Below are 62,006 nucleotides of genomic sequence, written 5' to 3'. Positions count from 1 at the left end.
AAATACATATAAAATATGTATTTTTGGATTTTCTCGAAATCCGTGCGTCAAACTCAAAATCCGTCAGCGCCATTAGTTCCAGAACAGCTGACAAACGAGCTATTGGACTGCTATAAACAGAGTCCGGTACGAGCCAGAAGCCAACTTCTCACCGTGGCTTCTCCGGAAAATCAAGTTACTATTCACTTTAAGTGAAACTTGGAAATCGCGTAGAATTTCCGTTTTAACTCGTTTTCGCCCGAAACTTGACGAGTGCTTTTGTAATTAAATTACACACAAAAACATCGTCAACTGAGAGTTTAGCTACACTGCAAAAATCTCAGTCCTTACAAACGACCACATTACTTGTCGTCGTTATTTAGTTATTGTTGGCATTCGGTTAAACTGAACCAGGTGCGCTTATGATCGGGCTCGATTTGATGGTTATTATATTGTCTAATTGGACTAGAATTAATTTCGCTTTAAAATTGAAAAGCTAATTAGAGATATATCTTAGCCATATTAGGATAACAATCATAAACTGATTCGGCCTAATCTCTTAATTATCTATTAGGATACGTTTGGTTCGAGTCATGTAATATTACCGAGTATTTCGATATATCCAAGTATCTTGGAATTCTAAATGAGATTATTACTGATGCTATATTAGCGTGATTGTTTTAATACAGTAATGTAATGCTGGATTGCAATGTTTATTGCATTGCTATGTTTGGTATTGTCTATAAAATTCAGTAATCTAGACAATAAAATTTATAGTCTATTCCAAAATTGGGTTGTTCCTAGGAATAAAGTAAATAGTGTTTGGATGGTTAGATTGGAACAAGAGGAATAAAAGTTATAATTTGAAATTAAAATTATATTATATAATTAATTAACATCAAAATATTACTTAAAAATAAATAATAAATTAATCATTAATAATTAATTATAAATAATAAATTAATAATACCGATTATCTAATTAATAATAATAATAATATCGATTATCTAATTAATAATAATAATAATTATTAATATTTTTTAATAAATAATAATTATTATTAATAATTAATTATTAGTAATAAATTAATAATAATAATTATTATCTAATTATTAATAATTAATTATAAATAAAAAAGTAATAATAATATCGATTATCTAATTATTAGGGATAATAATTATTAATAAATATTAATAAGTAATAAGTAATTATTTTTAATTATTAATAATATTATTAGTAGATAAATTAAAATTATTATATCTAACTTATTGAATAATGATTTATAAGATAATAAACTTTAATAGTAATAGCGATGTCTAATTAATAATTATTAATAATTAATTATAAATAATAAATTAATAATAATATCGATTATCTAACTATTAAGGATAATAATTATTAATAAATATTAATAAATAATAATAATTATTATTAATTATTAATAATTAATTATAAAGAATAAATTATTTAATTATTTAATTATTAAAGCAATAAATAATTATTTAAATATATTAATTAGATTAATTAATAATTTACTGCTATTAAAATTAAATTTAGATTTTAATTAACCTTGTTCTCATCAAAGAACAAGCTTGTTCCAGGAAAATGGTGGAACAGCAGTTTCAGCCTTAGACTAGCTTGTTCCAGAATTCCGAGAACTACTGTTCTCGGGTACCAAACATCACGTTTGGAAAGAAAGGGGGGGAACAAGGGCTTATTCCCCCCGTTGTTCCCGAACCAAATGCTACCTAAGGCCCCGTTTGGATCGTGGGATAAGCGGGGATAATGAAAGTTATCCCCGCTATTCCGCCAAACGGGATGAAATTTGGCTGGGATATTTTATCCCGGTCAAACCTTGCTATTCCCGGTTATCCCGGAATAGCAAGGGATTTGCTATTCTACCATTTTGGTGGAACAGTGCTATTCCAATGCTTAATTTCAAACTCAATTAAACTTATAAATTAAATTAAACTAAATTATATAAATATAATATGTTATATATTATAATACATTATTTTTATTATAAAATTATTAATTGTACTATATTAATACATATTATTTATATTTAAATATTATAATAAAATTTATAATAAATTATATTTAAATATTATAAAAAATTCTTTTTATTAAATTTAAATTTAAGTAGAATTTTAAAAAAATTTATAAATTTATTATAATAAATTATTTTTATTAATGGTTCCCACCACTATTCTTATTTTAAAATTTTAAAAATTAAAAATTTAAATTTTTAAAATTTATAATTTATAATCTCAAAATTAAAGTTTAAAATTTAAATTATAAATTTTAAATTTTAAATTTAAATTTTGATATTTTAAATTTTTGAAATTTAAAATTTGATATTTTATATTTTTTTAAATTTAAATATGATCTTAAATTTAAAGTTTGAAATTTAAAATTTAAAATTTTGAATTTAAAATTTGAGATTTTAAATTTCAAAGTTAAAATTTTAAATTTAGAAATATAAATTTAAAAATTTAAAAATTCAAATTCAAATATAATAAGTGGATAATATCATTATTTTTTATTTACAAAACCCATTATCTTTCTTATTCCATCTTACCTAACCAAACGCTATTTTTTTTATTCCAGGAATAATCCAATTTTCATCCAAACGCAAAATTGATCTAATCCTCGCTTATACCTCAATTTATACATATCCCTGGAATAGCCACTTTTTTCTTATCCTCGAACCAAACGATACCTAAGAGTACAACTTCGTTTGGTTTGGGGTTAAGTAAGAACTAGTTATTCCAGGGATAGATATAAGTTTAGGTGTTAGTCTGGAATAGACTAATTTTGCGTTTGGATGAAAATTGAGTTATTCCCAGTGTAGTGTCCCTAGGGTTTAGTTGACGGAATGAGTACAGTATCAGCGACTAGTCGACACATCTGGAGAGTATCGGACTGAGTCGGAGTCGTTTTTACAGGAAATGGATGCAGAAATGGACTTGACGCACTCAAATAAGCAAAACTGAAGTTTTGCAAGTTTAGGGCGCCCAGAAATGGGTTTAGGGCCCCCAGATCTTGAGTGCTGTTTTGTATTAGATGTTGCAACTATTTTGGACCCTGTTTAGGGCGCCTGAAAATTGGATATGAAAATTCACATCGTGAATATCGATTATGTTGACACGTGGGTGTGGTAGGTGAGATCCGCCGAAACCGGATAGTGGTGTAGCTTACCGTCGGACGGAGGAACCGAGGTACTGTTTGTGTAGGCTGGAAGTTCTGGGCGCCCAGAACTGAGTTTAGGGCTCCCAGATCTTGATTTTTCTGCAGCAGTGCAGGTAAGTAAAGGTTATCCTTGAGGCTCAATGCACCTAACCCCTACCTCTATAAAAAGCTGTGGACGACCTCAGTGAACCCTTTTCACCTCTTCTTCACAGGAAGCCTGCAATTTTGCATTCTAGCCCCTCAATTACTCTAAATTTCACAATTCCACCTTGAAGATTGCTGATTTAGCATAATTCCAGCAACGACCCCCGGCGTTTTGGCTCATGTGCGACGTACGAAGCTCCGTTTGCCACGAAACTTGGTTTGGTGGATTCTGGACTTCAAGAGGAATTCGTGGAGCCCATTTTGACAGAATTTGATTGAAGTTAGTTTGGTCAATTCTACATTTTTCTCTACTGCTGGTAGTTTTAAGCTGAATTTGGGAGTTTTGGATTTTCTTAATGCTATCTTTGGAGAAAGCTGGATCTTGGACCTGAGGGTGATTATCCATCATTGTACACTGGTTTTGGGACCTTCCTCACCTGATTTGAAGATTGTTAGGTGAGTTTTGATATTGGAATTGGAGGAATGAGCTTAAGTGCTGAAATTTGAGGGTAATAATGCAAGTTTTGGTGTTTCTTGTGTTTTGCTCCTTGAAGAAGTTTGGTTGGTGGTTCTAAGTGATTTCGGATAGTTTCAGTAGTGGTTCCAGCAACTTTGCGACCCCGTGCTGCCGTGGATTAACGCTAGAGGTGGATTAATCATCGGATTCTCCTCCTAAGTGCATGCATAGTCAACATGTATATTTTCAGCCTTTGTATATCTTATTTTTAGCTCGAATTCATCGATTAGTATGTTAAACGAAATCTGAATTTAGAGCATACTGTAGTGAGTTAGATAAATTATACATGTTGGACTTGAAATTAATTTAGGAGAAAACTAGCGATTCTACACTGTCATATGTTAAACTACCAGATTTAGCTCTAAGAGCCGTAGTTTGTTTGTATCATCACAGTTTTTGGGCGATGGATACTCATATTAGTGTAGAATGCATTTACGCTCGTACTGGGATGCCGAGCTTAAGTAATATTTAACTGTAGATTCTACACTGTCATTTCTAAAAACTATCAGATAGTTCCTTAAGCTGTTGTGCTTCGTATCCACGCTGTTAGTGCGCATTTGATACTCAGATAGTTTCTGAAGCTGTTGCGTTTCGTATCCACGCTGTTAGTGCGCATTTGATACTCAGATAGCTTCTGAAGCTGTTGCGTTTCGTATTCACGCTGTTAGTGCGCATTTGATACTCAGATAGCTTCTGAAGCTGTTGCGGTTCGTATCCACGTTGTTAGTGCGCATTTGATATGCGGATAGCTTAGGAGCTGTAGTTTTTTGTATCGCCGCAATTTGTTAGCGGTGGATACCCAGGATAGTGTAGAATGCATTTACGCTCGTGTTAGGATACCGAACTTATTTTTACAGCAGTGTTTACGCTGTTTCGAACTGTCGGGTACCGTTCAGGTTGACGGTGGACCCAGTTTGCTGTTTTTGCATCAGATTGTGTCGAGGGCACGTGAGTTTGGTTGTTAGACCAGTTAGACCCTATTTACTTGACTATAGCCTGTGAGAGCCTGATTGAGCTCAGCAGAGATACGCTTGCATACTCGGTTGGGTAGCGTCCACGAGTGCCACTCCGAAGTCGGGCTTTGTGCGTTTGCGTTGGTATCGTTGTATCCTGGTTGGACTTGCTCTCCATGGACGGCTTAGCATGGGGGTAGCAGTATAGCTTCGACAGGCGGGACGGGTATATTCATAGTCCCTGGGGTGGGTGTATTCATAGTCCCTAGTGCGATTCGGTCAGAGATTACATTATTCTACGGATAGTTAGTGTTGGATCATGATAGTACAGCTATCGCTTTGTATACAGAAAAATTTTTTATATATACGACGGGTTTGTTGGCATATCCCGGGAAACGAGTAATCCGGGGCGTGACACCCAGGAATAAGAAAAATAGCGTTTGAATAGATAAGATGGAATAAAAAGAATAGTGGGTAGTTATAAATAGAAAATAATGATATTGCCCCTTATATTTAAATTTAATTTTTTAAATATTTATATTTAAAATTTTAAATTTAAATATATAACTTTAAAAATAAAAAAATTAAAATAAATTTTAAATTTTTAAATCTCAAATTCAAAATTTAAAGTTCTAAATTTTAAACTCAAGATTAAATTTAAATTTAAAAATATCAAATATTAAATTTTAAATTTAAAAAATTAAAAATAATAATTTATAATTCATAATTTATAATTATAAATATTAATTAAGATTGCAAATTCTTAAATTTAAAAAATTTAAAATATAAATTTAAAAATTAAATTGGGGTGGGATTAGTTAATCTTACCCTACTTCTGGGCCCACCCCTTGAAAAAGGGTGTTTGGGGATTAAGAGGGCGTTTGGATTGACGAATCTGTAGATCCAACGTAAGTCAAGTACAATGGTGTTTGAGTTTCCGTGAAGTGTGATTATTTTTTTATTATTTGTTTTGACGTAACTCGTACAATCTGAAAGTTAAATTCAATTACTTCTGCTGTTTGTTTTGATGTAACTTTGCCACACCCCGGATTTCTCGTTTCCTCGGACACGCTGACAAATCCGCCGTATACAAAGAAATTTTTTCTGTATACGAAGCGATAGTTGTACCTGTACCTATAATCATACAAAACTACAACCAGTAGTATAGAGCTGCTAACAGAACTGTAAACATATATAAATAAATATCAGGTTCACTATACATACATAGTCTCCAGAATACAGACATCACTCGCTCCAGCGAGGATCTAACATCAGTATGTACAAGAACCAAAAATAAACCAAAACTACTTGAAGAGAGGTACTCCTCTAGAACTGCAACTCGGGAAGGGATCTAGCTCACAACCCCCTTTCCACGATCAGGCTCGTCGCGAGCAGTAGCCGGAAAAGAAAGCTCTGCAAAAAGGAGTCAAAAACTGAGTGTGAGAACTACTGCAAAAAAGAAGTAGTCCTCAGTGGGTACCGCTACTGACCTCAATGGCTCACCCACTAAGTCTACAAAAAGTATGCTCAATGATAGTAAAGGAAGTTGGAAAAACTCTAAAGCTACATGCCTCTATACTATCGCTAGCCACTACTCTGTAGACATGAAGATGCACTGCCTGACCCAATCTCACTAGGGACTGTGAACGCACTCGTCCCGCCATCGAAGCTACACTAACAACCACTACGTTGGGTCGTCAGTGGAGAGCGAGTCTAATCAGGACACAACGACAACAACGCAAACGTACAAAACCCCACTCCGGAGTGGCACTCGTGGGCGCTACCTAACCGAGTATGCAAGCGTGTCTCTGCCGAGCTCAATCAAGCTCTCACAGGCTATAGTCAAAACATATGGGTCTAATTGGTCTAACAACCCAAAACTCACGTGCCCTCGACACAATCTAATGCAAAAATAGGAATTTGGGTCTACCGTCCACCGCGACGGCACCCGACAATCCGGACAGTCTATACAACATTGTAAAAAATAAACTCGGCATTCCAGCACGAGTGTAAACTCATCCTACACTAATCTGCATATCCACCGCATATAAACTGCGGCGATAACAACCAAACTACAGCTGCTAAAGCTAAATCTGGTAGTTTTCAGAAAACGACAGTGTAGAAGTTATAGTTTTCTCCTAAGTCAATTCCAAGTCCAACATGTATAATTTATTTAAACCACTAACTATGCTCCAAATTCAGATTTCAAAGAACACGCAAATCTACGAGTTCGAACTATTAAATACGATATACAAATCCCAAAAATACATGCTGTCAACTGAAGCTTAGGAGGAAATCCAAAAATTCCGATAACTTTAACCCATCTCGCAATGCTAATCCAACTACGGCGCAAAATCGAAAGAAGGCAACCCACGCGCTCGCCCGGTCTCCCCTAACGGCACAACCGCGACGTCCACACGTTAAAAATACACACGGGCGCACTCGACTCGCTCGCCTCGCTCACTCGCCCGTAAGAACGAAACCAAGTGTTCTTCCCTGTTAATTAATTTGTACTCAAAACTTAGCAACAAAAAAACAACAAAACGAAAAGGATAAGGATGGGGGAATAGCACGTGGACTCCACTGCTTAAATAAAGCAGAATTGCCGACAAGCCCCTCTATAACTAAGTATTCAACTTTAGTCCTCTACAATTTGAGTTTCAAAGTCTGTTTTTACGTCTATTTTGAGCAAAACATCTCCAATTCAAACAAGCATAAGCTTATACTATAAGCTTGCCAATTTACTAAGGTTCAGTATATCACAAACTAGGTGTTGGTAAAATTAGTTTTTTGAGTTCTGTTGTTTGTTTTGATGTAAGTAAGTGGATCCCGTTATCTCCTAAATATAATGGTAAATTTACCGTTTTAAAATTTAACCTATTATATAATTAAATTTTTTATTATTACTTAAAGGTAATCCTAATTTATTATAAATAAGGTAATTCTAACCCATTATAAAGGAAGTAGACTTTAGGTTTTACTGTTTAATAAATTTTTTAAAGGAGGTTGAGTGTTGTGGAAGTCGAGTTTGACACTTTAGAAGAGGAAGTCGAGAATAGATGAAGTGGAGGTCTAATATAACTTGAGTTACATTATATTTTTGACTTACACCAAAACAAATAACGGAAGTGATGGAATTTGAGTTCCATCACTCCACGTACATCAAAACAAACGGGCCCTAAAGGGGGGATAACCCCTTATCCCCCATCATAACCCCCAACCAAACACATTTCTGGCATATAGTAATTATCAATTATGAAGGAAATTGATTCAATAAGACATACTTATAGAAATCTTTTTAAAGAAATTTGCTCCTCCATTCCCATGAATTAATCATGAGAGGCCCATCAGAATTTAGTAAATGTATCAAATACTTTTCATTAAGTACTTATCTAAACCATGAGAGGCCCAATCATCTTTTAGAAAATGTCCTCCAGTAGTGGATTCCCTGCAAATGATTTTTGCAGTTTGGATTTTATATATATTTCAGTATTTCTTTCCTCTATTTTGTTCTCCAATTTTTTGTCTTTTTTAACAGTGGTTGGCAGTAAAAATTAAGGTGAAAATTTGTTTTGGAGTTTAGAGCAAATATGGCTTTGGGACTATCCGATCAGAAACAAATAGTGATGGAAGGGGGAAAACAATAATGATTGACTTAAATTAGACAAAGTGAAATAGAGAGAATATTATCGGTAACAAACAGGTTTCATTGCCACCCATTTATTTTTGATGATGAAGCCTCCAAATCGACGATCGACACTGTTGAATATGATTTATACCACTTAAAATATCTAGAAACTAAATTTTAAATTTTTTCGACATCATTAACCTAATGATCAATGGGTTTCAAAATTTGTAATTTTAATGGTCGATGTGAGCCGTTTTTCCGTTTTATGGTGTATAGATATCCAAATCAATTGAATTTTGGTTAGAAAATTCTTTAGACTATGTAGAATAAGATCTATACTCTCGATTTTAAAGATTTCTATCATGACTTTTTTAAGAATGTTTATTTTCAACCGTTCATTTTATGTCCACTTGATGAACAAAACAACAATATCGAAAAAAATATGAAATTTGGTTTCTACATGCATTAAGTAGTATAGATCATGGTCAACGGTGCCGATCGTTGATTTGAAAGTTCTATCATAAAAAACAAATATGTGGCAACGGAGTCCGTTTGCTACCGACAACATTCCAACTCAACTCTCTCTCTCTCTATATATATAATATTTTAATGGGAAAACTTCAATAACCCCCCGTGGTTTCAAACTTTTTCATTTTAGTACCCTATGGTTTAAAGTGTATCAAGTTAGTACTATGTGGTTTCGCGCTTTCTCACTTTAGTATCCTGTGGTTTAAAGTGTATCAAGTTAGTACTCTGTGATTTTATTTTTGTATCAAGTTAGTGTCCTATAGTTTTATTTTTGTATAAAGTTAGGACCCTGTGGTTTTATTTTTCTCTTAATAAAATATTAAACCACAGGGTACTAACTTGATACATTTTAAACCACAGGGTACTAAAGTGAGAAAGTGCGAAACCACAGGGTACTAACTTGTTACACTTTAAACTACATGGTACTAAAATGAGAAAGAATGAAATCACAAGGGGGGTATTTGAAGTTTTTCCTATTTTAATTACACATAATAATATTTATTGTGTATTTTAATTATATTTATAAAGAGTTTTGGTTTTTGGGCATATTTGCTGGCCCATAAAATCAAACCAATAAAATCTTACTCTAATTATATACTCTTTCTCTCGCATTGTTACTTTTTCTAAACTATTTTTCTTAATATTGTAATATCATATTCATGCATATATTTTATATGTTAAACCTATTAGATATGTTTTTGTATTAAATTTAGATAATGTTCTCTAAAAAATAAACTATAGATTGAGCGGTGTTAAAAATTTCAAGTGGCTCGTTCAGGACTCGTGACCGCTCGACTCGAAATTAGGCTTGCGGAAGCTCAGTTCGAATTGATTTTAAAAAGTGCTTGATCCTAAATTTAGGCTTGGACTTAATTTCACAAGTTAAGCCTTTTGGAATCGGAATTAATTTCAAGTCAGGTATCAAGCTAGGGTTGTTTCCACTCCTTTAACCTGCGCCCACGCGTTCGCCACCGTGCGGAAAACCCTAGCTCCCCCTTCCTCCTCCCACTCTCTCTGCAGATCCCGTAGCCATGGCCGACGCCTACTGGAGGTACGGCGACGCCCGGTACCAGGCGGCGGCGATGGCCCCCGCCGCCACCGCCCCCACCGCCGCCGCCGCCGCCACCGCCACAGCCGCCGCCGCCGGGACGCTTAAACGGCCCCGCCCAGATTACCCTGGTTCTCTTCTCCCTCTCTCCTTCTTTGGACTTGTGTGAGCATCCCGTTTGAGACTTGTTTGTTTCCTTGTTCGTCGTTCTTTGTGCTTGAAATTTGTTATGGTCTCGTTTTTGTTCTTGTGGAAGTAGATCTAGGTTCACATTTTGCGCTTGATCTAATAAAAGATGTGGATTTTGGGAGAATTTGTGGTGAGATGTAAATTCGTTGTGATGTCACGATCTTTTCGGTATTGAGCTTGATCTGGATAGAGTTGAGATTTTTCTAGGTATATTAGCTCATGAAATTTGATTTTTTTTTGCTGCTGCAGTGGTGAAATTTTTTATTTTAGTCTAAAATTGGATAGTTTGCTGTGCTGATTTGAAAGCTTTGCTTCTCTTGGCTATTGTGCTCACTGCTTTTTCGCATACGAAGTGGTTTTAAGAAATATTTTGGGATGCTAAGCATCTTTTATCAAGAACCTCGCAAATGGTTTAATTCATGTGAACGATTTTTTCATGTAATTCCTTTTTTTTTTGTTTAAAGTAAATATTTCGTTTGATACTATACTTTATCCTTATTGACATTTTTTTCTACCTTTTTCTATCAGCTATGCAGGAATTTATATATTGCGCGTAAAACCTGATATAAGATCGGCTTAGTTTATGGAAATTGTGCAATTTGTTATTATTTTTGTGCTATCATGTCTTTCATATGAGATCAAGCTACCAATCATGTCTACCTGGAGGAAAAAAATATTTTTACGTGCACATATCTATGATCAAATTATTCACGTAATTCATGCATGTGTTGTAGGGTTGAAAAATTAGCCTTGACCAATATGATGTGGCATCGTCCTGTTGTTTTAAGCTGATATGATTTGATACATTGGAATTAGTTAGTTAATTGCAAAAGCAACTTCGACCCAGCTTTTTTGATGATCTAAAACAATGAATGCTAAATACTATGGAAACATTAAAGACAGTTAGTCAAACAAAGTAAGAGCAGATCTACTCGAAGCTTATTAGAAGGTTTGCATTGAGAAGTTTGAAGTATAGAGAACTACTACTTGATTTTTAAATTTGAGAGTATGGGTTGGGAGAAGAGGTGGGAGAAAGGAGTTGCTTGAGAGATTGGAAGATTGTGGAAGAATGAGATTGCAATAAAGGCTACTAATGATATGCAATCCTCACTTAGGCATAGAGGAACAGTAGCCCTCAATATAGGGCAGCGCTGTGTGGCTTCCTCAGATACCTTTGACACTTTAATTTTGATGCTATATGCTACTATCGCTACTGTAGTGTTCTGTTACAATAGATCCTCTTAAGTCTTTATATCCTGAAGACTCTCCTGATCCAATGAATATCTACCTCTTTTGGAGCTGCATGCTCAATCTCCAATAACTTTGTCCTTATATCACTGTTATTTGGAGAATCGTGAACATCAGCAAGAATTTGTTACCGTTACAAGAAGACTTGATAAAGTAGCTTAGGGATCTTGCTTTAGCAATTTATTACATATTTTCTTTTTTGGCATGCATTTAATTGAAATTAATTTAATCATATCTGTTTGAATATTTGTTGCCAACTTTTGATCCCGGACAACTAAATGTGTAACCCTGCTGAACTATGACGTATGACCTATGGGCTAACTGGCTTGTTGAACTAGAGTTGTGTATACTTGTGCTTTATCTGTCAAGTGACCTAAAAAGCTGTTTTTTCTCTTTCGAGAAATGTTCTGATTGGTGTGTGGACATCCACTCTGTTGAGATTGTATTATATCACTAACACATTTAAGTTATGCAAATAAACATCCTTACCAACTGAAACCTTTTGATTTTTGAAGATATGCCTAGTGGTTCGGAGGTGCCTGGTTATTATCCTCGTGAGGAAGAAAGGGCAGGTTATCGTGTAGTCAGAGACACCGATACCTTAGGAGCTTCTTATGATCGTTACTTACGAAATGGGGTACTGATTGTGACTCTTTTTTTTTTTTTTTCCTTCAATAACACGTGGCTTCAACATGGAAATTATTTTGTAGATGTCTTCCTTTGGTCCCACTGAAGCTGTTAGACCTGTGCTCGGAGCAATGCCTGGTTACCCAGCTGATGATCGGCGTATTGCAGTTGCTGGAGGTGTGGATAGCAGGACCCTTGGATATGCTGGTGTTAGGCCAGAGCCTCCTCTTCCTCCTGATGCCTCAAATACTCTGTTTGTTGAAGGTCTCCCTGCGAATGTTACTCGCAGGGAAGTTTCACGTATCCTGATGTCTCCACTTCATGTTTCTGTTCAAATCCTAAGTGCAGAAGCTTGAGCAGTAATTTCATCATTCATATATATATATAATACTATATATATATAATATATATATATATATAGAGAACTAGGCTATATGCTGTTTAATAGCACCAAGTCACTGGTGTACCAATGTTTTTGGCATTGGATTAGAGATGTGCGGTTTAGGATGATGTGGGCCCCCTAGGGTTGAGTGGGTGGTTGGTTGAATAGTATGATCTAACGGCTGTTAAATTGATACAAGGTAGATCTAACGGCGGGAAAATTATGGTGCACCAAGTTGCTTTGTGCTATTATAGCCATAGTACCAGACTCTATATATATAATATATATATTATTATATTATATATGTATACTATATGTATATATATATAGATGTATTTCCTTCACTTTTCTCCTGCAGATATCTTCCGTCCTTTTGTAGGTTTTCGTGAGGTGAGACTTGTCAATAAGGAATCCAGACACGTAAGTCAATGATTATAAGTTGTTTGTGGATATTTTGCTTTGTACTTTCTTTCTTTTTCTGTTTGTTAGCTTCATCATTTAGCTTCATGCTTACTTTCTCAACAGCCTGGAGGGGACCCGCTTATCCTGTGCTTTGTTGATTTTGCCACCCCTGCACAAGCTGCTGTTGCTTTGGATGCTTTGCAAGGTGAAAACTATATGTCCAACAATTTTCGTAACTTACTCTGAATATGTTAAATTGCATTTTAATTTCTTTCCAATTCTTTTAGCCATTCACTGTTTTGGCAAGTGCATGGCAATAATGGTAGTAGTTGGATCTGCACTTTATGGTTCTTATACGTATCTGATTTGTCTCTTTATTTGGAAATTGTCAATATTTTATCTCCTAATATTTTATCTCTAACTGTATTGAATTTCTTCACTTCTTTTCCTGTTATTTTAACATGAAGAAGTTTCAGAATCTGCCATTGACTGTTCTCCTCTGGAAAATGGATACTAGATGACTTATGAAGCTTGTATTTTCATTTATTAGTTGCTTTTGTAGTTTATCCTAAAATGTAAATCATAGGTGCACAAGTAGCTTCTATAAGCTGTTAGAAAATGACTGCTGACTAGCTGCAGGGGTGGAGAAGTGGCATTGTTTTTTCCTTTGCGAACTTTAATGGTTGGTATCTATGTCACTATTGCCGGGATCGTAGACAATCCTGCAGAACTGTGATGTACATTACACGTTCTGATTCATGGCGGGTTTCCAGTCTTGCTCATAAAAAGTCTAAAATTGAAAATAGTATAAAAGGACTTAGATTTTCTACACCTAATTTGTTAGGTTACCTAAAAGAACTATGATGAAAGAGAGGCTGTTTTGTTTTGTTTTGTTTTTTTCTTTTGAATGGTGTTTAGGAGACTATAAAACCATATCTTAACAACAGAAAAATATTTGTATAGTAAGAAAAGGTAAGCCATTGATTTTTCATGTATATCAAGCCATATTTGCCGTTCCGAATCAAACCACGTTTTGGATTAACCATCCAACTAAACCTGCTCCGTCTTTCTGCTTTACTGAGAAACCAGCGTACCATGACTCCATGACTGTATTGCATATCGCATCGTATCCCATTCCAGTTGACATTGGTTTGCATTGACTCAGTTGTAGGACTAGGATATATGACTTGTGCCTTTATTTGGTTTTTGTAGTAATATTTATTTCAGTCATAAGCATCCACTCTATCTGTCCCTCTTAGCTAACGTGCAAGTAATGCTATTCAATGTTCTAATGAATGTCATAATGTCGTGATGTAGGACAAATTAGGACAACTCTAATCTATCTTGCAAGTGATGAGCCCAAAATAAATTTAAAACCAAATTTAGAATTTTCTAGAAATTTTAGATTATTTTACATATTTTTCTAATTTATAAAAGAATTAATGAATTTTTAAATTAATTTTCGTAATTAAAAAAAATCCAAAAGTAGTACGCTCTAAAAAGAAGGTTCCGATAATTTTTTTATTTTGTATTTTTTAAAAAAAATTAAGAGAAAATTGAAGAAAATAGCCGATAATAGAGAAAGCAAATTTAAAAGAATAATAAGAGAGAAGTAGAGGAAAGGAGAAAAGAAGAAGAAGAGAAAGAGAAGATAGAACCTCTTAGAAAGAAGAATCTTACCGGCACACAGGACAGAGAAGGGGAAGGGAAGAAAATATCATGACCGCAGTTGAAATATGTCACGCCCCCGCCCCGAGTCCGCTACCGATTTGGTCCGGTTCGGGCGCGGTGAATGGACCGCCGAACGGACAGCAACTCCCCTGTCCGCCCAAGGCCTCAACGACGAGATCATGTACACAAGTTCCCAGGAAATGCACTTGTTTACATACATGATCATACAGCAATGACAAAGCACAAACAATGCATATCAACCAAGAGCAAGCAACACATGTTAGGTATACAAGTGCTAAAAGAGAGATACTTAACCATTAAACTCATTTAACTTTATACAATTAATTCATCTCATACAATCTTCCAAAACATAAGCACAATCACTCTCAAACCTCACCCTATACATCATCTGCTCTCAATACATAAGTACAGGGTAGGGCTAATGCAAAAGGTAGTAAGGCTAGCTATGTACATATACCGCTAGGGCGCTATGCCCTTGCCACAATCCTCGCGCTCACCGGGGACGCTCGAACTCGGACCTGCAACAAAGTGGGATGAGAACTACGAATAGTTTCCAGTGGGTTCGGCCGCCGACTCCGCCGATCTTCCTACTAGGTCTAAGCAGGCACAGATAGACATGCAAATAGATAGATATTTTGCTGAATTGAAATCATCTATAATAACAGGCGAGTATATAAAATGAACATCTAACTATGCCTCAATCTGAAATGATGCATGCATGTGTCATAGGGTAAAGCTAAGTACCAACTACTATGCCCAACAGCAATGTGACACATCAGGTTACCCAATCTCTTAGCGAACTCGAGAGTCGCTCGAAATCTCACATAAGTAAGTTCCATAGAGGAGGAGCTCAAGCTCAACTACCCCTGAAACCGCTTGCGGACAGATACGTTAGTCCAAGGGTAGATACGTTAACCCTCCTCGGGTGACAACTTTGGAGTGCACTACCTGTGTGGAGCTACCACACCAGACGCAGACAGGCAATGTGAGCTCGTTCCAATCTCACGAACTGTAAACATCCTACCAACTGGGATGATCTCATATCTCATCATAGAACCCAAGTGTCCTGGTACTCAATCTCATAGTGTTCCCTACACTAAGGTTTTCATATCAACTAGATGCCACTCGTTCTGTGTTCATTGTTAACTAGATGCCACTCGTTCTCAATACACTAGTTTGCAATATACTAGGTTCATATTCACATAGCACATTCATCACATACAGGGTTAACTATCTCATATTCAGCTCATGCATACTAGGTTCTCATTCACTATATCCGCGAAACCAAACTAGCCCTAGCATGCCACAATATGTAACAACTGCATATAACACCCTATAATGCTATATTACAATATGTAATTGATCAACGATAGAACTCAGACATAGAAAGCAGTTCGACTGCTTCGGGATGGCACTCCCCCACCTTTTGGTAGTGCCGCGTAGTTAGCAAACTCGACGTCACGGTCCTTTTGCGTCGCTTCAACTTCTCGGGGCAAAGCGAACCCTCAAGTATCAGTTTCGGCGATATCTTCGCGCTCGCTCGTCGGATCGACGAACCGTCTTCGCCTATGCGTTTAGAGACCTAGCAATTAGGTTTGCGACCCATTAAACGAGATCAAAACCCTAACTTTTCAAAAATCCCAAATCCGTGCCCTAGATTAGCAACGGTGAGGAAATCCGTGGCGCGAGCTTCCATTTCGAGCTCGAGCCATCTCCTTAACCTCAATAGGTTCCACTCGAACCATTTCTAAGCAACAAAACCCTAACCCAAGAAATCCACCATGGTAGGGTTGAGGGCTTACCTCAAAACCAAGCTCCAAGCTTGAGGGAGGGAGAGAAGAAGATGACCTCCTCCTTCTAATTAGTCTTCTCTTTCCTCTTTCTCTTCTTTTCCTTCCTCTCCTTCTTCTTCTCCTTCTTTTCTTTCTAGAGAGAGAGAGAGAGGGAAAGAGTGAGAGTGTGGGAGAGGGAAATGAGAGAGTGAGGGAGAGGAGTGGTCCCCCAAGCCCTTATATAGGCTATTTTGTAAATAAGCCCCTCAACTTTCCACCTATTAAATAGCCTTCACTGGCTTATTTCGTAGTGAGGGACCTATCCCAGGTCGGGGAGACCGGTCCCCGAGAGCTGCACATTCGGGCAGAGGGGATTTCGCGTTCGGGAACCTGTTCTTGCTTGAGAGACCAGTCCCCGGGAGACCGGTCCTTGTTCGAGAGACCGGTTCCCGAGAGTTGGATTTCCGAGACTTAGCCAAATTTTGGCTTCTCTCGCTGGGTTAACGTTCGGGGACCGGTCCTTACCTGCCAGAGACTGGTTGCCTCATGGGTCCCCGCCAGCCCAGCCTGATGGGACCGGTCCCTCCCTGCCAGGGACCGGTCCCCGAGAGCAAATTCTGCTCCAGTGCAGATTTTGCACTGTTGCTCTCGCGGACTCTTCCTTAATGCCCTTAATGCATTCTAATTATCTTCGGGTTTTTCGAAGCTTATACTCTCGACAATTAGTCGTTTCTAGACGAAATCTAATCCTCGAATTTCGAGAATTCACTTCCTTAGAAAACAAAAACCCAAATTTATTCCATGATGACTCATCTCCTAAATTACAATGCATAGGCTATATTTATAACCTTCAAAGCATAATCCTAATCTAATTCAAATTCTATTATTTTAGGGATCTTTCCTAATTCAAATATATCTATAAAAAAACCTAAACTATATCCCGAATTTTAATTTTTAGAGATTTATTCTGTATGATAAATCCTAAAAAATCTTTAAAACCGACTAAAACAAATTAACAACCAAAATAATTCTGAAAATTAGAAAAAATAATTAAAACCTAAACGACTCAATTAACCCTAATACAAAATTGACTCAAATAAATAAAAGATGACTCAGACCGAATCCTCTTTGAATCTGGTTCCGCATCATGTCGGGTTCAACGTGTCATTTTTGGGTTCTAACATCTTTAGAGCCAATGGGAACCTTCTTTTGAAATGTTTTCACACAATTGAGGTCAAGAAATATGTACTTTTACTAAGCAAATAGATTTTCTTATATAAACCATAGTTCTTTCTATTTCCTTTTAGCATTTCTTTTAATAAGACTATCCATGTTTCCTGTATGTTCTACCTCTGATCCATGGATATGGATGCGGGTACGGACATGATGTGATACAAATATGGTGCGTGAACATATATGCGTGTAATCTGGAAATCTACTTGTATGTGTTATTTCTGTCGGTCAAGAAATTACTTTTGCAACTTATGATACCTTTCAATCTTCAATTTTTCTCTAAGAAAATCAGTAGACATTTATTACAAAATTCAGATTATTTTCACAAACTTTCATCATTGGTGAATGTTTTAAATTGTGGGGCACGAGCTTTTGTGGAATATCGTAAAAGTATTCTAGGCATATGAACATTAATAAATCACATTTGTAAGTTATATATTAAATAATAATCTGACAACTATCTTATACTATCTGATGACGTTATCTGCTACAAGACACGGTAAGTGCATGGAAAAATCATCATGTTTTCTCAATTACTTTCAGGTGCTAGTAGATTATTTTTTTCTTGTACGCGTAGCTATTGTCTATACGTTATCTTGGTGTTTCTTGGCAGACCTTTTTGACCAGTTATATCACTATTATAAGAGTCCCTGAACATTAGTTATGGGGTTTCCCTGAAGATCTGCCAGAGCAAGAAGATTGACCAATTAATACATGTTAGGTTCTAACTTACAAAGAGCTACTGTTTATATGAGAATTGGGCCTGTATAACGCCTTCCTGTCTTACCTCTTCTGCCTTGTTTGGCATCCTGATGTAAGCCGATTACTTAATATGCGTAACGTTGTAAGTAACTGTGTCATCCTTGAAGGTACGCTGCTCCTCGCACGAAGCAGTCTCATTCGACGCGTAAATAGTCACGGTTCATTTTGCAGGTTATAAGTTTGACGAGCATGATCGTGAATCAGCCAATCTGAGGCTGCAGTTTGCTCGCCATCCTGGACCGAGGTCATCTGGTGGGCCCCGTGGTAGGCGTTAAATGGTCCGATTCCATTTACAGGTGATTTGCGAAGTCTGTGCGTTTTACATGTCTGTCAAATCTACTTGAGGATAGAGGCATCATGTTGTAGTTGTAAAGTGCACTAAATCATCATTGACGAACGCTTTCTTGTAGGCTCGGTCGTTTCATGTGGCCAAAAGTTTGCGGGGATGTAGCCGATTATCCGACTGGGAATTCGATCCGCTAGATTACTATCATCGTAGGCATAATCATATATTTGGACTCTATAGTTAGTCCAGAATGCTGTATCCGCTATTTCTTGACATAATTTCGTACTGTATTAACTAATTAACAGTGAGTGTTGGATGATGTAGACATCGTGGCTTTCAGTTGATCGCGTTTTAAGTGTGCGAAAAATGTATGTGTGACATTAGCTTTCTAGGTGGCGATTTAATACCAAATGTGATACCTAAATTTAAGGTGCTCTTTCTTGCGATCTATGTTTGTGCAGCTGGTTGGATTTCTGGTCTTCAAGTAGCCAGATGCACCAGTTAATTTTGTGATTGTAGCTAGTTGTTAACTCCCGGTAATTTAATCTATAATAGAGGATATCCTTAAGTTTTCAACCTCTTTTTTTTAAGAGTAGAACTTGTAACCATAATTATAAGGGCAATTATTGCAGCCTTTTTGAATAACTACGTACTTAAACTGCCTTTCTTTGTGGTAGTCTTTGAGAAATATCTTATCCAGCTTTAATCTATAGAAAAGTAGATGGTCATCTGTTGTATACTTGTATAGAGCTTACAAGGCATGTAAGGTTACACTAATAAGGCAAGTTGTAAAGGTCATTTAAATGGGTACAGCACTCAATAGTTTTATATGCAATTTACTTTGGCTTTTACTCAATCCTATCATTTTTTGGGTTGATTGCAAATCTAATCCTTTGGAGACCCTGATCCGAGTTTCATCCGTTGGCTTTCAAATATACAGTTTTAACTTATACAGTCTTGACCATGGTTTTTAAATTTTAGAGTTCAAATTCTAGCCATTTTAAATTGGCCACGACTTTTAATTTTGCTATCAGACTTTTGATTTGCACAAAGCATATTCTAGCAACAGTACTGATGTGGTGTCTTTTGGGACTGCAGACTGGCGACAGAAGTTATCGCAAGTAGCACTGTGTTAACGTCAGAAATTAAATTGCTGAAACTGTAAGTAGGAGAACGGAATTGAATTATCGTCAAATTTCCGGCAGTAAAAATATAATTAATTCCTTTACCTAAAGCAACCAAACTCTCATTTATTAGTCAACAATGATGGACTTTCATTTAGAAGGCTTGTTGAAGTTGTTATGAAAACACTTGAGCAATCTGCTTTTCTATTGGCTTCAGTCAATGCTGTAGACCATATTTGTACAATTCCATTTAGATTTGTCCGTCAGTGCTGAGAGGTCTTACTCAGGTAGGTTAAATCATATTCGAATCAAATCATTTCAGGTTCGGGGCAGGTTTGAATTATTTCGAGTTTGGAGCACTCGTTTATGTTTTGTCTAGTTTTGATCTGTTTGGACTTGGGTTACATTGACATGAACACAGGACATGGACACTGCAAGGCTTGGCCACCCCTAAAAACTAGGACATGAACATGGGAAGGACCGAAGGACACCACTAATCAAATATAGTAATTTATATTCATGATGTATAAAACATCAAATTCGCCAAAATATGGCTAGAGTTTTTTTTTTTTTTTTTTTTTTTTTTTTTTTTTTTTTGGGGGGAGGGGACGAATGGAGGTCTACCTTAAGGACACGAGTAGCAGCAGATAAAGGAGGAAGACAGTTTTTTTTTCTTTTTTCTTTTTTTTCTGAGTTTAGGTGCTATTGATTGTCCTAGGTTGCTTTGGGGTTTGAATTATCTGGTTCAGGTCATTTCACGTTCCGGCCTCCTTCCTTTTAGGCTGTATCAGGTTTCACGTTGTTTCGGTTTCACGTTTTAATATCAATTAGGTCCTTCGGGGTTCTCTCACTGAAGGTTGCTTTAGGTCCAGATCATTGTCTTTTCGTGTCAATCTGGCTTGGGTTGAGTAAGGTTTTATGCTTGTTGGGTTAGGTATTTTGTTTCTGGTTAACATATGCTGCTTCTAGTGGTGTGGATGGTAGCAGTTTTGGAAGATAAACTTAAGGAATTAATTGGTTCAACACAAGTATGAACCAAAAACTAAATTGTTTAGGGCAGAAAGGCTGACCAGAAATTGCATAATTCTGTCCATCTGGGTTCAGTCTGTGGGTGCGCCATGTCCACCCAATTAAGATATAACCGTGTATCTCTTCTTTTTTTTTTAAAAAAAAATGAAAACGTATATTCTATGTATTATTAATATAAGAACTCAAATGCTTAACAGTAATTGATTGGTTAGCTTCAATTGAAGATTTGTTTTTGTACATAGTACTGAGACCAAATCATATTAATTTTGTGTATCAAATCTGAAACTAAACTATTCTTGGAAAACCTGCCGGTTTAGTTTACTTATTGTAGGTAGGCAGTTTCCTTGCATACCGCTCTGGTATCATCTAACAGCAACAACTACTAAGCCTTTAATTCAACGAGTTGTAACAGGTTATATGGATTTTTTTCTTTCCATTGTTTCTACTTTTTTGAAGGTTATTTGTTATGTATTTGAAGGTTATTTGTTACGTATGTATTACTTTTCTCAGCATCCATTTTGATAGTTTTCTTTCGAAAAGTTCTATGCCGACTGCCTAGCTATCTGTTTCATCCTTGCTTCTTTATTCAGGCTTTTAGACGATGGACATAGTTACATCCTTGTAATGTATGGAAATGTTTTTCTTTACACACAAAAAGGTAACTGCCCCTGCAGCTATTTGGTAAACAATTGAATGTTTTCAAATAGTAGTTGCATAAACATATATTTATTGGTCGAAAAGAATTGAAATTTAATTCATGGCCATCTTATGATCGTAGATGAATAAACAAATTGAATATACACAATGATACTGTGATATCCTTCTTTTCTATTTTGTATAAACCAAATTCTGCTCGTGCTAACTCTTAATATAAAAATGTGCTAAACATTCTGCATGTATGGATGCTTGAAAGAAGCATTGAAATAGATATCTAGTTGATTAGTAATCTGATCTGAACATGAGTAGTCTATTGATGTTATTTTTATGGCCGATGGATTACTACATGGTTAATCATTGATCTCATATTTCAAATCATATCTTTTCTTGTTGACAGTAAGATTTCTCAGAGTAATGAAGAGCTCTAATCTCTTGGTTTCTATGGCTAGTCATTCTTCACTGTTTACTCTATGTAAATTCATGTAAGGTGAAGATGAGATATGATTGTTTTACTATGCTTTTGAAATGGTGTTCAGCACTTGCTGGTTTAATTTGATTCTGAGGTTCCTAGGATAAACTGTTTTGTAGTTTTAGTTTCTCACCTCTAGGTATTAATCTAACCTATTTGGTGATATTGGCCTCTTTGGTTTTGTTGGATTGTTTTTCAAGCCTGAGAAATATCTTGTGATTTGTGTAAAGTCCATGTTACTTCTCTTATTGTAAAGCAAATGGTTCTACATATGTGGCTTTTTTTGTTAAATTTTATAGCACTGTATGCTTGTTTAGTCATACAAATTATGGATTCGAGAGGATATAAAAGTATTCTATTTGTATAACTGTGGCCAAGTGCAGATCCAGTTCCTTATTATTATTATTATTATTATTATTATTATTATTATAAATTTAATTTGCTTCACAATAACCTAATCCCCCCTACATTCAGATTGTTTCTTGGCATTCAATTACTTGTTTAGTCTGCTGTAGTATTTTTGGATTTCTCGTGTTGTGGTCTTTAGCTCCATTAACTTTTGAATGAGCAGATCTAACTACATCATTTATAGTTTGAGCTGCTGGGTTCACTCATCCTTGGCATTTTTATGTGATGATTTAGGCTAGTGTCAGCTGGTAATTTGATTCGGTATTGTCATTGTTGATTTTGAAAACCAAAATTAATCCTCCATTGACATGACCTGTTTCCATTTGTTCTCCCTGCTTGTCATACCCTGCATCAACAGCAGACTCGTAGAACTGACGCGTATCGCTTGTCAGGCCCGTCGAGAGCTTCCAAAAAAAAAAAAAAAAAAAAACAGCTGTTTGAAGCTCAACTTGCTTGTCACTAAAATCTCTCCAATAGCTTACCACTGTCGATCATTTTATTCCCTCTTTTGGCGATCATGGGCCTCAGAATTTTTTGAGTGATTTGTTTTGGAGTTGCAGTTTCTCTGTCCTCGGTGATTCCCTGCGCAGCCGTGTTGTTACTAGGGGTGGCAATCCAGCTCGCTGTTTGCGAGCCAGCTCGTGTTCGGCTCGTTTACACCCCTAGTTGTTACTGCCACTGTGCTTGCAATTGGTGGTTGCTTCATTGTTTTCAGATACGGATTGCTAATTTCTGCTTATCTGTTTAGCTGTTTACTTCGACCCATTAATTGGTACTTAATCTTTCAGTAGTATTTGGTCCCAGCATATAGGTGTGCAAATTTGCAGGCAATATGTTTCAGATCTAGCTGTTCTATATATTTTTACTTTGGGGGCACATTTAGCTATTGCCATAAAGGAGTTGGAGTGAAAGTATATAGAAATATGCTTCTTCATTTGGTAGTATTGTGAAAAATATATCATAAATAATTTATTGCGAAATTCATCAGGCCATTTTATAGATGGAGGAAGAGAGGGTATTCTCTCCTCATATTATCTTACTGCATATTAATACATTCGAATGTCATATACTCAATAAATTAAATCCTAATTTTTGAATTGTTTATAATTAATTTTTAAGGAGTATCACGTATAATATTTGTAAATTGCATTCAATGCACTATGACTGGGCAATAAAAATATTGGGTGCATCCGGTGCAGTGTAGATCATGAACCTATTCTATTTTGATTTGATCTATCCAGGAAGTATTCTCTCAATGTGACATGTTTTTTCCTTATATTTTTTTTTTCTCTCACGGTGTATGTGCTCTCTTACTTTAATTTTTATTTAATTTAATATTTATATATTTTCTCTCTCCTCTCCCTCTCTTACGGACTCTCTCCCTCTCTCTCTCTTTCACAGTTTAATTTTTAATTTAATACTCTTATTTCTGTCTTTCTCAAAGGAAAAGACACGTCTTATTTTTTAAAAAAATTAAATTTGAATTTAATAATTATATAATTTTTAAAATGCTTACTTTTTACTTTTTTATATTATGAGTAAATATATTATATTTAAAGTTTGATGTGCTCACTCTTCTGCCTTTAATTTTTATTTAATATTCTCTTTTCTTCTCTTTCCAAATAAGATATATATATAATATATATTACTATATATATATATACTATATATATATACTATAACTATATATTATATATATATTAGTACTTATATTTGATTTTATTAAGTGATTTTACATAACCTATAATATAATAATTATAAATTTAAAATTTACACCCGCTACATATCTACCTACCATTCCAAATGAACGCTTAGTCTTGTTTCGCGTGCAATCTACCTACAATGCGTGCTATCACCAACAACATTTCAAGCAATTCTTAATGGCTAATAGTGCAATTTACCGAAGCATAAATCATAAACAAAGCATAAATCATAAATTATTTTGGTCAATTCTTGGAAACAATACCTGTCACGCCCCGAACTACCGCTACCCATTTGGGTCCGGTTTGGGCACGTCGGACAGACGCCGGATGGACAGCACCTTTCCTGTCTGCCCCAGGCTAAAGCGACGAGATCATATACAACAAATCTTCAGAAAATCATCTTGAATACATACACGATCATACAACAATAGCAAGAGCACAACCAGTACTGAACATTACAAGAGCAAGTGTCACGAGTAATAAACATACAAGTGAAACAAAAGAGAGAGAAAGATACTAAGCTATTACATCCATTCAACGTAGAACATTTGATTAACTTTACATCCATCCAAAACATAAACTTTGAGTTTACAATCTTCCAAAATACCTCACAACCTATACATCATCTACTCTCAAAGCATAAAAGGTGACTCTAATGCAGAAATAGGAAAGTAGACTAATGCAACTAGGGCGCTAAGCCCTTACCGCGATCATCTGCTGGTCCGCTCTCGTGTGTACCTGTACCCCAAAATTACACGGGGTGAGAACTATATAAATATAGTTTCCAGTGGGTTCGGCCGCCGACTCCGCCGATCTTCCCACTAGGTCTAAGCTGGCACAGATAGATAGATAAAAAGGTAGATAGAAATAAACTGCTACTATATCTACTATGCCATCAAATTCAAAGAATGCATGGAACATCATCTAGCAATAACCAATTATCATGCTAGTATGCTTCAACAGTGTAATGAATACAACTACAACATAGTTATGCAGTCTACTATGTCTAATCATGGTATGAATGTAATCCACTTATGCTATTCATGTTACTACCCAATCGACTAGGCCAACTTGCCTAAGATCTCAAATCCAGTAGGTGAAGAGCTACCCCGCTCTTTTCTCGCCTAACTCATATCTCAAAGGTCCTAGGCAAAGAGCTACCCCGCTCCTGGCCCGACTCACATCTCGAAGGTCCGACTCAATCTCGAAGGTCCTAGGCAAAGAGCTACCCCGCTCCTCGCCCGACTCAATCTCGCTCTACTAGGTGCAAGGCTGTCCCGCTCAAATCTCATAGGTAAAGGAATAGTATGTTCACTCACGGTATGAAGGCAAATCCACCAGGCTAACTACCAAGCGACTATACACAATAACAATGTAACTCATCAGATTACCCAATCTCTCGGCGAACTCGAGGCTCTCTCACAATCTCACGCGTGTAAGTCTCATAGAGGAGGAGTCCTACTGCTCAACTACCCCCGAGACCGCATACGGACAGATACTTTAGTCCAAGGGCAAATATCTTAGCCCTCATCGGATGACAACTCCGGAGTGCACTACCTGTGTGGAGTTACCACACCAGGCGCAGACAAGCTATGTGAGTTCGATCCAAATCCTCATAAACTGGGAACATCCTATCAACTAAGGATAGTATCATCAACTAGGAACACCCTATCATCTAGGGTTAACAATATCACACTTTAGGTTCTCTACCCAAATCGCAACTGGGGAATTCACCTATCCCTATGTTCGATGCCGTAGTGTCAACTAAACTCAATTCTCATGTGCCACTCGTCATGGGTTAACATTAACTAGATGCCACTCGTCATATTTTAATGTTCTCGATACACTACTTGCACATATTCACTAGGTGATCACTCAACTAGAGTTTAATCCACATGAATCATGCCATTATAGGGTTTCACAACACTATGTCCCAATCTCATGCATACTAGGTACAAGTATTAAACAATCAACACTACACTATCACTAGCATGCCATGACATATAACAATTGCCATCTAGCACCCTATAATGCAATATCCTAATATGCAACTTGATCAACGTTAACTAGAGTTTCTAGTACAATAACCAATCCAATACTAAGTTCAAGTTATATGTGTTTCTATCACACTAAGTCCAATGCCACTAGTAAACTATGTCTTTAGATACAATACTAGGTTCCTCTTTCATTTAACACCACTAATGTCATCTCCTAATCCTTATGTCCATTACATCAAGTATCTATATCATAAAACTATATTAATTATAGACATCATACAAGGAGAAGGAATGCATGTATCATCACCCTATAATGCATAACAATATACAATATGCTATATGCAAATCGATAAAGCACTAAGACATAGGAAGAAGCTCGGTTGCTTCGAGATGAACACCCCCCACCTTTTATCGCGTTCCGATTGCTCGTCGTCACTCGCAATCGGCCTCCCGCGGCGCACGCCGCTCGGCTCGACCCAATTCACGCGCGACCACCGAACGATCTCCGATCTGCGATCCAGAAATTATAGGTCTTCGGTTTCGACACTCGGAATCCGATCCCACAATTTATGGACGCCGCCTCGGCCCTCCAAGCGGAAACGAATGCCGGAAGGTTCGTTTCTTCAATATCTTCACGTAGACTCGACGAATGCTCAAACCAAGTGTACAAACGCGTTCGGAGACCTAGCAATTAGGTTTACAGAGGGTTAATAGAGATCAAACCCAACTATTTACAAAAACCCCATTTTTGAAGCCCTAGATGCCATTGATGCTAAATACTCCAAATCAATTCAAGATTTAGGTACTAGTTATCTTATTAGCATCCTAGAATTCCAAAAATACCATTTCTAGAGATCAAAACCCATGATCTACCAAGAAATCCATTTCAAGCCCTAGGTTTACAACTAGGCAAGAATCCACCATTTGAGCTTTGGATTCAAGCATAATCCATCTAATTAGCACTTAGGAAAGCTACTAAATCCATTCTTAGAGTTTAAAACCGAATCTACAGAAATATGCTATTAAAGCTCTTAAAGCTTACCTTCAAAGCTTGCTCTCCAATGGCCAAAAGAGGAAGAAGAAGAAGTAGAACTCCTTCTTCAAGCCTTCTCCTCCACCTTCTCCTTCCTTGCTCCACTTCTTAGAGAGAGAAAGAGAGAGTTTTAGAGAGAGAGAGGGCTACGGTTGAGGGGAAATGAGAAAGGAAGAGAGCCATCTCCTCTCTTTGTCTCCAACTCATGTAACAAGTGCAATAAGCCCCCACAACTCTTAGCCTCTCAAACAGTCCAAAATGGGCATTTTCGCGTTCGGGGACCGGTCCCTCACTGCCAGGGACCGGTCCCAGAGGGACCTCCAGCCCAGACTTAGTCAAATTTCAGCTTCATCCGTTTTCGCTCCGTTTTCACTCGTTTGACCTCCGATTCATTTCAAATCGAACCGAGACTCTTCAAACATATTTTCGAGCGTATTTTCATCATCTTTTCATCTACGCTAATGCCGATTTTAGCTCACGGCCCAATATAGCCTTTCGGATTTCGTTTCCACTCCTACGCGCGCCGAAACGCCTGAAGGCTTCCGAACTTCACCAAACTTTGCCGGGACGATTCAAATGGCTTTCCAATCAAATGCACACCGTAACTTCATAATTTTAGAAGTCCAGTACCTTACAATACCATTTCTTTATCTATAATTATATCCCTCTAATAATTAGTATACACGATTTTTAAGCTTAACTTGTGAAATTACAAACAGAGTATCAAATCTCTGACCTTGAAAAAAAAACCTACGACCGCTCAATAATTGCTTTTGGTCTCAATAATTGCTTGTGGTCGTAGTATTTCATGCACTTTCTCTCTTCACCAAAGTTTGTCCCCTACATATTCTTATGCCATTTCCTCTGATGTAAAATGCAAACCCAATTAACTTTCCTCCTGAGTTTATTTTCTGCGGTAGTGGGGACAGAGAAATATTCCTTCTAAAATTTATTCTCCAAATTGTAGTGCACATCCTCAGGAACTATTGAAAAAAAAAAAAAAAAAAAAAAAAAAACTTTGACAATTTCTCACTTTAATGCCCTGTTGTTTAAAGTTTATCAATTTAGTACCCTTTGATTTCATTTTCCTTTAGTTAAATTATATACAAAAAACTTCAGATACCCCACATAGATTCATGGAATATTCACTTTAATATTTTTTAGTTTTAACTTTGTCAATGATTTAACGAAAAAAAAATCTGACGACAAGAAAAAAAAATGAAACCACGTGATACTAAAATGAGAAAGTGCGCAACCACAGGGTGGTATTTGAAGTTTACCCAAAAAAAGGGGTAATTGAACTACCCTATTTTCAGTTTTTCACAACAATAGTAGTTCACAGGGTAAGTTTGGTAACACTTTTTTTCCCTTAAATCCTTTTGTGGCAAAAATAATTTGGGAACTACTATTCTAACCATCGTTGTAAATTGTGGATCTCGAGATTTTTTAAGAAGTATAAATCAAATTTCTAATTTTCAATCATATAAATAATTTTTGTATTACTGGATAAATTATTATTGAATATTTTACTGCGACATGCCGCTTCGCATTTTCGTAAACAGAAGAATTATCCTGCATGGGGCCAATATGGATAAGTGTGAGAGATGGTCACACTATTTATAAGCATCATATCATATGATTGCATCTATCTTTGTCAATGAACCAAGTGAATTACCATGAATTTGTGACTAAGATATCATTATTTTTGTTTATGTTGACCCTTGGAAATATTTGGCACAGTTTCATCTGAACAAGATAACAAAGGGTAATTATGACAATTATATAATTGTACCTGGAAAATTTATCCATGCTAATGTGATATTTCATTAATGAAAAATGATACAGCATAAAAATATTTAAGAGAGAGAGATTCGGATACGATACGTGAATTTTTATACCACTAAAAGTATATTCGTTTAGAGAGAAAAATAGCATGTTATCTGTTTTATTTATTTTTTAAAAGTATAAATTTAGTTAAAACTGTAGAGCAAACAAATTTCGAACTTAAGATTTCGGATACCAATCGTCAAATTCTTTGCTAATTGTGCTGGAAACGGTTGGTTTCTGTGGAAAAAAGGTAAAATCAAATTCATTAGATATGGTTAAGTTTCATTAGTAAATAATACTTGGAATCATAAGTTTATTGGCCAACACAAAAAATCACTCTTTAGTAACATCACGAATTACCAAACATAAGCAAGATAATTAGGTAGAGGTAACTCTTTGTAGTTTGAATCAAGATGGAGTACCTTTAGAAACAAAAGATACTTTTACTGTTATCTTATTTTTGATGGTATAACACTCGAATCAATGGTATACATTGTGGCACATTCAAACTTTTACATTTCTAACTTTGGCAAGTTGAATTGACTTGCTGCTGTCGAAGGGGCCCCATGCTATAAAAGCCGTCCCTCCGCTGGTCGAGTTGGTGAATATACATAACTTAGGGGCAAGTTTAAATTGGACTACACTTGGACTACACTTTTCATTTTTTTCGATTTTAGTTATTTTAATTAATTAAATTAGAGATTATATATATTTTTTGGAGAGAGATAGGTAGGCGGTAGCACGCTACCCGCTTCGTTTATTTTATTTAGAAATAAATTTAGCTGAAAATATGAATCAACTAGGATTCGAACTCGGGTCTCAGGTACCAACCATTAAGTCTTTTGCCACTTGCTCTAGGGACGGTTGGTACCACATATGCTTTTTTAATGTTGTTAATATCAATACTATATGGCCAATTTGCATAAAAAATTCACTAGTTTTGGGCTTTTACAAAAGTCGGTCACCTTTTTCGCTTTTGCAGATTCGGTCCTATTTTTCAGCAAATTGACCAAAATACCCTTATATCTTTTTCTCTCTCCTATTTTTTTCTCTCTCGTTCTTTTTTTCTTTCTCTCCGACCCTCCTCCACCGCCTCCGACGACGACGCCTATCTCACCCTCTCTCGCCCTTCTCACCCTTTCCCTCTCTCTCCTCCTTCGTCTCCTCCGCCGCCTCCAACGACGACGTCTCTCCGCCGACATTGGCGCCGCGGAGGTCGCTGCGGTGCCGCAGCCTTGGAGCGGAGGGTCTTTAGTGGCGTCGTCGCCGGCGCCGTGGCCGTTGGTGGAGAGGCGTAACAAAAAAAAATTATAGAAGAGAAAAAAGAAAAAAATAAAGATAAAAAATTATATAAGAAGAAATAAGATGATGAAATTGTATTCTTAAAATAAGATTACACCGTTTTAAAATAAATTTGTACTGTTTTAATAAAAATTGCACTAGTTGATATATAAATTTTGCACCATTTCTTTTTTACCCGTGATTTTTTTTTCTGTAAATTACTTTTCATGTAAATTTTTATGTTCTATTTTTTAGTGTTTTATGATTATCTATTTTATAATTATTATTTTTTATTTCTATTTATACGTTCGTTGTAACAGTTTCTAAGTACTTTTTGGTTGGTGGTGGGACTTCTTATAAAATGAACCCAATAATTTATGTTGATGTCCAAACAGGTTTGTTTGTGTTTGGCTTGTACTCTAGTCATCTTACAGTCACTAAAATATAAAAGCTCCTAAAATATAAATAAATAAATAAATAAATAAAAAAGAAAAAAATGCTAAGAAAATTGATAAGAAATAAGAAATAAAGCCCTACAAAGCCCTCACTCCTCTTCCTCTTTGAGACAACTGAGCCCTTACTCTTCTATTATATCTCCAGGAAAAAATATTCCAAGGCCTTGCTTTATGAAATAAAAAAAAAGGTAAAGAAAAGTAATTATTATAAAATTCCCCTCTTTTTAAATTACCCACTTATTGTTTTATTTTATTTTATTTTTTTCCCCATTAATGGTGGTGTTTAAGCAAGGAATCAGAGATATTCCCAGCACTAGTACTTCATCCTCCTCTTTGGCTCAATGATCATCCTTTCCATCCAAATATTGAGCCAAAAAAATGTGTTGGGGATTGTTCAAAATTTGATTTTGATTCCAAATTTGCCCTAAATTTGGGTCTTTCCATTTAAACATTGACAAGTTTGAAATCAAAATCAAATTTTTCCTGAATTCGTGTCTTTGATTATCCTATCCTACCAAACCCCTCGGTCGCTTTCACCCTCAGGTTTTCTTTTTTCTCATTATTTTCTTGCTTGTTTACCCAATCTTTGCTTCTCCAATTATTTTATTATTTTTTTCATGGCCTAATTCTTCTTCATTTCAATCATTTCTAACCTCTATTTTGAGACAAGTTTTTGTTACCAGGATCAAAGGTTGTGTGTAGGAGGAGGGGGAGGCAAAAGAAGTGCCTTTTACTTTTTTCATTATTTGTAATGGACTTTTAATCTATTCCTTTCTATTTTGAGTTTCTTTAGTAGGGTTTTTTTTTTTTTTTGGTTTGATCTTAAGGGTTTGTGGTTTTGTGATTTGGGGGTTTTTGCTTTGATCTTTTATTTGTAATATGGTGGGTTTCTTTATTAATTTTGTGTGTGTGTGTGTGTGTTTTTTTTTTTTTTTTTTNTGTGTGTCTGTTTTTTTTTTTTTGTTTTTGCTAATTAGGGCAAGTAAGGATTAGGAATTTTCGGCGAGTTGATGGCTGAAGTCGTCGGGCCTCGTATTTACAGCTGCTACAACTGCAGAAACCATGTCTGTCTTCACGACGATATCATATCCAAAGCATTTCAGGTGAAGCACTTTGTAGAGCTTTCCCAATTTTGGGTACTAATATTGTAGTTGTTCTGTTTTCAGTTTAAGTTTATCTGCAATTTTTATTTCTCGAGTAATATCAAGAGGAAACTGGAAGCTGAATTTATCAATCCTGTCGATGAAACTTTATTTTTGTAAAAATTCCGTTGTATATATGAACTTGGGTTTGTACTTTGTATGGCCTTGTTTGGCCTTGCTGGAGTATCAGCAAAACTGTTGTTTGAGTAGAGCTATTCGAGGAAGCACTAATAGCCCTGTCATCTAAAATCTCTTATGTTTTTCCCAAGTAGAGTAGATTTGAAAGCTACTAGAGAAGCTATCCTGTAGCCGGGCCAAACAAGAACAAAAGGCGAACCTATTCTGATGAAGTAGATTCAATTGGTTGTTAGCAAAGGACATCTTGGGTGCATCGTAGTGCTTGCTCCTTGTCTTGATGAATAACACTCTCTCAATAATAGCACCTTTTTTTTTTTTTTTTTGATTTGGCGTAGGGGAGACATGGTCGTGCCTTTCTATTTTCACATGCGATGAACATAGTTGTCGGCCCAAAGGAAGATAGGCAGCTCATGACGGGACTGCACACCGTCGCCGATATATATTGCGGCGATTGCCGCGAGGTGTTGGGATGGAAGTATGAAAGGGCTTACGAGGAGACCCAGAAGTACAAGGAAGGGAAGTTCATATTTGAGAAGTCGAAGATCACGAAGGAGAACTGGTAGCCAAGACAAGTGTTGAAAATTCAATTCAGATGAATATGACTTGGTGTGATGAAAACTTCTGTGTGTTCTGAATCCATCTGTTGTGTTCTGAATCCATCTGTTCCTGTAGATAGCAGCTTAACTGTAAGTTCTGGTCTCGACCTGTTGCACGTTCTTGCTTTCGTGTTATTTGTAAAGGTGTACTGGTGACTGATGATTTCTTTGTGAATAAGATACATCTTGTGGATATTGTTCAATTGTCTATAATTGGGTATGCGTAAATAGTACTGCTTGATTCTATGATCGTGATATTTGGAGCAAATATCCAAACTTTATGTTTTTTTTGCAAGCTTGTGTTTAGCTGTGTAGGCAGGAACTACCAGAAAATTCAACCCTTGATTATGAGAACAAAGAGTTGGTTCTTTCTCGCAGCTTGTGTTTTTATGAACCCATAGGCAAATTCGGAAACAGATAATCCTGTACCAGAGACTCAAAAGATAACATTTTTGTAGGATTACAGTTTTGACCCTCAAAATTAGCTTCTTTGTTCCTTGAGTCATTGACTTTTATGATTCTTTTTCCTCTTGGTTTTTCTTCCACCCAAAAGAAAAAGCTCAACTAGAATCTTCCTTTATTTGTAACAATTAGTTTGTTGGATTTGGGGCCTCTTGAGAATATCTATTGCCTCAGCTTTTTGCAACTTTGAATTTTTTATTATTTGCAGTGCGTACTATTGTCTCCTGTTCTTCTTCTTTCTCCTCTTTTCTTCTTTAAATAAAAGTTTTGACTGATTGCCTGTTTCTTAAAAAAGTGATACCGGCTACGCCTAATTTGTACTACCGGTGACATCTCCCTTGGAGTGAAATTTAGAAATGACTATTTTCTTACAAAGATTGAAATTTTGTACACATGACGCATTCTTAGCATACGCATGTTACATTCTTTGTATTTTAGTTAGCTTTGTTAATTTTTTTTAACTCTGTCAAAATTTTGTAATGGTATTTCTATTCTGTGAAAGTTTATGTTTCTTCTGAACATTTTATGGTGTTGCACTTCGATTCCTCTAATTCATCTGGCGTGTTTTTTGTTCTTATGATTTTGTTAAAACTACGTACTTCAACATGCTAGTATATTGTCCTTTAAATGACTTGGAGTGCATTTTGACGACTCTTTGATCTTTGATACTGTATTCTTTGGCCAAGATCTTTAATAAATATCTTGTGTATATATAAATAGAATTAATTGTTATATTGCATAACCAAACATAGCTCTCTGCATCATAAGCTTGTTTCTTAAAATCCTCCCAACAAATTCAACTAGCTTTAAATTGGAGCGTCTTCTGTTTTTGGCCCTGAAAGATCTTTCGAGGTTCCTGCCACAACAAAAAGTTCAGACTCTTTTCAGAAGCTTCTGTAGTTAGTAGGTTCAATTTTTAGATGGTTGACTTCACTTCAATATCAAAATGCATAGCAAGATTTCCCAAAAAGGAAAAAGAAAATCTTACTCTTCAACCTACGAGTATAAAATAATGAATTCAGTGCTTTTGAGGTCCATAATGGTAGAGCATTTTCTTTCGAATAGCTCAAGAATTGAAAGAACCTTTTTGAATTTTGTCTACATCTACTTCTGTGTAGAGTATATAATCCGACACTTCAGAGGCAAAGTAAGTAAATGAGTTAAAATATTGCTTCACCCTTGGTATCTCTGCTATATACTTTCTGAAATTTTGACTTGATGATCTCCCCTCCCCTTACCTTTTAACTACTATCTGCTTTTAGACTGTTGCCGCCATGATAGTGTAAAGATTATTCAAATATGTGTTATGCAGGTAATAGCTAGAATTATATTGGTTTGTATAGCTGCTTCTGGTCTTGAGACTCATTGAGAGTCATTATAAAGGTATATATTCTTCATTGTTGTCTGTCTAACATGAGCTGTCAGCAGTGGCCAGTGACGTCGAGCTTCGATTAGCTTCTTAAGAGACATTGCTGGCGAGTGCCAATTGGGCATTCAACATTTTTCTCATTTTTCATCGTTGAAACTGGCCATTTATGTTGAACTGATTTGAGTTGATGAAATCATGATAACCATTTAAACTACGAGGCCAACAATGGAATTATGAATATTTAAAATTCTGACGTATTCTGGTTGGACGCAAACTTCTTTATCTTAACTAGGTGCATGAGGTTGAAACATATAAGGGAGGACCTTCTTATTAGTTGTCCTACTGTTCTAAGTCGTGTTCTTAGGTGCTGTTTGTGTAGCCAATTGCCAAAAAAAGAACACCTGTATCTGCTGGCTGCAGTATTAAGATTAAGACTGATTCTCAATGATCTTAAACTTGCTTCCTACCTATGAACAAGTAAGAGCGGATAAAATGAGACGAGTATCTGATGGGGAGAGTCAAAATTAAAGGGAGTAGAAACACTACATAACTCAATTATTTCGTTTGATGTGCGAATTTAGTTAAAATTTCAATAACAAATGGCATGAGAAGTATGGAACTGTAATATGAATGTGCTTCATGAATCTTTAGCTATAGTTGAGTTCTTTGTTATGGTTCTTCAGTAAAATTGCTGGTCTTCAGTTTTGGCATTTTTCGAGTTGATGTCTTGTTATCCCTTCTCAGTTTATTTATATCAAGGAGACACCTAAACAATTTGATCTTCAAAGATTTACCAACTGTTGGATATAATTATTTCTGCTCTTCTGTGCAAGAACATAAGAGTGATCTAATGTAGGGTGATTGCGGAAGTGCCAAAGAAAAAGAGCAGGACAAAATTTGGGTTTACGATCTTTTTACAAGTAAAAGAAGACTTGGATAACACTTCAAATTGGTAGAATGTTGTTAGATAGAGCTGAATGGTGAAGCATAATATATGTTGGAGACAAATAAGACTTCTAGTTTCTGTTATTATTTCTGCTTTTATTGTTGAGGGAATAATGCAAAGTTCTTAAATCCCAAGTTTATTTCGGTTGCGATGCTAGAGACAGACTCTCCGACCTCTGATTAATGGATGGTTTGATTGTTGTTGTGAAGTGTTTTGTGAATTTTCAGCAGTGTTAATTCTTGTAAGTTCATTTTGAAGTTTGATTTGGTTTTGCTGCTATGTTATGATTTTTCCAGTATGATCACTGTAGTTTGTCTCAAATGTTTAGGACTAAAAGATTTCTCAAATGTTTAGGACTAAAAGATTTGTTGCTTGTTATTTGTTTTGTTTTTTTATCACCAATTTTGGTATTTGAGGGTGAAAGAGTAAAAACTCTACCAAGAATTCATTTCAATGCATTGCTAGAATAACTGCCATCTTTCTATTTACAAAGTTTTGTTTTGAAATGTAGTCCTGTAAGGCATACATTTTGACCTTTCACCATCATTCAATTAATAATCAATTTCTTAGAACTTTGATTATTGCACAGGATCTCTTGCCTTACTATTCCATTGAGCAGTAACTTTTATTTTCTCATGATATGTTCAAATTGCACATGGTTGGGCTGTTTAAGGCCTATTTCGGCGAATGAGAATTGGATTGTGTAGAAAAAGACGACCAAGTAATTTTTGGGGATGAGGGGATTTTAGAAACTTAGAGGTGGAGAGGGTTGTGAGTAGTGCTGTCAACGAACCAGACGAGAGCGAGCTGGGAATGGCTTGTATTCGTTTATTTATTAAACGAGCCAAATACGAATTGACTTGTTAAAATATCGAGTTGAAAAATTCAGCTCGTGCTCGGCTTATTTATTAACAAGCCGAACACGAGCTGGCTCATCAATAGCAAGGTAGATTGTCAGCCTACTATTGGGTGAATAGTTGAAAAAAAAATTAGAAAATTGGAATCTTAATTATTTAAGTTGGCTTAAATTCTAAGTAGTATATATATATATATATATATATATATATATATATATATATATATATATATATATATATATATAGAGGTCCGGCTACTATACTATTATGAGTACGACTCGCCCTCGTACTCATAATTGTTGTTTCTGATGATAGAGCTTCCGAATTGACGATCTCACCTGTTAAACGTTATTTAAGCATTTAAAACTTTTAGAAATCAATTTTATAATTTTTCGACATCATTCTATCTTACAGATCAAGAGGTCACAAATTTGACAATTTTTAACCGGCGATATGAGACTTACTTGCTAAGTTTAACGTGTAAAAAAAGAATTCGAAATTTGTTGAATTTTGATAGAAAAATTCTATTCATACTATAGATAGATCAATAACTCACGATCTTGAATTGAAGGAATCGAATCAGTCCTCTTTTAGGACGGTATCGATTTGACCAGTTCATTTTATACGCCACTTGATAGGATCTATTATATTTCGAAAATACGAAATTTATTTTCTGAAGGTATCAAATACGTCTGAGATCATATTTAATGAGTGAAATCGTCGATTCGGAAGCTCCATCATGGAAACAACTTATATGACGTACGATGGGTTCCAATACTCAGAATTAGTATAATAGCCATCGGCCTATATACTATCATATAAGCTATATCAGTATATTATATATAGTATATAGGTGAGGCGCTATCATGCTATCGAAGCAGACGCCTTCCGTGCCTTCCACCGTCGTGTTTCGCTGTGGCGACTTTCGAATCGTCGATCGGTTCCGGTTAAACTAGATCTAGGAGTATTTTGGAGCTAACCTAGAAATCAAGTTTTATGATTTGTTCGATAGTCATTTGCCTATAATGGAATGGCTCACAAATCAACAAATTTCAATGGCCGTAGTGAGCCGTTTGCAAGTTTAACGGTGTAGAAATATCCAAATCACATAAAATTTTGATAGAAAATTCTTCATACTATATAAAATAAGATCAATATTTTTGATTTAAAATTTTAATGTCATATTATCACATTTTGTAAGATTTTTATTTTCAGCCGTTGATTTTGAGCCCCTTCGTTCACTAGGCAAATGATATCGTAAAATCATAAAATTTATTTTCTAGGTACTTCAAATACTCTAGATCAAGTTTAATGGAGCCGATCGACGATTTGAAAGTCGCAACATCGAAAACGAGGTGGAAGCACAGAAGGCTCCGTGCTTCCGATAGCATAGTAGCCTCACTCTATATATATATAGAGAGAGAGAGAGAGAGAGAGAGAGAGAGAGAGAGAGAGAGAGAGAGAGAGCGGGGGGGTAGGGCTCCTATACTCTTATAAATATAGAGCCTTTCGTACTCATAAGTTATTTTTTATGATAGAACTTTCAAATCGACGATCCACACCATTAAATATGATCTAGAGTATTTGAAACTTCTAAAAAATAAATTTCGTAATTTTTCGAAATCATAATAAAGTCCATCAAGCAAGCATAAAATAAACGGTCAAAATTGAACGACGTCCTAAAAATGGATGATCGAATCCTTCAATTTAAGATCGGAGTTATTAATCTTTTTCTAAATAGTGAATGGAATTTTCTATCAAAAATTAAATCAATTTCGATTTTTTTACACAGTTAAACTAGCAAGTATCTCATACCAATCATTAAAAATTGTCAATTTTGAAATCTTTTGATCGTAAAATAAATGATGTCAAAAAATTATGAAATTTAATTTCTAAAAGTTTTAAATGCTCTAGATATTGCTCAATGATATGGATCGTGGATTCGGAAGCTCTATCATCGAAAATAATTTATAAGTACGAAGGTGATCGTATTCATAAGAGTATAATAGCCGAACTCTCTCTCTCTCTCTCTCTCTCTCTCTTTACACACACACACACACACACACACACACACGAGCTATATTGAGCCGAACACGAGCGAAGTGACTCCAGCTCTTGTTCGGTTTGTTTAAGATTTCAAGTTGAAAAATTTAACTCATGTTCGGCTCGATCGATTTCGAGAAATATCGAGCCGAACACTAGCAAACTGACACCAACTCTTGTTCAGCTCGTTAAGATTTCAAGCTACAAAATTTAACTCGTGTTTGGTTCGACCGATTTCGAGCTCATTTCGAGTCGAACGTGAACAAGGAGCTGGATTGCCCACCCTAGTTGTGAGAGGAATCTAGTTAAGTAAAATAATCCCACAACAAGGATGAGATTATTGAATAACCACCTCCAAGATTGTAAGCTCTTCATCTTGAAGAGAAATGGGCTTTTGATAGTTTTATTTTGTTTTCTCTCTTGGGTTTCAAATGGGTTTTTAGCACCTTAAAGGGTCCGTATGATATGGATCGGATAGAATGAAATAAGAAAATCATACTGGAATTCGGTCGGATAAAATACTTCTGCTAGGATAGGACTACCATTTTCCACAAATTCGAATTATTGATCTCATAAAAGAGGTTTGGGAATATTTAAGAGCAAATGGTTATTTAGATGGGAAACAATATGATCTTAAAAAGCCATTTTAATGTCACTCAATTGCTGAAGGGATATATACTTTAAGATGAAAACTAAGCATTTTCTAGGGAATATATGTAGATCAGCATTGCAGCATCCACTGCATTAAACAATTGAAGCATTAGTGGTTGTGAATGATGATCAACTGGTGAACAGTAAATTAATCTCTATTGTTTGGTGGGTTTGGTGCAACATGAAATGCAGAATCAGCAAAGGTAGGTTAACCCCCAATCCAATTATTAAGGGAGACCCACCAAAGATGAGAGACAAAAGAGGGTGTGGGAACACACAATAATAGGCTTTTTCTGCAGTACACAAGCCAACTAACACTGTCCTCTTGCTTTTCCACACCACACATAGAATTTGGATTATTGTCTAGTGGGATCTTATGCAGGAGCAGGTGTTTGGTTGCTTTCTTTTTGTACAGAGGGATTCCTGGGTTTGTGGCAGTGGTTTAATGAGAGCAGCAAAGTATGCCTGGACCTGAGTAGAAATTTTTTTTTTTTTTTTTTTGAGAGACAGATAGGTAGCACGCTACCCGCTTCGTTTATTTCATTTAAAAATAAACTTAGCTGGAAATGTGAATCAACTAGGATTCGAACTTGGGTCTCGGGTACCAACCACCAATCCCTTTACCACTTGCACTAGGGACGGTCGGTGACCTGAGTAGAATTTGATAGAAACAGTCTGTATACTTGTTTGGCCCCCATTAGAGCTTTGCAGGAGTGCTGTTGAAGGAGAATTGTTCAAAAAAGTATTCAAAGTTGAATTTGAAAAAAAAAAAAAAAAAGGTCTTCTCACTAGCTTTCTATTGATGTATAAGCAGAATCGCAAAATTAGAGCTTCTACTTTTTCCGGCCTATAGTCTCGTTTTAGTTCTCCAACATTGCAAAAGCTTAGAACTTGTTTCAGCTCAATTGAAGTATTGTTTATTTTCCAACCACTTTGCAAGTTGGATATATTGTTTGTTTATTTTAACGGGCTTAATTACAGTACCTTACGTGACTAATATAACTAGATTCTTATTAAGACGAGCGTTATATTTAAATAAATGATATTGTAATAAAAGAGCCATCAAATAATTGAGATCATACAAAGTTGAAATAGAAGGTACTTGTTGAACATGAATAGACCTATTTCCTCCCGAGCATAGGTAAATACTCCCAAGGCAATCTGAAAAAGAAAATTCGGAGAAGATGATTTCCAATATGGAGTGGGGCTACTGTACTCTTATGAAAAAAAAAATCCTTCATACTCATAAGTTGTTTTCAATAATGAAGCTTCCAAATCGATAATCCACACTGTTAAATATGATCAAAATTATTTAAAAATTTTAGAAAATAAATTTCGTAATTTTTCGAAATTTTAGCGGGCATAAAATAAATGGTCAAAATTGAACGACATCCTAAAAATTGATGATCGGATACTTTAATTTAAAATCAAAGTTATTGATCTTTATCTAAATAGTCAATAAATTTTTTTGTCAAAAATTCAACCGATTTTCATTCTTTTATGCCGTTAAACTAGCAAGTATTTCGTACCGGCCATTAAAAATTGTCAATTTTAAGAACTTTTGATCGTAAGAAAAATAATATAAAAAAATTATAAAATTTGATTTCTAAAAGTTTTAAATGCTCTAGTAATGTTTAGCGGTATGGATCGTCGATTCAAAAGCTTTATTCTTAAAAATGACTTATGAGTATAAAGGTGATCGTACTCATAAAAATATAGCAGTAGTCGGACTCATCCAATATGACCCCCCCTTTTTATTCATTTCTTCACGCAATATTGAGACTCATGATATTTGCATAACAGAAAGCAGCTGATGAAAATGAAACGGTCTTACTCTAGAAACCGCCCTTACCAAAATTATGGCAATTTTTTTTTGAAATTTGATTTGAATAACTTTTTCCCGTTTAACTAAAGAATTTATCAAAATTAAACTGCTCCATTAGGCAAAAAAAATTAGTTAAATTCACACTATTGGTACCCAATCTATTTTTTATGTTTTACTTTGAGGTTTAATCTTTGCTATATTACAAGGGTGAAAAATGAGCAAATTGCTCTAATCCAAGTTTAATTGACCATACCGCCTTTCCCTTTCTCTTTCTCCCTCATCTAAATTTTTGATTTGCGCTAATTGGTTATAGTTGCATTGAATTTTCTTTAGAGGTTAATAGAGTCGTGCATTTGTCTCTGCATATCTCTTTAATTTTTTAGGACACTTTTCTATATGTATTTAGTTAACGATCTACTTTGCCTTCCTATATTTTTTTTCGTGTACATTTTTATTTACGGATCAATAAAAGTACCTGTAGATTTTCATCTTAAGAAACAAAAAAAAAAAAAAAAAATGTCACATGTCAACTAAGTATTCCACACCATGCATGTGAAAAAGGACACATAATGCTCCATTTTCTTCTTCTTCTTCTTTTTAATGGATTTAGGGACTACGAAAAAGTAATTTATACAAACCATATTAAATTTCTGTACACAATGAAAATTGATAATCAAAGGTCTAAATGCAAAATTATTTGATTTTTTTTATAACTCTGATACAACAAATCAAATTTAGAGACAAAATTAAAGCATAACTAATATTCAGGGATCAATCGGTTAATTCATCCATGTCAATAATTATAGGATCAATTACATCAGTGAATCCTAAATTTTACTTGATTTTTTTTTCTTTTCACCCTCAGATCTCAATCTTCCAATTTTTATAATTGAGTCACTTGTCTCAATCAAGATCTTTTTGTCAAAAAGTAACAGAGATTATATCACCGCGTGGAAAGGTTTTGGCACCAACATGATAAATAAAAATTGGTATATAGTGAAGTGACAATTTTGATTCAAATTAATAGTTATTTTGACAGAAAGGATTTGATTGAAACAAATAATAAATTTTAGAAAGCCATTGTAAAAATTAAAAGGATGTGATTAAATTAAAATATTGCGCAAAACTTAGGGGATAAATAGGGTAATTTTGATAACCAAGCTGCCGATATCATATTTCTGTTCAAATATTTGCGATCATTTTGACAAGAGTTAATTGCACCGAAGGTCCCCATCCATTACATACTTTTATCTTAGTCCCCAACTTTTTTATTTCTTGCAATTAGATTTTTTTTGTAGTGTCCATGGTGTTTGGATGCTTGTGAGATTTTAGCATCTGATACTTGTCGACACATCTGGAGAGTGTCGGGACAAGTCGGAGTCGTTTTGACGCGGAATGGACGCAAAACGAACTCAACGGGAAGCGAGGGTGGAGTTCTGACACTGAAATCCGCAAAGTGCAGGATTTTAGTGTTGAGTACCGGTATCAAAGAGGTGTACTAGTACCCCGGTGGAATTACAAAATAGGATGCTCTTGGGTTCGCGCGAGGCTGATGCTGAGTACTGGTACCTGTCTTTGAGTACCGGTATCGAGCTCAGGTACCGGTACTGTATCGGGCTGGTACCGGTACCTAGTGTGCAAACCTGCGGGCTGAAGGCCTAAGTACCGGTATTCAAATAGAGTATCGGTACACCAGCTGAATTTTTGAGTAGATAAGGGATAGTTTGGTCTTTTGAAGTGTCGATAATCTCAACCTTATTCTCAGCCTCTATGTATTTGTATAGAGCTCTGAGAAGAGGGTTTGTTTGCTGCTCCCACTCTCTCTCTAGTTTTTGGACGTGCTCGTGGTGGAGGTCGCGGCTCGAGCCCGAGAGGTTGTTGATGTTGATCCGAAGGGCCGTTCGAGCGCGTGGGCATTGTGGTTGCGCCGTTGGAGGCCAGGCGAGCGCGTGGATTCTCTCCTTTTGATTTCTCGTTGTTGTTGGACAAGCTTTTCGAGGTGGGTTAATGTTTACCGAAATCGTCGAATTTCCTCCTAAGTTCTAGCATCATCGATATGTTTCATTGGTTTTATTTCTTTGCTAGTACTCGAATTCATGGAATTTGTTTGTTAGAGCCTAAAAAATCTGAATTTGGAGTTAAACTAGTGTTTGTATACATGTTGGACTTGGAATTGACTTAAGAGAAAACACTCTAAATCCTTCACTGTCATTTTTTCTGAAAAATTACCAGATTTAGCTTTAGGAGCTGTGATTCTTTTGTATCGCCGCTATTCGTATGCGGTGGATACCCAGATTAGGGTAGGATGAGTTTATGCTCGTGCTGGGATGCCGAGTTTGTTTTACAGTAGGGTGTAGACTGTTTCGTACTGTTGGGTGCCGTCGTGGTTGACGGTGAACCCGGATTTCTGTATTTTGCATCAGATTATACCAAGGCACGTGAGTTCTAGTGGATAGATTAGTTTGACCCAGTTACAGTGATTACAGTTTGTGAGAGCCTGGTTGAACTCGGCAGAGACACTTGTAAACTCAGTTGGGTCGCACTCACGAATGCCATTCCGGAATGAGGTTTCATGCGATGAGGTCGCAGTTTTTGTTTGGATGGTTCTTGAGCTGGATACAAGCAGGGTGGGTCCGTTTGGGCAGCCCGTGTAAGGTTGGGTCAGTGATAGTTAGTGATTCTCTACCCTCAGTGAGGTTGTGACGTGTGTTAAGTCGCAACAGTCCTGTCGAACCTGTTACTTAGACAGACTACTCTCGAGATGGTGTATGGTATAGCCTAGACAGGCGGGACAGGCGTATCGCAGTACCTAGAGAGTTTTCTCCACCGGCTACTCTCGAGATGGTGTACGGTGTAGCCTAGACAGGCGGCACGGGCATATTGCAGTCCCTAGAGAGTTTTCTCCACCGGCTACTCTCGACGTGGTGTACGGTGTAGCCTAGACAAGCGGGACGGGCGTATCGCAGTCCCTAGAGAGTTTTCTCCACCGGCTATTCTCGAGGTGGTGTACGGTGTAGCCTAGACAGGCGGGACGGGCGTATCGCAGTCCCTGGAGAGATTTCTCCACCGGCTATTCTCAAGGTGGTGTACAGTGTAGCCTAGACAGGCGGGACGAACGTACCGCAGTCCCCAGAGAGATTTTCTCCACCGGCTACCCTCGGGGTGGTGTACAGGATAGTTTCGACAAGCGGGATGGGCGTATCGCAGTCCCTAGTGAGATTGGGTCAGAGGATGTATTTCTATATCTACAGATAGCTCGTAGTGATTAGCGGTAGTATAGTAGCATGTAGCTGTACAGTTCTTTCCAATTTGCATTACTATCCCTTACACATATTTCTGTAGACTTAGTGGGTAAGCCATTGAGGTCGGTGGCGATACCCACTGAGGACTACTTGTTTTATAATAGTTCTCACACTCAGTTGTTGACCCGTTTTTGCAGAGCCTTCGTCCGTGACTGCTGCTGTTGTGGATTTCGACCAAGGCAAGAGAGTCGCGAGTTAGAGCCATCCCTTCCCTGATTGCCAACTAGAGGAGCACCTATCCAGAGGTAGTTTTGGGCTTTTTTGTACATACTGCGATGTTGTCGTTGCAGTTGCTGGAGCAAGGTGGATTGTAGACATTTTGTATGTACAGGAACCCCTCGAGCTTTTTATATATATGTTTATATTCAGTTTAGCAGCTCTTTACCTTGTGGTTGTAGCTTGATTTTGTTTACAGGTGCAGCTATCATTTCGTATACAGAAAAAAATTTTATGTATACGACGGGTCTGTTGGCGTGCCCGGAAAGACATTGTAATCCGAAGCGTGACATTTTTAATCTTCAGAATTAATTTTACTATTGGCCCATAAACTTTTCCAAAATTTTTTAGTTTGGTCTTAATAGACAAGCTGCCAATATGACATTCCTGCCCAAATATTTGTGATCATTTTGACAAGGGTTAATTGCACCAATGGTCCCCAATCATTACATACTTTTTATCTTGGTCCCCAACTTTTTTATTTCTTGCAACTAGATTTTTAATCTTTAGAATTAAATTTACTATTGGTCCATAATTTTTTTTTCAAACTTTTTTAGTTTGGTCTTGATAGTCAAGCTGCCGATATGACATTCCTGTCCAAATATTTACGATCATTTTGACAAGGGTTAATTGCACCGATGGTCCCCAATCATAACATACTTTTTATCTTGATACCCAACTTTTTTATTTCTTGCAACTAGATTTTTAATCTTTAGAATTAAATTTACTATTGGTCCATAATTTTTTTTTCAAATTTTTTTAGTTTGGTCTTGATAGTCAAGCTGCCGAAATGACATTCATGTCCAAATATTTGCGATCATTTTGACAAGGGTTAATTGCACAGATGGTCCCCAATCATTGCATACATTTTATCTTGGTCCCCAACTATTTTTTTTCTTGCAATTAGATTTTTAATATTTAGAATTAAATTTCCTATTGGTCCATAATTTTTTTTCCAATTTTTTTAGTTTGGTCTTGATAGTCAAGCTGCCGATATGACATTCCTGTCCAAATATTTACGATCATTTTGACAAGAGTTAATTGCACCGATGGTCCCCAATCATTACATACTTTTTATCTTGGTCCCCAACTTTTTTATTTCTTGCAACTAGATTTTTAATCTTTAGAATTAAATTTACTATTGGTCCATAATTTTTTTTTTCAAATTTTTTTAGTTTGGTCTTGATAGTCAAGCTGCCGATATGACATTCATGTCCAAATATTTGCGATCATTTTGACAAGGGTTAATTGCACATATGGTCCCCAATCATTACATACATTTTATCTTGGCCCCCAACTATTTTATTTCTTGCAATTAGATTTTTAATCTTTAGAATTAAATTTACTATTGGTTTATAATTTTTTTTCAAATTTTTTTAGTTTGGTCTTGATAGTCAAGCTGCCGATATGGCATTCCTGTCCAAATATTTACGATCATTTTGACAAGGGTTAATTGCACCGATGGTCCCCAATCATTACATACTCTTTATCTTGGTCCTCAACTTTTTTATTTCTTGCAATTAGATTATTAATCTTTCGAATTAAATTTACAATTGGTTCATAATTTTTTTTTCAACTTTTTTTAGTTTGGTCTTGATAGTCAAGCTGCCAATATGACATTCTTGTCCAAATATTTACGGTCATTTTGACAAGAGTTAATTGCACCGATGGTCCCCAATCATTACATACTTTTTATCTTGGTCCCCAACTTTTTTATTTCTTGCAATTAGATTTTTAATCTTTAGAATTAAATTTACTAGTTGTCCATAATTTTTTTTCAAATTTTTTTAGTTTGGTCTTGATAGTCAAGCTGCCGATATAACATTTCTGTCCAAATATTTACGATCATTTTGACAAGGATTAATTGCACCATTTGTCCCCACCCATTACATATTTTTATCTTTGAATCAGATTTTTAATCTTCAGAATTAATTCTACTATTGGTCCATAAACTTTTCCAAGTTTTGCTTTTTAGTTTGGTTTTGACAATCAAGTTCCCAATATGGCATTTCTATCCATATTAATATTTGCAGTCATTTTGACGAGGTTTAATTGCACTGTTGGTCCCCAACCATTATACTCTTCGATCGTCCCCAACTTTTTATTCTCTGAATCGAATTTTTAATCTTCAAAATTAATTTTACTATTGGTCCATAAACTTTTCTTTTTTCTTTTTTTTTTACTTTGGCCCCTAACTTCTCTTCCATATGCATGGCTACGGTGTTAAAGTCGAATTTCATCATCTTCAATATTTTTCTATAGGCCTATAACCATCTTAACTTTGCATATGACACCTATTGGCTTTTTTGAAGTATCGACGTTCTCAACATTGAGCCAATAGTACTATCTAGCTATTTTAGAGACTAAAGAGAATTAGGGCTAAGATTAATCGGTGACTATCGGAGTATAACTGTGATCTATATAAAGAAGCAAGATATTATGGATTGAAATTAATAGAATATACAGGTTAGGAATCTAATAGCAAAAAAAAAGAAAACAAAGAAAATAAAAAAAGGGAGTCAAAGGAAAAGGGACAAAGGTGAGGAACAAATGGTGTTATCTCTTTCCATAAAAGAAATTTAATTGAAACAAGTACTAAATGGAGAAAAACTAGAATACTATTAATAGTAGAGAAATAGTGTTGGCTATATTTAATTACTTTTTATATATCATTTGTATGCATAGAATTTATTATTTAACGGTAGTACTATTATAAATCCAAAGACTAAAAAAATTAATAGTAAATATTAATTATCGACTATTAATAATTTCATAGCTCAACTCCAATAAATGTTGTACAAAAAGTAATAGTTGTTTTAATAGAAGGAATTTAATTGATATGACTGCAAAAAATGTTAGGAATCTATTGTGAAAAATTAAAAGATTGACAATCAAAGTTATTATTGCATGACTAACAAGTTATTATTGCTTGTACTTTTAATCAAGATACCAGAATCCTCATCTAACACAAAAATAAAAAAATGAATATAATAAGCAAAGATGAATTGTGCGCTACAGTTTAAAATTGTACAGCATACTTTAACTTTTGCAATACTCTATCAAATATATAGTGCAACAATATTTTCAAATATTGCAACCATTTTTGTTTTCTCTAATACTACAAATTTGTATAAATTATGCAACATTTTATCTGTGCTGCATTATTTAATTTTTTATCTTTATTGCAATTATTTTTGAAAAAATATATCCCACAGCAAACAGCATGAGAGTGAATAAGAGGCTTATATTTTGTGCATTAGGATAAATACTCACGGCGTACGTTTGCTTTTCACACGTCGTAAGCTGCATGTATAATCGCACTCTACTTGTACGTACATGCATAGTCTACGTATTATGGGCCCAAGGGTATTTTGATCAAATTGAAAAAATTTCGATAAAAATCTTAAAAAATAAAAAAAAATGGCCCGCTTATGCAAAAATACAAAACTAGTGAATTCTTTATGCAAAAAGGCTGTATCATTTTTCACTAGATTTTATTTATACTTTCTCTATAAAGTTTGCCTTGGTTATTTTACTTTCATAATCTTAGATTTTTGATGTGTAGATATTTTTTGTATAGTTTCTATGTTTTATATTTTGCCTTTATTTTTAAGAAAAAAACTTGCTATAGACAAGGGTCAGTCCCCACGGCAACACAAGTTTTTAGGTTAACGTGTTATTCCTAGACAAAGTTCAAAAGTTAGCCCTTAGATGAAAAAGTGTAAAATTTGCATTCTCTTTTACATTTTATAATAATTTGTTCTTTAATGATAAAAGTTGCAGAGAGTAAAATTTGGGAGCATTTATTTTGCAATTGTTGTTTCAACAACTATGTATGAATCATTAGTTATATATATATAGTCTTTTTTTTTTCTTTTGCATTTTTTTTGAAGCATTTCTTTTGCATTTTTTTTGTTATGGACTATATTAATTAATTAATTTTATCATATGCGATTAGGAAAAAATGCTTTCATATTGCTTTGACATTATATACAAAGTAAAAGCTGCTTCCACTTTAACATAATTAAGTTTTCTTTTACTTCTTTTATTAACATGGCTAAAATAATGTCTGATAAATCTATTTATTATATTCTAAAGAGAAATAATATTTCCTTCAATTAAAGCACTAGTAATTTTTAAAGTTTAATTTGCATGTATAAGTGTCATCATTTTATGTTCAATACATGGTAATTGACTTATTATTTTTATGTATAATCATTTTTTTATAATATTTAATACAATTTTGAGGCATTTTATGTTTCTTTTGCTTATTTATACTATAAATTTATTCTTACAAATTTATGTCGAATACCAAATTTTATATAAAAGGTCTTTCTAAGTAAAACGATTTAATTAATTTTAATAGAAATTTTACACCGGCTGCAATTATGATCATGTGCAATAAAAAAAATATTAGTTAGAAATTAACCTGATTGTTAAAAATAAATACTACATATATAACTATTAATAGGTGTTAATCTTATCCCGATATATTCCAATGCTCAAAAAGTTTCATGAATTTTCAAAAAAAAAAAAAGTTGATAATACGAGTAGGAAATAAGAATTCTTGAATGAGTGGATGTATAACGTACATCCAGTATAAAAATTAAAAAGTTCGAGAACACAATAAAAAAAAAAAAAGCTAAATTACAAAAAATTCTCCTATAAATATTCGCTTTTTCGCTTTTCTTCTCTGACTTTAAAAAATTTATATTTTGCCTCTTTAAAATTTTAGAAATGTTTTCAGAGGAGTACGGCGTTAATGAAGAGGGTAGAGTGACCAAATTGCCTTTTACTTCTTCTATAAAAAAAAATAAATTTTTAATATATTTTTGTTATTTTAAAGGATATTTTTAGTATAAATTATAAGAAATGAACGGAATAGTAATTAAACGCTAACGGAGGAAAACTAAGAGCGTATTTGGTTCGCCCTTTTTTCAACCTGAACAAATATGTTTGTCCTTATTTAGTATGTGAGATTTTTATTTCGATTCCGATTCTCGGATGAGTGGGAATCTCTCCAATTACTATTTTTTGCAATCTGACTTAGGAGGTCAGATTAAAAATTGAATCCGGACGGAATGGATTTGTTGGGATTAAATTTAACTTTTTTAAACTTATTTTTTAATTGAAACATAAGTTTAAGTTTAAAAATTATATTTATAAATTTTAATTTTAATCTGAATGTAAATTAAAACTTAAAATTCAATCAAGCATTTCGAATCTAATTTATAAATTTAAATTTAAATCTAAATCTAAAGTTTTATTAAAAGTTTATTTAAAATTTAAATTAAATTTATGGATTCAAATTGAAATTAAAATTATAATTTTATGTTTGAATTTGAATAAATCGAAATTTAGTTTTATATTTTGAATTATTCATGCAATTTAAAATTTTAATTTATTAAAAAAATATATTTTAAATTTTGACACCGTTTTAAAATTTTGATGTAAATTTTTAATATTTAATTTTCAGTTTAAATTTAAACTAATATATTATAAATAAAATTAGCATATTAATTTGATTATGTTTTTTATATGTATTTGAACCAAACGGTGATAATGGAAATGATTCATTCCGATTCTGATTCAGGTGGTAAACCAAACAGAATGAAGTAATGAATTATTACGATTCCGTTTTCAGCTTATTCTCATTCCGATTTTTTCCAACTCAGGGGCTGTTTGGTTCCTCGTAGAACTGCGGAAAAAAAATATTTTCGATAAAAAAAAAATAATTTTTTTGGAGGAAAATAAATTTTACGCTTTAGCATTTTGTTTGTAGGAAAAGAAAAGTAGGTTTCCATTAAGATTGTTTGGTTGAAAAGAAAAGAAAAAAAAAGAAAAAATTAGTTATAAATAAAAAATTATTATTATATATATATATATATTATATTTTATATATTATATATTATTAATATATAATAATTATTATATTACATATATTAATATTATAATTATATTTGTAAATAAAATATATTTAAAATATATTGTAAAATAAGTATATAATATATCATCATAGTATATATATATATATATATATATATATATATATAAAAGTGGGACAGTGGACCTCTCCTCACGCGGTCTACAAAGTGGAGAGGACCTCGTGAACCATGCCTTTTTTTCTCCCCGCGACGTGTGCAACGCCGCGCGAGGTCCATCATGGACCTCTCCTCACATAGTCCACGAGGTGGAGCGGATCTCGTGGACCGCGCCCTTTCTTCTCCCACACAACGTGCACAACACGCACGCATTTTCGTTTTCTACCGGCGGAAAACGAAAACCTTCGTTTTCCTAAAAATCTGTAAAAAAAAAATTTCCAAAAAATTTTTTTACAAGCCACCAAAAAAAGAAAATTTCACTTTTCAACCGAAAAAAAATTTTCGGCATGATTTTGAGAGGAACCAAACACACCCTTCTTCTCATTCTGTTTCCAATACCGATTTCGACTTCAAATCAAACGCACACTAAATATAGCAACTTGAATGTTAAGTGGATAAAAATATAAATTTTTAGAAGATAGAAAAAAAAGTGAAAAGTGTTTATTTATAAGAAAATTTTTTATAATTTAACTAAAAATAAAAAAATATTATAAAGATAAATTGCGTTTTGTGAGGTGAAAAATTATAATAAAATAAAAAGGTATTATATTTATTTTCTTATTAAGGTATTAGTTCTATCACAAGTTCACAACTCTATTTAGCTTTATTATAATATTAAGTGGCTCTTTCTCATTATTATCCTAATTAACGATGGTACTACACGTAGTCTTATGTAACGATCAGGTGTAACGGCTACCGATGTATACGTGATGATGGTGACGTCACTATCATTACTACGTAAAATTGCATGGAGACCCCCTCAACTTTTATTTCTTATTCTTTTGTTTTTTTTTTAATTTGAATTTTTTCTAAAATGTAGAAAATCTTCGGGTAAACACCTATTTTTTTCACCTTTTCTTTCTAATTTTTAAAAATCTATAAATTATCCCCTCAAAATTTTTAGTCCCTCTTCTTTATATCGAAAATACTCTTGAAAATAACAAAAAAATTATTAAAAAATATTTTTTTTTCTTGTAGAACAAATAAGGATAGTTTGGTTGTTTTATCTTCTCCATTAACGTCGTAATATTCAAAAATATTTCTAAAATTTTAAGGGGCAAAATATAGATTTTTTAAAAGTCAGGAGAAAAAAGAAAAAAAACAGATATTTATAAATTTCGTATTTTAGCCTTGAATTTTTGTACTCGGATAAATTAAAAGCTTACTAAAAATGATTATTCTATTAGCTATTAATTACTATTTCTCTAGTCCTATTTCTTAAAAAGTAATTTAAGGTTATTAAATTTTGATGTAATTGCCGTTGAATTTGACGAAATTCCTAACTTTTTTTTCACTGAGATTATTTGATTTCAAACAGTTAAAAACTTAAAAAGTCTCAATCCAAAAAAAAAAAAAATTGAGGGAGGCATATCAAAAGTTCATATAGTTGAGGTGTCTCCATACATTTTTACCAACAATAGACTCTTAACTACATTATTATTATTATGGTAAGCTTCAAAAACCACCCTTGTGGTTTCATACGTTCTCACTTTAGTATCATATGGTTTAAAGTGTATTCATTTAGTACCCTTTGATTTTATATTTCTCTTTCCGTTAACTCCCCCATTAATATTTTGATAAATTATATACAAAAAAACTTCAAATACTCTATCTAGGTTTATCAAATATTCACTTTAGCATTTTTAGTTTTAACTTTGTTACTGATTTAATGAAAAAAATTAGTGGATGGCATAATAAAAATAGAAAAATAAAATTACGAAGTATTAAATTAATACACTTTAAATTATAAAATACTAAAATAAAAAAATATGAAACTCAGTGGTGGTATTTGAAGTTTTTTTTTCTTATTATTATTATTATTATTATGTTTTTAGCAATTGCTTCGGAGGTGGTGAGTCAAAATTATAAGACCAAGAACAAGAGAGAAAGAGGAGAGAGAGAGAGAGAGGGGGGGGAGAGAAATGGGGCTTCTCTCAAACCGGGTGGAGAGATCTGAGATTAATCCCGGAGACCACATCTACACTTGGAGGGCCGTGTACACATACTCCCACCACGGTACTTTTTTTTTTTCTTTTTTTTAAACTAATTTTGAGTTGCTAATGCTAATGTAGCATTGATGCTATTTAGAAATGGTATTTGATTTTGGTTGGTGTGTTCATCATGGCGAATTCTCATCTGGGTAGGCGCTGGATTTTGTTCTTGAGTTGGATTGTTATGTTTTTTTGTGGGTAATAGGGATTTGTAGATTTGCGTGCTAAAAAAAAATGATTTTGTTTGGTTTGGAGACTCTTCAAATTTTGTGTCATATTCTAATTTCCTTATTGAATACAAAATATAAAAACACCATTTTCTTTAGTAGCTTAAGCTTCATGTTATGAATCAGAGCAGGAGGTCCCGAGTTCTGCGATGTTGTTGTTTGATATAATTTAACATCCCTTGGGTTCTATTGAGGGGTGCGTTGCAGCGAATTCTTATCTGGGTTGGCATTGGATTCTGTTCTTGAATTGGATTGTGGTCGTCGAATGACTCGAAAAACCGGAATTTCCAGGAAAATCTGTGGATTTGGGAGTTTAGGAGAATGGTTTTGTTGTTCGGAGACTCTTTCCAAACTTCGTATCAAATTTCAAGTCCCTAATGTAGTATTGAAGCTTCACTGAGCTCCGTCGGGTTCTGTTGATGCATGCGTCGTAGCGAAATCTTATCTGTGCAGGCATTGAATTTTGTTCTTGGATTGGATTGTTATAGCACAACTCGAAAAGATCAGAATTTGCAGAGAAATTTGCGCTTCTTTAGCTAATTTCAGTTATAGGAATCTGCAGCTCTTTAAGAGTCGGGGAAATGGTTTTGTTGTTTGGAGTTCGTTTTCATGCCTATTTCAGTTTTGGGGAGTGGATTATGTCATATTCCTCGATTCGGAGAGGTGCCCATGAATAGGTTTTTTCTTTTTCTATTTTTTGTTTCTAAAATTTTTCCATTTATTAGGTGTTCTTTGTCCGGATGTAAATTGTAGATTAGCTTAGATGCATTTGATCTAATGAGAGGTAGGATGACCAAAAAATCTCCTGATCATATTTTAGCTCCTTCTTTCTTTTCCCCACTTCCTTTCAATCTTTTATTCTGGGTTGAACTCATTCGTAAATTCCAACCTGACTGTAATCAACTTTGTCTTTAAATTTGATTAACTTATTCAACATTATGACGAAGGAATAAACCTCCTAGGAGACCAAGGAATCCCAGTTTCTTCAGTTGATGTGGTATTACTAAATCCACAGTATTCTTTTCTTGGTACTCAGCATTGGGTTACTGATCCACTGATGTAAGCAATCTTTATTTGATAATTGCAATTGCATCTTGATGGCACCTTTATTTATCAGATAATGCATAATTGAATGTAATCAAAAGTTGATGATTGTAAGAAATCATAATTAACGTGATTTTCTCTGCTTTCGAGGAAATCAGGGAAGTCTTACAGGCTATAGTCATATTTGTGTGTTGGCTATACTTGGTACTAATTGAATTCTTTTTCATGTCAAAGAAAAAAACAAGCATGCTGCCATAACTTAAAGAAAATAACAGGGAAGATAACAATAAGAAAAAACAAGAAATAGTTGATCAATTGTACAAAAAAAAAGAAGAAGAAATAGTTAATCCTTATTTAAAAATTATTATTTTTACTTTAGTATAAGTTCATAATATATGTGAGAACCTTATTCTCCTATCAAAATCCATGAAACTGTTAAGATTGGAAGTACTTTTTCCAATTTCTGATATCAGCATTGCTGAATACTTTGGAGCTAATCTTCTTTTTCTTTTCTTTTTTTTTTTTTTTTTTTTTTTTTTTTGTTGAAGCAATCATGTTTAAAGAGGAAAAGAAAAAGGGGAACTAAATCTATGTTCTCTTTTACACTTGTGATATCATGTTTTAACTTTTGTCACATAAGGCCTACAATTCACTTTTCGAAGAGCATCTTTGCCTTCATTTTACTGGTTGTTATAATAATGACTACCCTTTCCCTTTGGTATACTTTTGATGTCTATGTGCCTTTATGCATGTGAGTTATGCCTTGAAAAGCTCCTGCTAATTCTGTAATCACATTTATTGTGGAGATTCTTGTTGGAGGAACCAAGCTGGGCGATTTATTGGTATAAATTAAATTATAAATCATCTCTTTTGGTATTTCATGCTTTTCTAAATATTTTCATCTTGCTATTCTTCTAAATATGCTTCATCTGGCATTATCTCAGTTTGATACTACATAAAGGATGCTACGGTAATAGATGAGTGTTTGCAAACACCTCCTAAGAAACCACACAGTAATGCAATCGGGTTCCTTTGGCATTGCCACCAACCCAGCTTCAAAAGCCCTATGCAATCCAAGCAATATTAGCGTCCAATAGTTTTTGCTTCTATACCTCTCTTATCCTCTTCTCTAAATAGATAAACAAAGTTCCTACTTTTTTTTTCTAGATCCTACCATTTTTGTTTAATGGACGAAAGAGAGCGGGAAGAAAGACTAAAATGTTCTCAGTCTAATCAATTTAACTCCACTGACCTCTTGTTCCTCAACCACCTGCTTACCCATCTAAACCTCCTCCCACTCCTCAATGAAGCGGTTATTTTATCGTCACCAGTTTGCCTACCACCTCCTTTCCCTTATTTAGCCTTTGACTTGGGCTCGGTTTCTCTCGATTACTTTTCTGAAAGGACATAGTATTCTACTCCTGCCAATATTCGTTTAACATTGGCGGGATCGATCTGACCAGATCAAACAGTTTGGTCAATTTGGCTAGCCGAACTAGTCCCGTTGGTACTAGATGGTGGGATGCTACATACTTTCAAAAAACAATTTGGAGAAATTGAACCCAGGTCGAGGGCAAAGAAGGGAAAGAACGTAGTGGGAGAACCTGGGACGGTGAGATAATCGAGGAGGGAAAGGAAGTAGTGGGTGAATTTGGGATAGAGAGGTAACCACTTTAGTAGGAAGTAATAAGAGGGATAAGAAAGCAGTTACACAAAAGCTAGTTGGCAAAGATAAAGGATTTAGTGGGGCAATATAGGTACTGACTTAAGATATACAACATGATAAGGAGGTGGTGCAGGCCTCTAGCGTGGTGGCACACCTTATTTTGATGACATACATTAGCTTTGTCATCTCAGACTCCTATTATCTATCCGTCCACATCTCATTCTCTTTTTCTTGTGGTGTCCCTTCTCATGAGGGGCTTAAGTGCAAAATTGCACTCAGCTTGAACCTATTTTGGTGGGTTATAGTAGAGAACTTAGTTAGTTAATTCACGTGTAATACACGAATTATTTGCTAACAATTAGAAAAATGTATAAAACGCTCCGTCTACGAATTTTTTCGAAAAAATCGGAATAAAACGCATTTTTTCTCCTTGCTCAAAATATTTGCAATTAAAACGGTTTTTCTGAATTATATTTCGAAAAATTCGGATTGAGCAGAGTGGAAGATAAAATTTTTCAAAAAAATTTGGATTTGGGCGGCCGTGGAAAGATAAAATTTCTCGGACCTACATCGCGCGACCGCCGCTCCGCAGATCCGTGCATCTCTTCCGAGCAGTCGAGCAATTTTGCTTGTCCTATTTTGAAGAAACCATGGAGACGGAGCGAGGGAAGAAGAAAAGAGGAGCGGCGAGGGCGCGGCACACCGCGTTGGGATTCTTGGGAAAAGGCGCGGTCCACGTGGCTGCACTCAGCCTCGTGGACTGCTTGGAGTGAGAGGTCCACCGTGGACCTCTCACTCCCCCTTTGTGTTTATTACTTTATATAATATAACAGAAAGAAAAGAAAAAAAAAATAGAAAAGCCCTAAACTAAGGAGGAAGCGCCACGTCATCTTAAACATTGCGGATTAATATAGTTGTATAGATATATATATAAATATACACAGTATTTTATATTATTTTATTTTTATATTTATAAGAATTATAATTATTTATGATAATAGCATAAATCTAAAGAAAAATTTTAATTCAATAGACGAATTTTTATTCCGAATTTTTAAATAATAAGCATAAAATTCTCGTATAAATCACGTATACGAATTATTGACGAATTCGATTTTTAAACCGTATTTTTCAACGAATTTAAAAATCCAGGTACGAATTTTATTCGTATTTTATCCATACTAAATTTTTACCGTATCCGAATTAACTAACTATGGTAGAGAATTGGGTTCAAGTCAGCTAAGTTGGGTGACTAAGCACATTATGTCCTTTCTTATGTTTATCTTGTGTTTCTTAAAAAAGCTAGTACTTACGATTAGTGAAAAATGAGGCTCTATTTTCCTTGTTAGAGAAAAGGAGAAGAATAGTGAAGACGCTGCTATTAAAGACTATTATTGCTTCCGTGCTAGAGGCTTTTGAAATTGGGTTGGCAGAAACTCCAGAAGAGTTTCATTGCCTTGCCGGTTCATTGCCTTGCCGGGAGGTTTCTTGAGAGGTGTTCGCTAGCAACATGGTGATGGCAAACCCTTTCCAACACTTATTTTGTTCGTTGCCCTAGCTTTATCCTTTTGTGTTTTCTGCCTTTACTAGTGACTAGAGAGGACTTGTATTCATCCTATTTAAATAAGTGCATGTTTAGAGTTGGTTGCTCTTTTTTTTTTTAAGGGTTCCCACCTAATTCTTGGTGTTTGACTTCTTGGTTGGTTCATTTTAATTTTTTGTTGTTTTCATTGTGGCGTGCTAGCTTTGCAATTTGCCTTTTTGGGTTTCCTCATACAATTGTGTCTTCTTTGGCAACAATAACCATGGTTCCTACAATTAAGCATTTACATTTTTGACCCCTTTGGCATCCAATATTGGATTGGATTGGATTGGATTGGATTGGATTGGACAAAACGACAAAAGCAATATTGAGAGGGAGGGAGAATTTAGCGACTTGGAGGCATTGGGGGTTCACAATGACTAGGAGGTCAGTGGAATACTATAGAATTTTATGACGGCGGTATTCAATAAGACAATAACCCCATCCCAACAGAATTATTAGATCTGAGTGGATCAAATGATCCCAACATGTCACCAACCCCAATTCCTTCGCGACACCTCTTAGTTGCTAAATGCCCCTTCTACCTAATTTGGTTCTCTAGTCTTTCAAGAAGTGCAACATTGCCCATTTAAATTTTTATTTACGTAGTCTGCATATTCAGTTGGTTTCTATATTCACAAACTTGTGCTCATGTTGTTGCTTTAAAGGGGAACTCTTTGTAATTATGTGCTTCTCATTTTACTCATATAAAAGTGCTGATCTTTTGCTTCAATATAGTAGATTACATGAAAGCCTAAAAGTATCGAACTATATAGTTGAACCCTAAATTTTTCCGTCTTTTCGAAAAGTGACAGAATGACAAACATCATCTTGTAAAGTAAGTTCAATATCGTCCATCCTACGAACCATCACATTGTATTTGCCTTTGGGAACTCGTTTATAGGTATCTACGTGGGAGGAAGCAAAGTTGTGCATTTCACAAGAAAGAAAGAAACCTCATCTTCCGAGCCTAACTCACTCAAGTCCAATCTGAGCTCGGACTCTCCGTTGAGCTGCCCTACCTTCCCTGACTGTGGATTCCAACAGCCCGACAGTGGTGTCGTACTCTCCTGCTTAGACTGCTTCCTTCAAAATGGCTCCCTCTACTCATTTGAGTACGGCGTCCCGCCGCCCGTCTTCCTAGCCAAGATTCGGGGCGGCACGTGCACAACAGCTGATTCTGATCCGTCGGAAATAGTAATCAACAGAGCAATGTATCTCCTTCAGAACGGATTTGGCAACTACGATGTATTTGAGAATAACTGCGAGGACTTTGCATTGTACTGCAAGACTGGTCTACTGCCGCTTGATGAGCCTGGCATAGGAAGGAGCGGTCAGGCGTCATCGGCAATCGGTGTACCGTTGGCGGCTCTTTTGTCTACGCCATTCAAGCTTTTGGTGGCGGGCCCTGTCGGGATGGCAACTGTGACCGCGGGAATGTACTGTGCAGGGAGATATATTACCGACATTGGGGTTAGGAAGGATGTCGTGAAGGTCGCAGTGGAGGATTTGGCTTCGGTTCTTTGCTGGCGGGAGTCGCAAGAGGAGAATGCATCTGAAAAAGGTTGTGCTGAAGTCGGGACTCTGCAGCATGCTGAAGAAGAAACACTATGATTATGTCTTCAATTTAACCAAGTTCGACGGCAATAAGGCGAAATATGTATGCTCTTCGTGCTTCGTGTATTCGAACTTCACCGATTGTTCATTTCAATTAATTTGTGATTTATGGCATTAAAGTAATTTGATGTGTAAAGGAGGTAAAGAAGTTGAATGAGATGGCCTTCAAATTGATACCAGATGAAATTTAATACAATAAGAAGGGGATCTGTACAAAGCATGCAATTGTTAGCTTTAACCAGTTGTATCTGATTTAATTGTTGTGTTTATCAAATCATGCCTTTTTCTTTTTGAGATTTAAAGATTGTGGATTATTTGACTAATGGCATTACTATCGAAACAAATCAAATGTTACTGCACACTTTGTGATGAACTCCACCTATATTAAGGGGCCTTTTGGTTTAACGTAAAACCGTGAAAAATAATTTTCCGAGAAAAAAAATTTGATGGAAGAAATGTTTTATGTTTTTTAGTGTTTAGTTTATTGGAAAAAAAAAAAGTTTTCTATCAATATTTGTTTGGTTGAAAGAAAAATAATTCACATTTCTTCGGTTCGGTGGAAAAAAATGAATGAAAAAATCTTTACGAAGCTTGAGTTTTCGTTTTTCGCCAGAAAACAGCAAAAAATGAAAACTTCAATTTTTCTCCAAATCCGTAAAAACATTTTTGTGGGAGTTTCTGCGTCAAACCAAACAAGCGAAAACGTATTTTTAATACGGAAAAAATTTTCGGTTTGTTTTATGCTGAACCAAATGCAGGCACCCTAAATAGGTAATTGGATGATGTCTGATGTGATGTGCTTGAGGGTTCTAAGATGCAAATCTTCAAATAATATAGGAGGTTAAGTAGTGAACTTTTGGTAAAAAAACAAGATAAAAATGTATAGAACTTATCTGAAGTATAGGCCATTTTGAATCTATTTTCTAATCTTTTAAAATCAACGTAGATTGGATTAAGTATACTAACTGGATATGTAAAAAATAAACGATGCATTCAAATTTTGAAGTTAAACCATTGACCGACTTAAATCAAATAAATTGAAAAACTAGATAGTAAAATCAAAATTTCTAAAAATTGGATAGCCAATTCAAAATAATCAGTAGTTCACATAAATTTTGTATATTTTTACCTCAAAACAATCGTGTAATTGCATAATGGTTGTTACCAAGGTTGCTATCTTAAGAGATCAAAATTTTGACCATTGAAATAGGCACTTGAAACTGGAGCTTAATATATGTTTAAAGAAAGTGCAAAGTAGTTATTACCTATGTTATTATTTTAACAAGAAAGTTTACTTTGTCACACTTGCACCACAACATCAATAATAAGTCAATTACATATCTTCTTATGAAAAAAAATATGCAACAAAAATATCTTTTTTATAATTATGATGGGACGGATGAATCCAAAAAGAACTTTTTTTTTTTGAAACGCCACGTCATTAATATAACTGATGCATTCTAAAATTTTTCTTGTTTTAACAGCCAGGAATTTCGATCCCTTCCATAGACATTTAAAATTGGAGCTCCACCTCCCGACTCTTTGGATTATAAAAATGGCATAGATTATAGAAAGTTATAACATCAATGGCCCTAAATTTATTTGTTCTATGTGATCTTGTGGTGATCTAAAAATCAGCAAATCCTGTCTAGTATTTTAGTGCTTGAAAAAAAGCAATAAAAATCGAAGATGTGTTCACCCTATTCTGCTATCCTGATACTTTATTTTCATCAGTAGGAGGACTAGGGAAAATTGCACTTCGGTCCTCAAACTTCAAGACACATAGCACTTTGGTTCTCAAATTTTAATTTATGATAATTTTTTTGTTCAAACTTTTTATACAACTAAGCCCTACAATCCAATTCAATTGATAGATACTAATAATTTGTTTATATGATAATGATGTGACATCTTAATAATTATCATATCATCAAAACAGTATTACTACCTCACTGCCATATTTACGATATATTATTATTTAACCAATTGAATTAAACTGTGAAAATCAAAACTTACATCAAATTAAAGTTTGAGGCTGAAAATAGAATTTAGACTTCTACCTAACACAAAAGTATGGGTGAAAACGGATAGAAAATTATCCGAAAATATCTGCATCCTCTCTAATATTATCTGCATCCGGATAGAAATAGTCCAATTATGTTATGATATGGATATATATATATATATATATATATATATATATATATATATGATTTGGTATTGTTTGGTTCGGGGATAAATAAAGGATAGGTATAAATTGAGGTATAAGCGGGGATTAAATCAATTTTGCGTTTGGATGAAAATTAGGTTATTTCTGGGAATAAAAAAAATAGCGTTTGGTTAAGTAAGATGGAATAAGAAGGACAGTAGATTTTTATAAATAAAAAATAATAATATTACCCTCTTATTATATTTGAATTTGAATTTTTAAAATTTTAAATTTACATTTTTAAATTTAAAATTTTAACTTTGAAATTTCAAAATTTGAAATTTAAAATCTCAAATTTTAAATTCAAAATTTTAAATTTTAAATTTCAAACTTTAAATTTAAGATCAAATTTAAATTTAAAAAATATAAAATATCAAATTTTAAATTTCAAAATTTAAAATATCAAAATTAAAATTTATAATTTATAATTTATAATTTATAATTATAAACTTTAATTTTGAGATTACAAATTATAAATTTTAAAAATTTAAATTTAAATTTTTAAATTTTTAAAATAAGAATAGCGGTGAGAACAATTAATAAAAATAATTTATTATAATAAATTTATAATTTTTTTAAAAATTCTACTTAAACTTAAATTTAATAAAAAGAATTTATTATAATATTTAAATATAATTTACTATAAATTTTATTATAATATTTAAATATAAATAATAATTATTAATATAGTACAATTAATAATTTTATAATAAAAATAATGTATTATAATATATAAATTTTAAAAAATTAAATTTTTAATTTTTAAATTTTTAAAATAAGAATAGGGGTGGGAACAATTAATAAAAACTATTTATTATAATAAATTTATAAATTTTTTAAAAATTCTACTTAAACTTAAATTTAATAAAAAGAATTTATTATAATATTTAAATATAATTTATTATAAATTTTATTATAATATTTAAATATAAATAATATGTATTAATATAGTACAATTAATAATTTTATAATAAAAATAATGTATTATAATATATAACATATTATATTTATATAATTTAGTTTTAATTCAATTTATAATTTTAATTAAGTTTGAAATTAAGCATTGAAATAGTACTATTCCACCAAAATAGTGGAATAGCAAATTTCTTGCTATTCCGGAATAACCGAAAATTTATTAGAGAATCAAAATGAAGGATGATATCTGATATGTCGTTCAAACTTCAAAAATATCTGTTGACCAAAATTGCCCCTATTGATTTCCAAAAATTCCTTCAAATATCCCCATAGCCCTAGGTTTACCAATGGGATTTGGGGTTTAGAAGGACCCTTTTTGGGAATAGAAGGAAAAACATGAAAATTTTGAATAGTAGTTAGGGTTCTAAAAGTGTTCCTCAAGAATAGAAACATTACTTTAGAAAACTTGTTTTTGAAGAAAGAAAACTCTTTGCCTAGAACTAAGCTTGATAGTTTGAAAACAAATTTTCATGATTTAGAGA

At 34.5% G+C, this 62,006-nt stretch overlaps 3 protein-coding genes and 1 long non-coding RNA gene across 5 annotated transcripts; 3 read left to right on the top strand and 1 right to left on the bottom strand.

Moving 5' to 3' along the window:
- LOC109727195 (RNA-binding protein 1-like) lies at window positions 9,800–22,157 on the top strand. 2 transcript variants are annotated; one of them, XM_020257189.1, is made up of 7 exons: window positions 9,810–10,120; window positions 11,942–12,063; window positions 12,137–12,353; window positions 12,794–12,855; window positions 12,961–13,042; window positions 18,468–18,592; window positions 18,707–19,018. In XM_020257189.1, the coding sequence occupies exons 1-6, from the start codon at window positions 9,973–9,975 to the stop codon at window positions 18,569–18,571; spliced, it is 735 nt and encodes a 244-aa protein (XP_020112778.1). In that variant the 5' UTR covers window positions 9,810–9,972; the 3' UTR covers window positions 18,572–18,592; window positions 18,707–19,018. The 2 variants fall into 2 exon arrangements, with proteins under 2 accessions (XP_020112779.1, XP_020112778.1); XM_020257190.1 differs by lacking the exons at window positions 18,468–18,592; window positions 18,707–19,018 and adding an exon at window positions 21,790–22,157 and having other exon boundaries at window positions 9,800–10,120.
- On the bottom strand, window positions 24,673–27,191 carry LOC109727413. The gene is made up of 3 exons (XR_002220766.1): window positions 27,012–27,191; window positions 26,375–26,653; window positions 24,673–24,710 (listed from the first exon to the last, which is right to left on the bottom strand). It is a non-coding gene; the product is annotated as an uncharacterized LOC109727413 (long non-coding RNA).
- On the top strand, window positions 30,597–32,651 carry LOC109727700 (protein yippee-like At4g27745). The gene is made up of 3 exons (XM_020257885.1): window positions 30,597–30,753; window positions 31,543–31,668; window positions 32,181–32,651. The coding sequence occupies exons 2-3, from the start codon at window positions 31,576–31,578 to the stop codon at window positions 32,406–32,408; spliced, it is 321 nt and encodes a 106-aa protein (XP_020113474.1). The 5' UTR covers window positions 30,597–30,753; window positions 31,543–31,575; the 3' UTR covers window positions 32,409–32,651.
- Window positions 52,064–58,597, top strand: LOC109726935. The gene is made up of 2 exons (XM_020256758.1): window positions 52,064–52,229; window positions 57,628–58,597. The coding sequence occupies exons 1-2, from the start codon at window positions 52,136–52,138 to the stop codon at window positions 58,335–58,337; spliced, it is 804 nt and encodes a 267-aa protein (XP_020112347.1). The 5' UTR covers window positions 52,064–52,135; the 3' UTR covers window positions 58,338–58,597.

The sequence above is a fragment of the Ananas comosus genome, linkage group 22, assembly GCF_001540865.1.
Source record: "Ananas comosus cultivar F153 linkage group 22, ASM154086v1, whole genome shotgun sequence".
Classification (NCBI taxonomy): domain Eukaryota; kingdom Viridiplantae; phylum Streptophyta; class Magnoliopsida; order Poales; family Bromeliaceae; genus Ananas; species Ananas comosus.
This window is presented reverse-complemented; position numbering and strand designations above follow the sequence as displayed.

Coding starts and splice junctions, on each gene's coding strand:
- LOC109727195 (XM_020257189.1), top strand. CDS start 9,973: ATGGCCGACGCCTACTGGAGGTACGGCGACGCCCGGTACCAGGCGGCG. Junction 12,064..12,136: donor ATCGTTACTTACGAAATGGG/GTACTGATTGTG, acceptor ATTATTTTGTAG/ATGTCTTCCTTTGGTCCCAC. Junction 13,043..18,467: donor TGCTTTGGATGCTTTGCAAG/GTGAAAACTATA, acceptor TTCATTTTGCAG/GTTATAAGTTTGACGAGCAT.
- LOC109727700 (XM_020257885.1), top strand. CDS start 31,576: ATGGCTGAAGTCGTCGGGCCTCGTATTTACAGCTGCTACAACTGCAGA. Junction 31,669..32,180: donor TCATATCCAAAGCATTTCAG/GTGAAGCACTTT, acceptor GATTTGGCGTAG/GGGAGACATGGTCGTGCCTT.
- LOC109726935 (XM_020256758.1), top strand. CDS start 52,136: ATGGGGCTTCTCTCAAACCGGGTGGAGAGATCTGAGATTAATCCCGGA. Junction 52,230..57,627: donor GTACACATACTCCCACCACG/GTACTTTTTTTT, acceptor ACTCGTTTATAG/GTATCTACGTGGGAGGAAGC.